This window comes from Pongo pygmaeus, chromosome 2 (assembly GCF_028885625.2).
Source record: "Pongo pygmaeus isolate AG05252 chromosome 2, NHGRI_mPonPyg2-v2.0_pri, whole genome shotgun sequence".
NCBI lineage: Eukaryota > Metazoa > Chordata > Mammalia > Primates > Hominidae > Pongo > Pongo pygmaeus.
In genome coordinates this window covers 199497600-199569688 of record NC_085930.1, presented here as the reverse complement: position 1 = coordinate 199569688, position 72089 = coordinate 199497600, and the positions used below count along the sequence as shown (strand labels likewise).

General features: G+C 37.6%; 1 protein-coding gene across 2 annotated transcripts; it reads left to right on the top strand.

The window, feature by feature from the left end:
- Window positions 1-19790: 19790 nt before the first annotated feature.
- CLDN1 (claudin 1) lies at window positions 19791-59596 on the top strand. Of its 2 annotated transcripts, none has more exons than XM_054482316.2 (6): window positions 19791-20014; window positions 22813-22952; window positions 42665-43414; window positions 52394-52558; window positions 55186-55270; window positions 56999-59596. In XM_054482316.2, exons 3-6 carry the CDS (start codon window positions 43192-43194, stop codon window positions 57159-57161), a joined length of 636 nt encoding a protein of 211 aa, XP_054338291.1. In that variant the 5' UTR covers window positions 19791-20014; window positions 22813-22952; window positions 42665-43191; the 3' UTR covers window positions 57162-59596. The 2 variants fall into 2 exon arrangements, with proteins under 2 accessions (XP_054338291.1, XP_063518628.1); XM_063662558.1 differs by having other exon boundaries at window positions 19816-20014; window positions 22842-22952.
- The last annotated feature ends 12493 nt before the right edge of the window (window positions 59597-72089 follow it).

The window sequence follows — 72089 nt, the reverse complement described above, 5'->3', positions numbered from 1 at the left end:
GCCACAACATACCTGGCTGAAAAGAACTGGGTCGGCTAGGGGAGGAATGGGACACAATGGTGAATAAATTGCCAGACCTAGACAAAAAAGATTGGCAAATCTGGGGAAGTATGTATAGTACTGGACCCTAAGAGTTCTAAGATTGCTAAATAAAAGGAGATTAGTAAAACACAAATATATCTAAGGGAGAGTTGCTTGGTTTCAGATAATTCTTCTGTGATACAAGATTTAATACTTGGTCAAGGATCCTGGAAAATAGTATTAGAGTTGCGAGGCTGGTTCTTGGAAGTTGGGAAAAAAGATGGCTCATACTAGATGAAGTAGAAATACTAGAACTTTCATGGAAGATGGTGACCAAAAATTATCAAAAGGCTCAAAGAAGTGTGCATAGCAAAATGGTCATACCACCTAAGGCTGGAAGCCCACTATCCAACTATATTCTATGGAAGAATCCAAAATACACTTCATTGGCCAATACAATAAAGAGTGCACTGGTGGATGGGGCATCAGAATAGCTGTAAAGATTAGTGGTGGCTATCCTTAGAAGGCCAGGACTGATGGCAGGGAAGGCTGTTACAGAATGAGCTCTCTGGTAACAATGGAGAATCCCAAAAGAACATAGGCCAGTGATGCTGATCAATCATCTGATGCAAGGACATATAATGATTGTAAAGTTGAGAGTGGCAGCGAGGAAACATGAGACCTACGAAGATAGTTAATAGTGTTCTTAGGAAGAGATAAACAGCCAAAAAGAGTGTTACTTAGTGCACATAACCAAAACAAGTTAAGGATGGATAAACAGGGGGCTGACAGCAAATTCCCAGTAAAATTTCTAGTTTTCAGATCTGAGCCAGTTCTCAAGACAAGTATCCATTGACCAAAGAAAAAAAAAAAGAGACAGATCCCGGTGAAGAGAAGCCCTAAAATACTCAGGGGTCTGCCATATCAGTGAAGTTTTGAGGGGCTCTGTGATGTGGGGCATGCCGATATAATCACCTCGAAAAAAAAGACAACACTCAGCTCCCCTCTTTGAGACAGCAAATTCCACATTTTGGAATATGTCTTTGACTTATTTACAAAGTGACATTCAAGACTGGCAGCTTTGAGTGGACCCAGCATGATAAGGGCTCTTCGAAAGTTCTAGACTGCAGTGCAGGCAGCCTTACCACTTGAGCCAACCAGATCCTAATGCTACTAGAAGTGTAAGTTGCAATTAGAGAACCACAATAGAAATCCCTAGGGCCCTAAAGCAAGGCCAGTCATACCATCGGCAGCAGAGAAGTAAACACCATTTGAAAAATAGTCCTTGTTATGCAGCTGGGATCTGGTAGAGATGGAGGATCTACCCGTGGGACAACAGGAACCATTTGGCCAGAGCTACCCATCAGCAGCTCATCATGAGCTGTGTTCTGTCAGAACCACAGAGTCATAAGATCAGCCAGGTCTATAGCAATTTATTATTAGAAGAGGTACATCCAGGATGGCATGTACAGGACAAGAGCTACATGAACAGGTGATCCAGACTCCCAAGCCATATACCACTGCAATACTGCTACATCTCCCTCAACCAAACTATATTCACATGTGGGTGTCCTATTATCTGGCCCAGACTCCCAAGCCATACACCACTGCAATACTGCTACATCTCCCTCAGCCAAACATACTCACAAGTGGGTGTCCTACTATCTGGCTGAAGGAGGAGGAAAAAGGATAAGCTTGGTTCACAAACATATTGGTTTGGCTTAATTTATAGTGCAATCCCAAAAAAATAAAAAGGACCATTCTGCACTACAGCCTCACTCAGGATAACACTAAAAGATAGTAGTGAGAAGACAGTCTCCAATTAGGCAGGCAGAATTCTTCAGGCAATACAATCGATACTTCACCTTTTGTGTTAAGAGAAATATTTCCTGGTAAGAATATACACACATTCAAGGATAGTAAGGATAGTGGAAAATGATCAAGAGTCTGGAGGAAGATTAGATTTGAGAAAAAAGAGAATAGGAAAGAGACATGTGGATGAATCTATCTGGGTAGGTGCAAAATATGATCTTCGGATCACATGTTAACGCCCATCAGAGAAAACCGACTGTGTAAAAGACACTAAACAACGAAACAGGCCATTAACATCGACAGTAAGTACAATTTATCTACAGCTACAGCCACAGCTCAACTCAACTCTTGCAAGTAACTGATTGATCTATATCTCACCCTAATTGCCAGACAGGAGAAAGAAAATATATATATATACATATATATATGTATATATATAATACACGCAGCAACTGGAATATAATAAAAAATTATTATACAGTCAGTGAAGCAGAAATATGTGACCAACAATCAAAAGAAAACAGTTTGTAGAAGCAGGCCTACATACAAACCAGACCTATTTATTGGAATTAGAAGATGAAGACTTTAAAATAACAATTAAAAATGTGGTAAAACATTTACAGGTAAAGACAGATTGAATGAATGAAAAGATGGACCAGTTGAAAGAGATAAATAGGAGTTGCAGAAAAACAACCAACTATAACTATAATGCCTACAACTAAGAGATGCAATACTTGAAATTAGAAAATTCATTGAATGGTGTCAATAGCAAATTGAACAGTCAAAAAGAAAAAAATAATGACCTAGAAAACAGGGCAATAAAAATCACCTAAACTACAATGGAAAATAAAGAAAAATTCTGGAGAAAAATTAGTGCCCTGGGAATTAATATCAAATGGTTGTAATCGAAGTCTCTGAAGGAAAGGAGCGACTAGAAGATAAAAATATATTTTTAAAATAATTGCTTGAAAAATAATTTTCAATTTGATTTTTTGAAGTTCAATAAACCCAGTAAATACAAAGAAAAGTACACATATTCAATTACTTGCCCAAAACCAAAACTAAAGTGAGCATCTTAAAAGAGGCCACAGACAAAGGAAAAAATAAAGACAACAAAAAAGGAAAACATATAATGTATAGGGAGAGAGAGATACAAATACAGTAGCCTACCCTTATTAACAGTTTTGCTTTTCAAGGTTTCAGTTATCTGCAGTCACCTGTGGCCTGAAAATAGATTCATTTTGAAATAAAGCTAACTAAAACAAAAAGTCAACTTGAATTTTTTATTTACTGAAAATATTCTTCAAAAAATGAAGGTGAACTAATGTAACTGCCCAACCGGTTCACCTTGCCTGCTGCCTAGACAGAGCCAATTTATCAAGACATGGGAATTGCAATGGAGAAAGAGTAATTCAAACAGACCTGGCTATGTGGGATACTGGAGTTTTATTATTACTCAAATCAGTCTCCCTGAGCATTCGAGGATCGGAGTTTTTAAAGATAATTTGGCAGGTAGGGGCTCAGGAGGTGGGGAGTGCTGACTGGTCAGGTTGAAGGTGGAATCATAGAGGGGGTTGAAGTGAGGTTTTCTCGCTGTCTTCTGTTCCTGGGTGGGATCGCAGAACTGATTGAGTCAGATTACTGGCTTGGGTGGTGTCAGGTGTTCGACGGAATGAGGGTCTGCAAAATATCTCAAGCATTGATCTTAGGTTTTACAATAGTGATGTTGAAATGGCCTCATTGTCTAGAGTAACACCCAGGGTTCGTTCTTTCACAGCCATGGAGAACAAGGACATGGACAACAAAGAGTGAGGTTGAGAGCAGAGGTTTAATAGGTGAAAAAGAGGAGTCCCAGAAAAATGGGTCTTCAAATGCAAGGGGTTTTATAGATGAGCTGGTGAGGAGGTGCTGTCTGATTTACACAGGGCGCGAAAGACTGGTTAGACCAGGTGTACCATTTGCATAGGGCACAAATCCCTGGTAGCTCCCACCTTATCTTTTATTATGCAGGTGGGTTCTCTGAGCTGTGCCATATTGCCCATTTCTTTATTATAGTACACGTGGTAACAAAAAAAGGAAAGATAGAGTCCCCAGTTGAACATGTCTGGCCCCCAGCTAGACATGGCACAGCTTTTCTGTTGGCACAGCTGCTGGAATTCCCCTGTGCAAGTTTCCAGCTTGCTTATCTATGTGTGCAGCTCAATTTTTCAGGCTGCTCTTTGTTAGGAAAAAAAAAAAAATTATTGGGCAGCTTTTCATTAGAAGGGAAGCTCTGCCGAGGACTCGTCTGCCCTCACTTTCTGCCTAAATAATTTCTATCTACCTCCTGTATCAATGTTATCTCCAGGAGCAATTTGGGGGCATTCAGACTTTTGCAGCCAGAGGCAGCATGACCCCTAAACCATAATTTCTAATCTTGTAGCTAATTTGTTAGTCCTACAAAGGCTGACTGGTGCCAAGTCAAGAAGGGAGTCTTTTCAGGGAAGGGCTATTATCAATTTTGTTTCAGAGTCAAACCGTAAACTAAATTCCTTTCTTTGGTTAGTTCAGCCTACGCTCAGGAATGAACAAGAACAACTTACAGGTTAAAGGCAAGATGGAGTCGGTTAGGTCTGATCCCTTTCGCTGTCATAATTTCCTCAGTTGCAGTTTTTGCAAAGGCACTTTCACTAAGGACTAACTGAGATAATGCAATAGTTAAAGCCAATTGCTAATGAGCATTTGCAAACAGTATAAAGACTGTGAGCTCTCAGTGCCTATTGAGTGACTAGCACATAGTGGGTGCTGGGTAATTACTGACTCAATGAAAGAATGAAATCATATTATTACACTGAAGTGTTCAAGTTTCTTTGCTCTTTATTTTCAAAAGCTAAAATAAAGACATTTCAACATAAATAAAATTGAAGGAATTAGTTCCCAGTAAACCTACACTAAACATAATTTCTTAAATTCTTAAAAAATAACTTTATGGTTTAAAGCAAGTACAGTAACAACGTATTATGGAGTTTATCACATTTAATAATAGCACAAAGAATAGTGGGGGTAAATATGTGTATATTTTTGTAAAGTTCTTTGTAAGTGTGGTACTATAGTATTATTCCAAAGGTGACAATACTAATTTAAGAATGTATATTCTTAAATATGCACTAGAGCAACCACATGAAAATAAAATAAAAGTCAAAACAAGAAGAAATAGACAAAATGGCAATAGAGGAAACTAAATGGAACTCTACGGAGAAAAAAAAGTTAATCCAAGAAAAGCAGGAAAGGAGGAAAAAGAGATCAAAGAATAGAATGGGAAAAAAATAAAAGAATACCAAGATGCTGGCTGATGTTCAACCAAACAAATAATTACATCATAATTAATAATGTAATGGAATATAATATAAATGGACTGAAAACTCTAGCTACATTTTGTTCTTATCACACTCATTCTCCCTATTTCCACTCTGCTATTACACCAGTTGAGTTTCTTATTATCTCTTATTTTGATGATTGAGAAGACTTCCTAAAATGTTCTTCCTGTCTCCACTCCCTCACATGTCACACCAGATAAATCTTTCTAAAACCTAAACCTTCACAAGAAACTCAGCTTGTGCAATCCTTATTGCTTTACTACTTTCTCTCCCACCTAAATGTGAGGTTTCAGGCCTCCTCTCAATAAAAGAAGGACTGGGGCTGAATATTGGAACCTTAGGAAATGTTCCTATTTTCCTCCCTGGAAACAGTTTATACCACTTTAGAGAATTTTGTACATCTTCTGCCTTGGACTAGACTTCTACTGTTTGTTGTATTTCTTTGGGCATCTATACTTGGTTTGCAAAGTTTCTTTGTTTCTTGCCTACTTTGCTCTAAATAACAATGTCAGTTTCTTTTTCATTCTACAGTTTAAAGACCAAGGGTCAGCCAAGCCTCAGTCTCAGCTCAGCCCAACCCAACATAGCTTCAACCAGCTGTTAAGAATTCCAGCCCTAGCCAGAGTGTCATCTTGGCCAAGAGAAGCATTCAAATACCTTTCAGTGCCAAAACTCAAGATCCATGTTTCTTCACATCGAGCCTCATAGCTCCTTTTAGGCCACAAGTTCTAGTCACATCAAATTTCAGCAGTTTCTGAACATTTCTTTCTCTTTAATTTGTTTGCATCTTTAGACCTACCTTTCTTCTTCATGAAATATTCTAACCGTTTTCTCTGCTTTGGGAATTTATCCTCTAAGACCTGGCTCAAGTCTTTAAAATACTCTGTGAAACGTTTCCCAAGCAGAATTAGTCTGCCCCTTCTTCTTCAGTGCTCCCATGCTACTTTGCACAAGCACAGATCACATTAGTTGTAAATATTACCTGTCTGACTCAACCATTGGACTGTAAGGAACAGGATTTTATTTAACATTGTATATCCTCTTTGTAGTTAGTACTAATGCTAACATCTAAAACGTTTTCACTAGGTGATAGTTGACTAAAGATACAGTTTTTTACAAAGCAGGATAAGAAACATCAAAAAATGAAGCGTTATATTCATTTACCTTTAGAAACAACTGTAGGATTGCAATAAAGCTGCACTGGATTCGACTCATTTAATTCAATTAGAGTTTACTAAACACTTACATAGAGCTAGAACTCAAACATATGTGGAAGAAACTGAGTGACAATACTGCATAGGCATTAAGAGAGTCAAATTTGGAAGTCCTTCGTGCAAGGTGTGTAATGTCTGAATTTAAATGTTAAGGTCATTTGTCCAGGAGCAAAATAGATGATAATTTTTATTCATCAAAACTTTTGCCAGAAATAAGACAAATTATAATGCAAACAAGATTGCAATCGCAGGAGCTGCTTAAAACACTTGAATGACCAAATTGTAGCATTTTCCAATCATTCACTTATACACAGAAAACAAATGCCCTGATTACAAATCATACTGTGCTATAAGAAAAGTTTATTGAGTAAATACATGTATCAAAACAATAGGATATCAGAAAGCCCAGAATGAAGCTTTCTGCAATTTGAATAATTTTATTCTTTTAAAAAATAATAAATTAGGTTTCAGTAATGTCCTGAACTATGAATATTTTTCAAAGGAAAGGCCATAAGGCCTCTTATTTTGGAAAATTTACCCATTAAATTGGACTGTATCTTTCAGTAACTACTGATGTCTTTCCAAGGGTAACAATGGGAAGAAACATGGTCTGCAGCAGAATTGGATTTAATGAAAAAACTAAGTCCATTGAATTTCAATTTAGGCAGACTGGTATGGTGGGTTAGGTCATCATTAGTTGTCTAATACAATATTAGCTTGTTGAAGTCCTGGGCAATAAACTTGTTTTTTTTTTTTAATTTTGCAGGAAAAGTTTACTGTGGAGATTAATTATGAAATCTTGGGAATAAACAGCCAGCTCTTATTGCAAAATCCTACACAATTTGCAATCATCCTACAATTGCTGTTATCCCTAGTGATGCTTTTGCTTTCCAGTCTACCCTCTGTGTGTGGTAGAGAATTCACAGAGTGAATCCTTCTGTCTGACTGATCCATGTGTTTGTACTCAGGAGGAATGAGTCTGATTTTTATTCCACTTGAAGTATTCAGTCCTATGTGGCATTCCTACTTGAAAGTTGCTGAATTGGAGAAATGAATGCACTCGTGATTAGATATTCTTTTTAAATTATTAGAGAAGACATGCTTTATAATGCATGCTTTATTTCTGGTATCCTTGTAGAAACTCTCAGCGGCTCTTATTATGACATAAAATTCACAGCATCACACTCTGGGCTTACAGAAATTTGAGGCAAAAAGAAAAAAAAAAGCATTTCTCCTAAATCACAAAGCAAATTATATTTATTCTTATTTGTAGAAGAAACATAAAGAGGAAAGAGACCAGAGTTTAAGATCCAGATTCTTTTTTTTTTTTTTTTGTAATACTGCTTATCCACCAATACGTGCCAGTCAGTCTCATGTTTAGAATCCTATTCTATATATACGTATTGAAGTCCTACTACCAGACCTCTGTGCTAGTTCCCATGACCCAGGGGAATATAAAAAAATGAAAGTAAAACAAACAATCTCTCCCGTGAAGGAATTTACAAATTGTGGCAGAAAGACACTTATGCAATATAAATTAACGTGTAACAAGGACCATGAGACTAGTCTGAAGTGCTGGGGGATTGTGGAAAAGAAAACATAACTGATACATACTCAAAGATGGCTTTAGGCAGGCTGTGGTTTGATTTTACAAGCATAGAAAGATTTAGCAACGGCAAGAAAGAGGTACATTTGCAATCTGGCCTGATGGGAAACCACGAGTAAAGCACCAACCTGTGAAAGAGGAAAAACACAGTCAACATACCAAGTGTGCAGGGTGTGGTGTAGGAGTGAGAAAGGTAAGCTTAAATTATTTTGGGAAGAACTTTCAGTATCATCCTGAGGAACTGGACTTTAGTCTTTGGAAAATTGGAATTCCTTAGGGGTCACGTCTGAAGTTTAGAAAGATCCCTCAAGAGCAGAGGTGAAGCATAGAAGAGGAACTAGAATGAGGAAAGGTAAATGAAGGAAGGTGATAGAAGAGTGAAAGAGTTGTTAAGTTAATCCAGGCAAAAATAAAGAGTGTTTGAACCAAAGTATTGGCTATAAGGAGAGAGGACACAATGAATATGAGAAAATTTTCAAACCAAAATTACAAGTTCTCAGTTAGAGAAGCGTCTGGCTTAATGATCAGGTAGATTCAAGGTTCTGTTTTTCTGATCCCAGATCTGCGTAGTTTTAGAGAAGTTTTATATTTTAGAAGCATACTCATACTCATAGGAGGACATACTCATAGGAGGATATTAATTCTGTATGAACATTCCCTGTAAAAATGAAAACAACTTCTTTTTGAGTTCCAAAAATAAGGACTGTGATTAATTTGAATACCTTTAAAGCTTTAAAGTGGATATAATGACATATACTTTGAATATATCAGGTAATAATCCACAGGATTTTTAACAGTGAACACTAATTTTCATCTTCTAAGAATGAAAAATGCAAGGCTGTGTATAATATACATAGCGAATTATATGACAACTACATTAGAATCTTTGTATATTAATTCACATGGGATAATTTTGCAATTTGAAGGCAATATTACATAACTTTTAATAATCGAATAATAAAATATTTTCAACCTAAATAACAAATATATCTCCAATCATTGTTTCAAAATTATATAACTTATCCATAGTTGTAATAATAATTCTTTCTTTTATAGCATGGAATATTTATTTCAGTAAGACGTTATGGTATAAGGGAAAGATAAAACTTTATTTCTTCAAAATAGAGAGCTATCTCAATATCACTCATTGAATATTATATCCCTACTGCTTTTAAATGCCAGCTTTATTACAAAGTAAATTATTTTATATGTTTTAGTATGAATAACATTGGGTTTTAAATCAGATTGAGGAAGGGCTATCTAATCATTTTAGATAAACATTCCTTTGGTTTACCACAGACAGGTAATTTACCACAGTGGTATTTGGGCCTGGCAGTTCAAAAATTTTCCATCAACATGAACATTAGTCTGAAAACCTACAGATTTGTCCAGACATGAGTATGTATGCTTCGTGTATATAACGTTTTGTTACAAGCAAGAATCATCTAAATTTGAAACTTATGACTCTCAGATCTTATCACACTTATTATAGCAGTATTTTTTCAGAAATTAATCAGGATAGTCTGAAAAAAATGTAGAGACATATTCAAGCTTGTTTTTTGTTAACTCCATAAAATGCAGGATAAAAATAATCTAAAGATGTCATTACTAATATATTACTTACTCTTTCTTGGTATAGGAACCTGAAAAAAAAAAAAGATAGTAGATGCCTAGCCTAGCAAAATGATGGCTTTTATTCTTTTCAGCAAAAATCATACTGATTTTCCTCAACTTCCTCTTCACCCTGAATTTCAAGAGGAAATTAAGAGTCACTAAATCTGAACTGCACCTAAAATAATTTTAGGCTCAGTTTAGTTTTTAGTGACCCTGACTTTCTTCATGTTAAAGACTCTAAAAAGTAAAAATTGGTCAATTCAGGTATATTTCATAGGAAGTTAAAAAAAATAAAAGAACGAACCAACAAACAAAAAACCCCACAGAAATGAGAAATCAAAGTAGGGACCTAAAAAATGCTTCACTTTTTTCCTGATCTAAGCTATATCAATAATTAATTATACTGCTATTTTTCTTTTATATGGCTAATCTGGCATTGGCTATGTGCATACTACTAGAATCTCAACGCATGTGAATATTCCATTAAAATGCCCTATATTGGTTCTCACAAGATTGCAAGGAATTTTTTCTTCTAAAAACATTGTAACAATGTGAATGTTTATTACTAGAATTACTAGAGAATGACATGTAAATTCCATAAATCACACATTTTTCTAATAATCTGAGATATGATGTTTTGTTTTAAATTCTTATGAAGTTTAAACTATCCTAGAGAAAAGGTGGGTCTTTCTACAAAATTATTTCTCAAGTAGTTTTAATTAGAAAGTTTTCCAAAAAGAAAAATAGAGTCGATAGAATCTCGCTTTTGTAGTCCAAAATCAAAAGTTTGAAGAGAAAAGAAGAGGACTTGGGGGTTTTTAACAGGCCAATAATTTTTAAGTATTTGGCTAAGGTGGAGGTAAAGAAAAATCACAGAAATCAATATTTTGGTGTGAATTAGAATATATTAAAAAAACAAAGTTAAAGACATCAACAACTAAAAAACAAATGATTCTTAGTCTAGCCACGACAAACCCTGTTTATCACAGACATTTAATTATCTCTAAAAGTATATAATAACGGTGTGAGAAAGAGAGACCAGATTACCAGGAGGGTTTGTTGTGTGTAAGTGTAATTTGAACAAAAAGGAGCTCTAAAAATAACTTTGAAATGCTTTTTGTGTGTTAGACATTTTTTAGTTACTTTTCTTCAGATGAATATAACAGTGCCAAAAAAAAACCATTAGAATAATGTTGATTTATTGAACTAATACTTTGACCTTTTCTGTGAGCCAAACCACTTGTTAGGCACTTCACATGGTAAGATATATAAAAACACAGTTACTCTGAGCAAAAGGAAAGATTTTATGACATCACATAAAAAAGCAGAGGTTTCAGAAAGGGCAGGAATAGATCTAATTTCAGGGACATCCGAGTTCAGGGTATTCAACCCTTTAGGGTTTCCGATCTCTTCCCTCTGCTTCTCGCTAGCTGTTGGCTTCATTCTTTAATGGCAGAAACGCCACGAAGCCTGAAACTGTAAGGTTTCAGGTAGTCCTAGGCTTGGCTCTGAATCTCGTCTTGTGAAATATTCCCCATAATCTCACAACCAATGAAAACAAAATTTTGCCCAATTTGCACCACTTTTAAAAAGTAGAAATGTCTCTTATTGGCCAGACTGGATCACGTGGCATCTCAGACTGTGGTCCAGCCATCAGGATACGATGATTGGTTCACCTGTCTTGCCGTCAAGAGAACACGAAGACAACACGAGAGTGTCATAAAGAAAAGAGTGCGTCTTCAAAATCCCTTTTTATATAAAATAATTAAAAATGAAATCCATCATGTGACAGTTCCAACTCCGTACAAGGGGAAATTAATATACAAGATAGGCACACCAGGAAGTGAAATCTTGGGAATCATTTCAGAATTCTACCTATCACACCTTTATTAAACATTCCTGCAAAGAAACTGTGGTTGACAAAATAATAGTTCCCTAAAAGATATTTGCATCCTTATTCCTGAAACCTCTGAGTGTTAATATTATATGCCAAAAAATGCCTCTGCAACTATGATTATCACGATGAGACCTAAATGCAGTCACCAGTATCTTTATAAAAGAGAGAGAGACAGAGATTCAATACAGACATAGGAGAAGGAGACGAATAATGGTAAGAACAGGCAAAGTCCATGAGACGAGGAGGGCTATCACTTTTACTACTAGAACCAGCTCTTTGTCAGCAACTTATCAGTAAAAATGATGATACAGAAAGGTCTGGTAAAGCCAACTCTACATAACTAACTGAATTAAATGTCAGGAGGATGATTTAATATCTCAATTGTTTGAATGACTCTTAAGTGTATGTTGTGCCTTGAATGTTAAAATAGAGCCATGTAAGAAAACCTTTAAACTAGTGTTTATTTCATCTTGATCACAACTTCATTTAAGATTTAATAACACAAATTTGTGGTCCATAGACATAACTAAATAATTAAATATACATATTCCTGGGGTACATGCTTTATTCATTTGTTTATGTTTTTATTAGGATTGGGTGACCAAATGACTTTGAAAGCCATTGCCATAAACAATGGGAAGCTATTGGAAGCTGGGTGCACTCATCATGATAAAATTTATATTTTAGACATAATAACTTTGGTATGGTGTGGAAAGTAGGTTGAAGAGAAGAAACTGAAAGCAAAGAGATCAGTTAAGGGGTTGTGAAAGTAAATTACTCACAGCAGGTCACTCTGAATTTTGGATGAAGGTGGCATAGTCTTACAGTTAATAATATAATAATAAGCAACTTACAGGATTGCTGACTGGGTGGCAGTCTCTGTGACTTTGTATTAATGCTCATGATAACTCTTTGGAGTCAGTATTATGTTTATATTTCAAGGACCTTTTGATGTTCTCGAACAGTAGCTTTTGCTTATATTAATGAGACACGGAGAAAAAGAAAATCGTCACATTCAAATACAGCAGTTTTCTGTGCGACTTTTTGCAACCATAGCTACTTTGATTTCTAATTACATGATTAGTAGTTAACCTGATTAGCTCTGCCTGGGATACAAAATTCAAACAGCACTCTGCTACAGCAAGTGGAATTTTCTGTTAGAATAAACATTTCAAAATAGTGTCATAAATATTCCTAAAGCTGGAAATGACCTGGAATGTTAATCTTGTTTATCCTTCTACTTTAGGGCAGATCTAAATAAAGACGATTCCAATCACATATTCTATTTCTGAGCTATTCCAATATAATTAAATACAACAAATATTTACTGAGAATTTATATGTACCAGGCACAATATCTAGAAAAAGAAAAACTAAATTCACTTGGCAAACTTTTCTTACTCTATAAAATTGTTAATTATGTTTGAAGTTGTAAAGAAGCTATCCTGAACTCCCTTCCTTTTTTATTGTTTTACTAATTTATTTGTCTTTTTTTTTGAAAAAAAAAAAACTCCTTCAATTGCCCTCTAGTTTCAGACAAATAATATTTAGAAAAGCATGATTCCAAAATTATAATCACAGTCAAATTAAGACCATTAATTACCTGTGTGTTCTCAATCTAAGCAAAATGCAGAATATATGCAATTACTGGGATAATTCAAGCCAGGAAAAACATTTTGCTGTACTTGCTAGAGCTCTCCCTGATAATCTGATTTATATTTGGGAGAAAATGGCCCAGTTTAACTTGAATACTCTTGAATGTTTCCACAATTAAAAGAGAATATAATTCCCAATGGCCCTATAGTCAATATTACCTTTCCTTTTAGAATGCTAATAGATAAAACAACCTTAAGTTTTTGTGATTTTTTGACTGCAATATTTGCATTAATTATTTACCTAGTTTGTTTCTTGGTTATTTTGTTTTCCATCTGTTTACCTCTATTTCTCCCCAGCAACAGATAATCTTCAGCCCAATATCTGCTAATATGTTTCATGATTTTGACTTAAAAAAATAAAAACCTTAAAAAGTAATAACAATAAAAACAACAATAAAATGTTCTATTAATTAATTCAATGTTTACTAAATGGCAGTCACTGTACAATTTTGTTTTAAATTCACTGGTTTGTTTAAATATTACTATAATCCTACGGACTAGGCTACATTTTACACATGAGAAAACTGAGACTCAGGCTATTGTGTTAAGCTGGGTTCTCAAGAAACAGCTCTCAAGATGGGATTAAATGTGTAAATTTAAGTAAAGGAAACACTTATGCCAAAGAAAATAGAAATAGAGCTGGAGAAGGCTGGGGAAAAAAAAAAAAAAAAACAGACTGTTTCAGCCCCTTTTGCATTTCTATGAAGGAACACCGGAGACTAAGTAATTTATAAAGAAAAGAAGTTTTTTGGCTCATGGTTCTGCAGCCTGTCCAGAAGGCATGGTGACAGCCTCTGCTTCTGGTGAGGGCCTCAGGAAGCTTCCAATCAAGGTGGATGGTGAAAATGAACAGACTTATCTATATGGCAAGAGAGGGACCAAGGGGGTGGGGGGAAGTGCACACTCTTTTAAGCAACCAGATTTCCCACGAACTCAATTACCACTCATTAATCAAGGAGAGCACCAAGCCATTCATGAGTGATTTGCCCACAAGACCCAACACCTCCCACTATGCGTCAATTCAAACATAGGGGGTCATATTTCAACATGAAATTTGGAGGAGACACACATCCAAACCATATCACAGACCACAATGCAAGTCTGGCCCAGAATGAAGAAGCCCGTGAGGGAAGATTGTCTATAGGCTAAAGAAGTTTGAGCAAAATCATAGTGAACCCTTGAGCCAAACTGAATGATAAAAGATTTGCCTAACTCCCAGGAACAGGTCAGCCTAGTATCTCCTCTATACTCAGTCATTGGTTAGATAAGCCTAGGGAAGTTATGGCCTTAACCCAAACACAGTAATAGGTTTCAATGCCAGTAGCCTGAGCCCAGTCAATTAAGCTGCCTGTAGGTCTGGAAGGTGCGTTCTCATGGCTGCCACAGCTAGTTAAATGGTGGAACTGAAATTCAACTTTGTACATTCCTGACCCCAGAAGCCTTTCCCTTTACCTATGATATTTTTCATGACCTTTGCATGTTCTCTTGATTTTGGTATCAAATACTTTTTTCAACTTTATAAAATCAAAATTAGCAATTCTTAGTTGCTTTTCAAAATACACATTGACTCTTTTTAACATTAAGTCATTTTTAATATCTTTAATATAAGTAAAAATACAATCCGACATCTATAATAAAGTATGTGTATATATATATCATTATGAATTATGATTCTTAAACTTCAAGTACTGCTTCTATGTAGAAAAGCTTTATCACTTCACAACAGACTTTGGGCTACTTTGAAGAGCTTTATTCAGGGAATAAAGTGAATCATGTCTCAAAAACCTGTTCCTTTTTCATACAAATTTGAAAACATTTCTACCGGATTCTACTGGATTCTTAGAATCTTCATGAGATATTAAGATGTACTTAGCTGTGGGAGGGAGGTGGTTAAATGCTTGTCTCCATGCCCTGCCCTGTGCCCTGGTCCACTCATCTATTCTTCATTTTCCCATAGCTTGTTTTCTCAGGTCATCCCCTCAAAAAATTAGTACATCAGTCATTTCTGTGTACCAAACCACCCGAAATTCAATGGTTTTAAGATCAATCTTTCATTATTGTAGCTACCATGCTTGTGAGTTGAATGGGCTAATAAAGGCTGACTCAGTCTGAACTCACTTATACACCTACAGTTTGACTGGGGCTCTGCCCTAGGATAGGCTTGGCTGGGGCAGCACAGCTGAGAAATCTTTCATTTTCCTTCTTTACCTTGGGTCTAGCTCAGACATGTTCTTCTCATGGTAATGGCAGGAGTGAAAGTGTATAAAAGGAACATGCAAAGCCTCTTGTGACCTGCATGCATAACTGGCACACTATCATTTTCACCTCATGTCAATGGATAACACAAGTCACAGGGTCAAACTATGCAAGTCAACAGTCGGGAAACAATACTATATTCCTTTTATAGATGAAAACAGTGAAGTCACAAAGAAAATGATGTGGACTCAGGAAAAGTAAAGACATGACCATTGATGAAACATATCATGGATGGGGGTCTGTATTAGTCTGTTCTCGCACTGCTATAAATACCTACCTGAGCCTGGGTAATTTATAAAGAAAAGTAGTTTGACTGACAGTTCCTCAGGCTGCACAGGAAGCATGGCTAGGAGGCCTCAGGAAACTTACAATCATGGCAGAAGGGCCAAGGGGAAGCAAGCATGTCTTCATGTGGTGGCAGGAGAGAAGGAGTGAAGGGGGAAGTTCTACACATGTTTAAACAACCAGCTTTCGTGACAGCTCACTCACTATCATGAGAACAACAAGGGGAAACCCACCCCCACGATCGAATCGCCTCCCACCAGGTCCCTCCTCCAACACTGGGGATGACAATTGAACAATTGGATTTGGATGGGGACAAAAAACCATATCAGGGTCTTACCTTACTATTTCCTTTCATCTATTTGAAATCGATTCATCAACCTTAATGTTCATCAATGACAGACTGGATAAAGAAAATGTGGTACATATATGCACTGGAATATTATGCAGCCATAAAAAAGAATGAGATTATGTCCTTTGCAGAGACAAGGATGGAGCTGGAAACCGTTATCTTTAGCAAACTAACACAGAAACAGAAAACCAGATACCACATGTTCTCACTTATAAGTGGGAGCTAAATGATGAGAACACATGGCCACATAGTGGGAAACAACACACACTGGGGTCTTTTGGAGGGTGGAGGGTGGTAAGAGAAAGAGCATCAGGAAAAATAACTAATGGGTACTGGGCTTAGTACCCGGGTGATGAAATAACCTGTACAACAAACCCCCATGACACAAGTTTACCTATATAACAAACCTGCACATGTACCCCTGACCTTAAAATAAAACTTAAAAAATGAATTCATTAAATATTTATTGACACAATTTCATAAAAGAAAGTTTGCTTGGCAACGGGGGCATAGTTTTCATTTTAATGGAATAAACAGACATGAAAGCATATTATTTTCTTTCTTCTGGTCTGACCACATTTATCCATGAGACTTAAGTGACTGCAGGCCTGTGTTGTAGGCTTTTATTTTCCTTCACTCTGCACAGTCTCTCTAAGCAATATCTTCTATTCCCATGGCTTTAACTGAAACAAAAATCAGTGTAGGTGTGTATATCTTTGTAAGAAACATAATCTTCCAAAGACACACACACACCACACACACACACACACAACCTGCAGTCTTGCCATCTTCCCTGACATCATGGTCTCACCTTTTTTTTTTTTTTTTTAATTTCTTCTTTTTTTTTTTGAGACAGAGTTTCGCTCTGTCACCAGGCTGGAGTGCAGTGGCACCATCTCAGCTCACTGCAACCTCTGCCTCCCAGGTTCAAGCAATTCTCCTGCCTCAGCCTCCCGAGTAGCTGGGATTACAGGCACGTGCCACCGTGTCCGGCTAATTTTTTTTTTTTTTTTTTTTGTATTTTCAGTAGAGACAGGGCTTCGCCGTGTTAGCCAGGATGGTTACAATCTCCTGACCTCGTGATCCACCTGCCTTGGCCTCCCAAAATGCTGGGATTACAGATGAGAGCCACCGCACCCAGCCCATGGTCTCATCTTCTACCGATTCCTCGCTCTGTACCACCACTATGTTCCCTATGCTCCAGCCACAGACCTTTTTTTTCTGTTCCTTAAAAACTACAAGATCATCACTGCTTCTGGGCTTTCGTACATAGATCCCTGAAATCACCTCATATCATGCAGGTCTCAGCTCACTTGTCACCACTTCAGAGAAACCTACTTTCATCCTCCAAACTGAAGAAGGCAATCTCTACCAATCATTGACTTTCATATCACCCCTTTTTATTGTCTACACAGCAGATATGCCTAGTTGAAATTGTCTTATTTATTTTTGTTGTTTATTATCTGTCTCCCCCGTCAAGAATGACATTTCCATGAGGGCAGGAACTTGCCTATCTTATTCACAACTGTGTCCCTGATACCTAAGATAATAATTGACATGTGATAGACACTCATAAGTATTTAGTGAATGATGAATGAACGCTTCAATTTTCTGATGGTCTAACCCAGACCTTTCTTTTGAGTGTCAGATCATTCTATCCATTTATAACTATATGTTCCATGGGCGCTTCCAACTCAGCACTGGCATCTCTGAATTTTTCTCCTTTCTCTCTAAAACTACCCTTTGTCCAGTGTTTTCTAGCACTATAAATAGGAGGTCTACGCAGGTGCTCTGGCCAGAAAACTGGTAGTTTTTCTTGACTCCTCCCTACTTTCTCTTCACATCAAAATTATTAACAAATGTTATTGAGTCTACTCTAAAAATATTTATCAGAATCATCTATACGTTGCCATCCCCATTGCCGTCATCATCGTGGCTCTGCAATTGTTTCCGAGCTGGTCTCCCTGTCAATCAGCTCTGCCACATATTAGCTTTGTGACCTTAGACATATTTTTAAATTTCATAGTGCCTCAGTTTCCTCACTCACCTCTCCAGTTAGGCAAACATCTTACAGTTACAGCATGAGGATAAAGAGTATCCTCCAAAATAATAATAGTGTTCTCCAAAGTGTCCCCCAACCCAAACCTCAGCATGTGATCTTATTTGGAAATAGGAGCTTTTTGGAAGTAATAAGGTAATACTGGATTAGAGTGAGCCATACAATAATTGACGTCCTTATAAGGAGAGAACAATTTGGACACAGAAACATGGGCAGAGGGAAGGCAATGGGAGACACAGGGGAGAATGTCATGTGGAAAGGTAGAGGCTGGAGTGATGTATCTGCAAGCCAAGCAATGCCAAGGATTGTGAGTAACCACTACAAGCTAGGAAAACACAGGGAAGGATACTTTCCAAGATCCCCTTCAGAGAAAGCATATGACCTTACTGGTATCTTGATCTCAGACGTCTAGGTTCCAGAACAATGAGAGAATGAATTTCTTTTAAGCCACTTAGTTTGCGGTAATTTGTTGCCACACCCCTAAGAAACTAGTATAGTTGATGGAAAGAATAACTAGGACAACTTACATAAAGAATGTACAGTTTTGGCTATAGTAAACACAAAATAAAATTTAATTATTATTTTAATTTCAGCATCATTATGAATCTAGATCAAAACTGTTAAAATGCGAATATGACCAGGTCACAACCCTGCTTAAAATTGCCAGAGGATTTTTATCGTTCATAGAATAGAGACCAAAACTTTAAAACAGTTCAGAATTCCCTGTAGCAAAATCTGGTCACACACCCACCTCTCTACGTGGTACTTCTTTTTCCTTCATTTTTTTTTTTCCTTCCCTAAGCAAACAGAACTTCTTTCGAATTTTTATTCTCTCCCACCTCCAGGCATTCTAACATGTGGTTCCCTCTGTCTAAAACACTTTCTTTTCTGTTTCTTTCCTTCGGTCTCTGTGTAAATTCCTTCTTTAAGAGAGTTCCTTCCTGGTCAAGGAAGATCCCTCTGTCTTACGTGCCATAGGACCCTTCAGTTCTGTCCTTGGCTACTTCCATCACACTTCTGAATGTTCATGTGTATTGTCACTTACACTGTAAGACCTAAAAGGAACGATTACAAGACTCTTGTTATTTGTGTTTAGTCCAGCCCCTGCCATATGCTCAGCACTACCTCAATAAATATCTTATATATTACATAAATAAATGAATAAGATTATTTCAATACAATGTAATCAATACAGTAATAAACATACAGTGGTTACTTTAAAGGAGAGAACAGATGGGTAGACTAGCAGATTACCTGGGACAAACTAAAAGTCAGAATTTTATGAGAAGGAAGGAAAGCTGCCAAAGTGTGTTTATTTTAGCCTCTTCCTGTATTTCATGAATGAATAACTGGAAGCACAGTGAGGTAAAGCATTTAAACAAAGCTAAACACCTATCAACGGCAAAACTGGAACCAGAATTACTTTTCCTCATCAAAGAGTCTTTCTAGATAGCATTATACTGCTTATGATAAAGAGAGACAGAGCTAGGCCTGTAAAAAATAAATATGAAATTAACACAACTGAAAGAAGAGGCTCTGGAAAAACACTAGGCTTGTTTACAGAGGAAAAATAATAGTGATGAGATGAGAGCATTTTCAAATAATTCCAGGATTGCCAAATAGGGTGATTCAAACCTGATAGGAAGTAACTCAAATTCCATAAGTGCAGTGAGAGAATGTGTAACTAAGGGAGGAGAAGTCAGATTCCTGAGGTGCAGTGAGTGTGTGATATGAAGAGGAGAAGAGAAAGTCCCTAAACTGAGAAATATCACAAAACGAACAAAGAGATTGTGAAAGACCTTTTTTCTGGTAGTATCCATCCGAGCCACAATCCTGCCTGCCTGCCCCTAGAAGCTCTTGCCAGCTATCTCCCTGGTTACTATCCAAGCCGGTAAGACAACAAGAACCAGGAACTTAAAATGTAGCTTAATACAGAGTTCACTAGCAGCACTGTGTGTGTCAGGTGGAGAGGGGTGTCTTTAGTCAAATTACTTTACCCTTTAAATCTACAAATTTCCGTGTTAACACTGGTATTAGCTTCACTCTTCCTCTGTCTCTGAATTTTGTCTATTTTCCCCATACTCTTCTAAGTAAAAGTCCAATCTTCTTATTCATTTATTCATACTTCTGGGTAAATAGAATTATTTCCTCTGAATCGATCTGTCTGAAAATACAGCTACCTAACCCTTCTCTGCCAATATTCAATGTGTCCCTAAATCCCAACCAAATTCCTAGCATGAGCAAGAAGACCCCTTTTTACAGCCTGGCCTAAGTTAATTTTTGCAACACTTTTTTCTTCAGACATTTATCATCCTTTATTCTATAACCTAATCACATGATTATCTGGAATCTTTAGTTATTTTTTTATGTTTCCACAGCTTTCCTTATGCTACTTTTTTATGGAAGACAAGGAAAAATTTAGTGATTTAATTCTCAATGTTTTACCAAAATAAAAGTGTCGGCTAAAATTATACACACATATATAATTTTAACATTTAATATATTTTCACATTTATACAAATGCATTTACAGAATACATAGTATGTTATACAGTATGTACTATGTATAATTATGAATTATATATAATATACATTATTCACTACTCTTTAATACTTATATGAAAATTAAGAACAATTTATATGCACATTAAATCTACCAAATATTAATGACTGTTTAAATAATATTTAATAGCAATTTATATGTAGTATTTTAACACCAGTAGTGAATATGATTAAGATAATTAAAGCTTCTGGGAGGCACTTGCATAAAAATCCACATATGGCTTTTCTGGGAATTTTAAGAAGTTACTCAGAGATGTTTAGGTAATATAAGCAATTTCTTTGAAGATGTTATTTAGTTACAGAAATTTGGCATCTCTGTATTTTATAATGGTAGACTGATGGCTATTCTTCATATGTGCTTTCAAAGGATTTTTCAAAATTATTTTTTATATTTCATTTCATTAAAAAAATGTATTGTGCACATTTAAGTTATACAACATGATGTTATGATACACGTATATAGTAAAATGGTTACTGCACTGAAACAAAATAGCATATCCATCATCTTACATAGTTATTCATTTTTCACCCTATCACATGTGAAGATATAATCTACCCATTTAGCAAAAATCTTGACTACAATACATTATTATTTACTGTAGTCTCTATTTGTATATTAGTTCTTTCAACTTGTTCACCCTACATTGCTACTTTGTATCCTCTGGCCTATATCTTCCCATTTTCTCCCCCAAACCTGAACTCTGATAACCACTGTTTCATTTTCTATCTCTTTTTATTGATTTGACTCCCCCACCATTTTTTAAGATTCCATATATAAGTGAAATCATGTGATATTTTTCTTTCTGTGTCTGTCTTATTTCATGTAGCATAATGCCCTTCAGATTCATATATGTTGTGGCAAATGGCAGAATCTCTTTGTATTTAAGGCTGAATAATATTTCTTTGTATATATACACCACAGATTTTTTATCCATTCATCCACTGATGTACACCTAGGTTGTTTCTGTATCTTAGGTATTGTGTGAACAATGCTGCAATGAATATGAGAGTGCACATATCTTTATGACGTGGTGATTTTATCTCCTTTGAGTATATACCCAAAAGAGATATTGCTGGATCATATAGTAGCTATATTTTTAATTTCTTTAGGGACTTCTATGCTTTTTTTATGGCTGTACCAATCTACATTCCCAAAAGTGTACAATGCTTCCCTTTCTTCCACACCCTGACCAACATTTTGTATCTCTTGTCTTTTTGATACCAGCTATCCTAACAGGCATGAGGTGGTATCTTATAGTAGCTTATGATGTATTTTCCTGATTATTAGTAATGTTGAGCTCTTTCTCATACACTTGTTGGCAACTTTTATGTCACCTTTGGAGAAATACCTATTTCAGTCCTTACCCAGTTGTAAGTGGATTATAAATTTTCTCACTATTGAGTTGTATGAGATCTTTATAAATCTTTTATATTAACCCTTTCTCTGACGTAGGATTTGTAAATATTTTTTCCAATCTGTAGGTTGTCTTTTCATTTTGTTGATTGTTTTCTTTGCTATGCAAAAGCTTTTTGATTTGATATAGTCATACTTATTTACTTTTGCTTTTGTAGCTTAAACTTTTGGTGTGATATTCAAGAAATCATTGCCAAGGCCAATGTCAAGGGGTTTTTCCCCTGTGTTTTTTTCCAGGAGTTTTATGGCTTCATTTCTTATGTTTAAGTCTTTAATCCATTCTAAATTAATTTTCGTGTGTGCTGTAAGGGTCCAATTTATTTCCTTTGCATGTGAATAATTTTTGTGTGTGCTGTAAGAGTCCAATTTATTTCCTTTGCATGTGAAAATCCAGTTTTCTGAGCACCATTTATTGAAAACACTGTCTTTTTCCCATTGTGTCATGTTGATATCTATGGTGAAAATTAGTTAACTGTAAATATTTGGATTTATTTTGGGACTCCCTTCTGTTCCACTGGCCTACATGCCTCTTTTGTGCCAGTACCATACTGTTTTGTACACTATAGCTTTGTATCCTTTTCAATTTCTTTCATTAATGTCTTACAGTTTTTAGTGGACAGGTCTTTCACCTCTTTGGTTAAATTTATTCCTAAGAATTTCAATTTTTTATGCTACTGTAAATCAGATTGTCTTTTTGCTTTCTGTTTCACCTAGGTCATTATTTGCATATATAAATCCCACAGATTTTTGTATGTTGATTTTATATCCTGCAACTTTACCGAATTCTACCACCATGTGAGATGTGCCTTTCACCTTCTGCCGAGATTGTGATGCCTCCGCAGCCATGTGGAACTGTAAGTCCAATAAACCTCTTTCGCTTGTAAATTGCCCAGTCTCAAGTATGTCCTTATCAGCAGCATGAAAATGAACTAATACAGTAAATTGGTACCAGTAGAATAGGGTGCTGCTGAAAAGATACCTGAAAATGTGGAAGCGACTTTGGAACTGTGTAACAGGCAGAGTTTGGAACAGTTTGGAGGGCTCAGAAGAAGACAGGAAGATGTGGGAAAGTTTGGAACTTCCTAGAGATTTGTTGAATGGCTTTGCCAAAAATGCTGATAGTGATATGCAAAATAAAGTCCAGGCTCAGGTGGTTTCAGATGGAAATGAGGACCTTGTGGGGAACTGGAGCAAAGGTGACTCTTGTTATGTTTTAGCAAAGAAACAGGCAGCATTTTGTCCCTGCCCTAGAGATTTGTGGATCTTTGAACTTGAGAGACATGATTTGTGGTATCTGGTGAAATAAATTTTTAAGCAGCAAAGCATTCAAGAGGTGACTTGAGTGCTGTTAAATGCATTCAGTTTTAAAAGGGAAACAGAGCATCAAAGTTCAGAAAATCTGCAGCCTGACAATGCAATAGAAAAGAAAATCTCATTCTAGGGGGAGAAATCCAAGCTGGCTGTAGAAATTTGCATAACTAATGAGAAGCCGAATATTAATCACCAAGTCAGTGGAAAAAAAATGTCTCCAGGGCATGTGAGAGACCTTTGTGGCAGCCCCTCCCACCACAGACCTGGAGGCCTAGGAGGAAAAAATTGTTTAGTGGGCCAGGCCCAGGCTTCCTCTGCTGTGTGCAGCCTAGGGACTTGGTACCCTGCATCCCAGCTGCTCCAGCCATGGCCAAAAGGGGCCAACATAGAGCTCAGGCCATGACTTCAGAGGGTGCAATTCCCAAACCTTGGCAGCTGCCACCTGGTGTTGAGCCTGCAAGTGCACAGAAGTCAAGACTTGGGATTTGGGAGCCTCTGCCTAGATTTCAGAGGATGTATGGAAACGCCTCGATATCCAAGCAGAAGTTTGCTACAGGGGTGGGGTCCTCATAGAGAACCTCTGCTAGGGCAGTGTGGAAGAGAAATGTGGGTTTGGAGCCCCCACATAGAGTCCCTACTGGGGCCCCACCTAGTCAAGCTGTGAAAAGAGGACCATCATCCTCTAGACCCCATAATGGTAGATCCACTGACAGCTTGCACTGTGTACCTGGAAAAGCTGCAGACACTCAATGCCAGCCCATGAAAGCAGGTGGAGGAAAAGCTCTGCCTTGCAAAGCCACAAGGGCAGAGCTGCCCAAGACCATGGGAACCCACCTCTTGCATCAGCATGACCTGGTTGTGAGACCTGCAATCAAAGGAGATCATTTTGGAGCTTTAAGATTTGACTGCTCTGCTGGATTTTCGACTTGCATGGGGCCTGTAACCCCTTTGTTTTGGCCAATTTCTCCCATTTGGAATGGTGTTTTTTTTGTTTGTTTGTTTTTGAGACGGAGTCTCACTCTGTCACCCAGGCCTGTACCCCCATTGTATCTAGGAAGTAACTAACTTGATTTTGATTTTACACAGGCTCATAGACAGAAGGGGCTTGCCTTGTCTCAGATAAGACTCAGACTTTTAAGTTAATGCTGAAATGAGTTAAGATTTTGGGGGACTGTTGGGAAGGCATGATTGGTTTTGAAATGTTAGAACAAGATTGGTAGTTGCCAGGGGCAGAATGATATGGTTTGGTTGTGCCCCCGCCCAAATCTCATCTTGATTTGTAACTCCCACAATTCCCACGTGTTGTGGGATGGACGTGGTGGGAGGTAATTGAATCATGGGTGGGAGGTCTTTCCTGTGCTACCCTCTCATGATAGTGAGTAAGTCTCATGAGATTTGATGGTTTTAAAAATGGGAGTTCCCCTGCACAAGCTCTTGTCTGCCACCATGTGAGACATTCCTTTCATCTCTGCCATGATTGTGATTGTGAGGCCTCCCTGCCACATGGAACTATAAGTCCAATAAACCTCTTTCTTTTGTAAATTGCCCAGTCTCAGGTAGGTTTTCATCAGCAGGATGAAAATGGACTAATACAGTGGGCATCCTTGTCTTATACCAGATCTCAGAGGAAATGCTGTTAGTTTCTTCCCGTTGTTTATGTTAGCTGTGGGTTTTCCATAAATAGCCCTTATTACATTGAGGAACTTTCCTTCTATACCTAAAGTGTAGGAAGTTTTTATCAAGAAAGGATGTTAAACTTTGTCAAATACTTTTTCTTTGTCAATAGATATGATCTTGTGGCTTTTTGACTTTATGTCTGTTAATATGATATATCACCAACTGATTTGCTTATATTAAACCAACCTTTTATTCCAGGGATAAATCCCACTTGATTATGATGTATAATCTTTCTGATATGCTGTTGAATTTTATTTGCTAATATTTAACTGCTGACTTTTGCCTCAATGTTCATTGGAAATATTGTCCTATAGTTTTTCTTGATCTCACACCGTTTTGCTTATAATTCTAGTATAATATTTATTTTTTGACTTTTATAACAACTACCAAGATAGTCATTACTCACTATTAAGACTACAAGCTCCCCAAGAGTAGTAGTAATTTTTTTTACATATGTAGTAAAACAATAATTGTTTAATGAGTTTATAAGGCAGTATATGTGTTTTCAATTCTCGTAGGAGGTTAGGACATATTGATCCTTAAATCAATTTTACTGCTGACCTATCTTACAAGTTTACCTAATGTATGCTATTTCCAATGATTATTACACTTCTAGCCCTTTTCATTTATTTTCTAGATTATTACCATAATGTATGAAATTATATTTCTGCAGCTAGACTTGCCTCTCATGCATTCTCTCCTCAACACTGCTGCCAGACTGAGCTTTCTAAATGTGAATCTAATCATATCACTCCCTGCTTGCTTCTGCTTCATTAGTCAGGATTGTGACAGGAAACCGATGTTACACACAAATGAAGAATAATGCATATACAGGAAATGACCACTAGGTGAGACTGTGGTTCTCCATAGAGAAACACAGCCATTGCCACATGTAATTGAGTTAGGCCCAGAAGCCTAGAAGAGGAGTATTAGACAGAGAGTCTTCTGCAGGTGATTTCTTGAAGGAATACTCTTAGAAGTTTTTAAGGAAGCAAGAAGAGCAGGAAAAGGTGGAGGATGGGTGGAGTTAGGCAAGAATATGATTTCAGGAGAAGTTTAGTCTCAATCTAATTCCATAGTTAGCTCTCTAGAACATAGATTATAATCAGATATTTTCTTGGCCAGAGAAAAGAGAGCTGCACAATCTTATCCCTGCAGTGGTCAGTCTTTGGAGAGAGAACAGTGTAACTTCTCAGGCATTTCTGGGTGAGGTAGCTTCAATCAGCTGAGGACAACCCTACAGTGAAATGTGCCAACTTGAGCAGTTATCAGCCAAGACCTGCAGGGGTGTACCAGCCCAGTCAAGGAGATCTGGAGAAGTGCCAAGAGCCACTTCCAAGTCTAACACTCACACTTCTCAAATCCATTCACTTCTCACAATAAGTTCTTCCTATCTGGTCTTAGCTTCTTCAGAACTTGAGTTGGTCTCAATTTCTAGGAAAACTTGTAAGAGGAGCATTCGTAGGATGAATTACAGCCTTCTTTGCTGCAATTGATCTCAAGGCTGTCAATAATACACATTATCCCTGTCTGCTACAATTATAGATTCCTTTTACACTCAGCTAGGACTTCAGCTCATCTAGGTGGCTTGTCTGGTGGGATGTCTCAGACACTCATCCCTGAGAGCCTTGATTCCCTAGTTACCGTGCACTTGCCAGGCAATAATTGCTATACTTGTCAATTTATAATTAAACTTGGGCTTGAGGGTACCAAGAGATAACCCGCAGTTCATGTGAGTAGGAAAAGTATTTCTCCATGCCCCTATTAAGTAACAGCAGCCCTTTTCCTTAGGTAATCAGGCTAAAATACCCCAGTACCCATTCAAATATCCTACTGTACACAATCTTGGCAGTGTGATAATTCCTTTTCTTGCTTGTTGGTCCACTTGAAGAACTAGAAGTGATCATGTATCAGCTGTATCTTTAAGTTTTATGAGACTTTTTCTGTGTCCCTGAGCGAAAACATATGTTCTCTGGGACCTCTGGATCCACAGGCTCTAGTAGACAGGCAATACAATGTCTCCTAGTCAATTATTGGAGTGGCGGTGAAGTAGGGCTACTATTTCCTCCATCTTTTGGTTACTGAACTCACGTACTCTACCTACTGGGGGCCCTGGTACCATGGGACCTCTGGATCCACAGGCTCTGAAGTTGAGCAGACAGGCAATACAGTGTCTCCTAGTCAATTCTTGTAGAGGCGGTGAAGTAGGGCTAATATTTCCTCCGTCTTTTGGTTACTGAACTCATGTACTCTACCTACTGGGGACCCTAGCGCCATTAGGATGAATGTACATCTTTCTGAAGTAAAGTGTCTCCATCTATGGGCATCATCTCCAAGATGGTACTACAGCTATACTTTAAAAGGGGCCTTCCTATGCTCTATAGGGTCAGCTGCCACTAATTGATTCAATGTATCGTAGGATCAGAGGATATCTTTTCCGTGTTCCCACTACCATGCTTCCTTTGCCATAAAGGGGTTCTCTTAATCTGAAGTGATATTGTATGAGATGCTATCCAATATATCTCTCTGTGAGCCTTTCTGTATAATGCTGATGGAAATACTACTGGTAGAAAATGCAAACACATCCTAGGAATGTGTGTCACTACTACTCAGGATTAATTGTTGCTTTTGTCAGGATGAGAGGAGTCCAGTTTTGTCAGCTTGCCACCAAAATGTCTGGCTGGTTCTGTCAAAGAACATGATCATATAAGGAGCTCAGCACAGAAATGTGTTGGTTGATAGGTTGGACATGGCATCGGGTATATGAGCTTTGGTGAGAGGAGAACACATTCTTATCGTCCACATATTGTCTCCATCTATGCTGCCATGACTACTACATTCACGAGCCCTTTCAGCTAGCTAAGTTGGCTTCTAATCTATTGGGCCGTTCTCCACGCTTGGTTGCTTTGTGTCTCTAACTTGATGAGGGTTAACACATAATGGCAAGTTCTTCTTAGTTTCTGCCCATTTCCATATGTTCATCCACATGCTTCTTTCTTGGATCTTCTTGTCCCTAATATGAAAACATTGCTTTGTTCAGGCCAAGCTATCCACCAATGCCCATGTGTATAGCCTTCTTTTAAGCCATTTGTCACTCAACAAAATTGGGTTACAAGCAACACTAACCCAATCCTGCCTCCTGTTTGTATTTTCCCATGAATACTGTCTTCCAGGACTTACCAAGTGGGGATATATTATAACAGCAGTCCATTGTCCACACCAACATACTGAGCTGAACAATCCATGGACCAAGCCTGTGTTGTTTTCTTCCTCTATTAGCTGCTCATAAGGATTCTCCCATGAGGTTACAAGTGTGAGTTGATTGAGTGGTGTCAGGTGAGACTGTGCTGGTGACAAAGAAGTCTGGAATATTTGTTCATCCAGCTTACGTATGCCCTTTGGACATTTTAAGGGTGATCCATTCTGTAACACTTCTATTTTATAAATAATTGCTGCTGGGGCTGCTGTAGTTTATTACTTGGTCTGCCAGCCCCCAGTTCGTGGTGAACAGCTTTTGTCTCATGTCTTGATGCAACTGCATTTTAAATCATATGCTCTGCTGCAGATGGCATGGCCTTGCTCCAGAATCTCAGCAGTCTGTTATGAAACGCTTCTGTTGGGGCTTGTCAGAGACTCCACACAAAATCTTTATCTCCTAGAGATAATTTTTATGCCACTATAGGATCAGTTGGACCACATAAGCCATGTGGTAGGACAGCTTGTACTATATGGCCTGGACATGCCCTTTCTTGCTCAAGGCCTCACTGAAAACTGGGAACTTTCCACAGCACTTGCTAAATCATTCACTGCAGTATTCTCAAGTGTTGTATGTGTTGTGTTTTACTTCTTTTTTAATGGTAGGATACAAAAGATGCCAGAACTTTGCCCTTTACCTTGGAAGAGATGTCCGAGTATGCACCAGACCACTGGATCCCTAAAAGCATCATATATGTGTCAAGCCACTGAATCTGCATGGCTTAACTCCCACTCTCTGAAGCATATCTGCCTTATTATGGCATCCAGAGTCTTACCTAGGCATGAATTTAGGCTTTTCTGAAGTTCTGCTGTTGTCACAACTAAGGCCTATGGTTCACCGGCTCAACATGCTCCCAAGCTGCGAGTGAGAAGAGTCTCTTTAAAGACTTCCAAAAATAACCTCTGACTTTTGCCCTTAGTTTTAAATTAATGATTAGTCATTTTTTTTTCTCCTGAATAACCAAAAGGCACACAACAACTAACACCAAATTCCACATTCCATAATCTTATTATTTCCCCTACTTCTCTCAAATGCCAAAGACACTGTAAAAGCTATGGCATCTCCAACCCTTTAGCAATTGTACTGTTAGAACATTCAAGAAACTATAAATACTCTACTTACCACTAGGTTTGGGGTCATCCTTACTACCAAGCTGGGGTCTGATTCAACTCCAGAACTAAATCTTTAGAGTGTGCTTTATGGGACAATTTCTAGCAATAACTATCATTTATATTGAGCCCCCTAGAAGCTGTGTTCTCTAGAATCAGTGTCTGAGACAGATAATTTTATGCAAGTCATTTATTCAGGGCATGCCCTTAGGATAAACCTTTTTTTTTTTTTTTTTTTTTTGGTGGAGTCTTGCTCTGTCACCAGGCTGGAGTGCAGTGTCACGATCTCGGCTCACTGCAACCTCCGCCTCCCAGGTTCAAGTGATTCCCCTGCCTTAGCCTCCCCAGTAGCTTGGGCTACAGGCATGCACCACCACACCCAAATATTTTTTTGTATTTTAGTAGAGACAGGGTTTCACCATGTTGGCCAGGATGGTCTTGATCTCCTGACCTCGTGATCCACCCATTTCATCCTCCCAAAGTGCTGGGATTACAGGCGTGAGCCACTGCACCCAGCCAGGATAAACCTTTAAAGAGGCAAGAAAAGCAGAAGAGTACAAAGAAAGAAGCTAGATAAAGATGTGATTTCAGAAGAATTCATCCTCAGGGCCAGGCGCAGTGGCTCACGTCTGTAATCCTAGCACTTTGGGAGGCAGAGGCGAGAGGATCACCCGAGGTCAAGAGTTCGAGACCAGCCTGGCCAACGTGGTGAAACTCCGTCCCTACTAAATATACAAAAATTAGCTGGGCATGGTGGCGGGTGCCTGTAATCTCAGCTACTAGGGAGGCTGTGGCAGAAGAATCGCTTGAACCTGGGAGCCAGAGGTTGCAGTGAGTCAAGATCATGCCACTGCACTCTAGCGTGGGCAACAGAGCAAAACTCCACTTCAAAAACAAACAAACAAACAAAAAAAAGAAAAGAAAAGAAAAAAAAAGAAAAGAATTCATCTTTAAACTGAACCCACAATGAGCTCTGGAGTATAAATTGTTTACAGAGATTCTACTGCCTAGATGCAAGGGGGCAAGGCTATTACACCATTGCATAGGTCAACCACCGCTTACCAGCCACTGGTGAAGAGGAGAGCTGCATACCTTCCCAGGCATCTCTAAGTCAGATGGCTCTCACTAGCCAAGGCCTTTCCTCATTGCTGCTAACAATACAATTTGCTAGTAACCAATACCTGTAGCACCTGGGAGATGGGTTACCCTCCTAACAAAGAAGATGACGTGGTGATTACCAACAACATCTACCATTCCTGTTTCACTTTTCTCCTGTGCTCTGACTTTCTAAAGGTGCTTCTCTTTGGCCAAAGCCAGAGAGCAAGAGAGACTATGAATGCAAGTGGAAAGATTCAGTTGCTGGAGAACAGACTGAGTGGAAAAGATTGCAGAACGGATGTAGAGGAGCACACACAAAAAATTGTCCAGTGCTTGTCCACAAATCATTCAGTGCTTGCACATAACCTAAGAGATGAAGCTCAAAGTCTTTAGCATAGTGACCCCTTCTCAGTCTCTTTATTCCATTTTGCAGCTTCATATTCCATGGCTCCCTACCTGATATAGCATATACTCCAGTCAAATTTCTTATCCTTCCACTTCTTAAATACTTTTCCTCTTATCTGATATTGCTGTCCCTAATCTGAGTACATCCTTCCACTAGCCCACTACAACTTCCCTCATTGTGCTAAACACACACGTATAGTTTTAACCTAACAACAATCACTCTGTACTCTAGTTTGTTACAAGTTATTTCTCAAATAGATTTTTAATTACTTGAGCACAGGAATGGCCTTGTTTTTGTATCATTTTGGCAGAGTAGCAATAAATGAATGAATGGAAGAAATCATGAATGATTCATTCATGTTCTTCAAGATTCCACTTTAAGCAATATCTTTTTAATGGCAACTCTAGCCCCTCCTCCTTGTCTCAAATTTTAGATGCCACTCTACCCTGATTCCATAATACTCTTTACCTAAAATTTTCATAAAATTTACATGGTTCTGTGACAGTGCTTCTGTCAGCTGCATGTTACCCCTCACCCCATTGAAGTATATGCCTTTTATCACAGTATTTCCAGTGCCTTGCAAATAATACACCTTTGAAGAATATGAAAGATTAATAAATGATTGAATGAGTAAACGTGTGTAATAGGAGCAAAAAACCATAGAATTTCAAGGAGGGACAGCATACTTTTCTTTTTCATTATCAGAGAAAGAACTCCAAATTATGATAAGATTTTAGTAAGTGTGGCATGCACAATGGGCTGCTAAACATTAGGCAGAATATCATAGAAAGATGAAAGATCAGTAGATTTATAGAAAGATGATAGATAGATAGATGATAGATAGATAGATAGATAGATAGATAGATGATAGATTGATGATAATTGTTTTAGCTACATAGTGTTCAATCCCTATAAGGGAAAATATCCTACTGGTATTATATAATATTTTATCCATAGTTTTTGAGTAATAGTGCATATACTTAAAGTACTTTAAGGCACTCAATATGGGTAATTTGTTAACAGACTTAGAGTGCCATTGGTCCAAATATTTCTAAGAATCTGAATAAGTCTTAGAATTAATACCCTTTTAGGGAAAAAAAATTATTTTAACACACCTTGATCTGAAAGTTGTGGATCCTCAGAGTTCCTAAACCTGAGGTCTATTTCATTTAAAAAGCTTCTAGTTACCTAATTTTATTGAGAAAATGCCTTTGTCTCACTCTCTGAGTTACTGCATAACGCACACGCTAATGTCTACAACAAAAAGAGTCTCAGTTGTTTATCAACCTTGTTGGGTGTAAAGGTTTATTTACTTACGGTCTGATAGCTTTGACAGAGATGTAGCTCTTCTAATGGCAGTAATATTCTCCCTTTTCCCTAAACACCTGACTACAATAAAGCAACGGGATAAAAAGTTGCTTAATCATGTGTATGACTAATAATTAATGTCAGTTTAACCTAACTGGAAATACAATGTTCCGTTCGTAGTCCTCCTTCAATCTCAATCCTTAATAAAGCAAAGTGTATGCCATCAGTTTCTGGGCTCAGTTTGACTATTTTTATTCAGTTTCTTTACTATCCAGTCTCTTAAGCCATAATATGTCTTGCAACAAAGAAATAACATCATGCTCTGCTATACCTGATTAAATAATCTTTCTGTAGTCTTCCAAGACATATTATCTTGTTTAATTTTCCAGTAATACACAGCAATTCTGTATTACTCAATATTGTGCTTTTGCATAATCTTATCTTTCTGCAAACTTAATTAATAGTGGAAAAAATTAAGTGTTAGAGAAGACCTTAGAGATAATTTTAATCTGTTCTCCTCCTTTTATCTACCTGAAAAATTTAAATCCATAGAAAGTGCACAGGTGAGTAAGTGGCTATGCCAGGAAAAGAACCTCATTTTCCCAAGTAAGATTCCATGTCTTCATTTACCCCACACTCCTACTTAAGGTGTTAGTAATGTCTCTCTTTACTCAATCATGAGTTCATGCATATAAGCTCTTAAAATCTTAGCCCTTACTGCCTGGTGCATATTAAGTAAACTATTAATATCCTATTTTTATTAACTAATTTCATTATATATAATCAGAACTTTTGTCAAATTCAGAAATATGTGAATAATTATCTGCAATATATTTACATAGCCTCTTTCTACAAGGAAAATCAATGTACTTCATAAAATATTTACTCATGATGGTAGGTAGAATAATAACCTCCCTCTGCCAAAGATATCCATGCCTTTATTCTTCAAACTCAGAAATATGTTATAGTACACGGCACGATGGAAATTAAGATTGCTCATCAATTGATCTTGAGATGTGGAGATTATCTTGGATTATCTGAATGAGCCCAATGTTATCACAAGAGTCCTTATAAATGTCAGAAGGAGGTAAAGAGAGTGAACCAGAGAAATGGCTTTGTGAAAAGCATTTGGCCCATACTTGCTGGCTTTGAAGATGGAGGAAGATGGCCATGAGCCAAGGGATATAGATCCCTCTAGAATGTACCAGGACAAGGAATGGAGCCTCCAAAAAAGTACATAGGCTTGTGGACACTTTAATTATAGCCCTTTCAGTTTTCTCAACTACAGAACTGCAAATAACAAATTTGCTGTTTTAAGCCACTAAATTTGTGGTAATTCATTACAGTAACCACAGAAAACTAATAGACTAAATTTTAGAGAGATATTTTAAAAATTTCAACAGAGACTATCCGTGTAGTCAAATGCATTTTAGAACTGTGACAAGAATACTCTAGTAGTAATGAACAACATAAGTATGTGAAGTGGCAGAATGCTCTATATCTGCATTGTCAGTATGTAGTTCCTTAAAATTGTCAAGTACGACAGAGGAACTGAATTTTTAATTTTCCTTAATTAAAATTTAAATAGCCTTGTGTGACTAGTGGCTATCAAGTTGGACAACGCAGTTAGTGCCTAGATTATAACTAAATGCTTCTTTCTATATCCTGCCTAGGATTCCAAAGACAATTTTTACCAAATAATACTGTAGCAAATAATAAATAAGCCTTTGGCTGTTCTAAATCCTGGAGCTGTGTTTAGTAAACTGTGTACTCAGTAAATATTTGATAAAGCTTGTGGGAATATGGTGGCAGCCACCATTAATGTCAACAGTACAGGAAGAAATTTGCTTGGGAGAAGACATCACTGTTTGCAGTCAAATTCCAGCCAGGGTGGTCTCTGCAGCACTAAGGGCAGGCATAATCAGACAGCAGATCATGCTGATCTACAGACCCTAACCTCACATAGGTGTGGTAGCAAAGGTCAGAGTAACAGAAAATCAGTTTCAAATTCATTCCTGACTGTGGGACTTTTGCAATGTTGCACTCTGTCCCCTTTCTATTTCTCACGTTTACTCATTGATTCAGGTTCTACCTGGTTTAACCTCTACCTTGTGCAACTGTCATAGAATAAGCAGTTGTTTCTGAGGCTTTCTTAGGTAGGAGGGAAAACAAGATAAGGCTGAAAGGGTAGCAGATTTTATTTTAAGAGTTTAGTTTTTAATTTGAAGGTTAAAAGTTACATAGACACATTCATGCCTTTGGAAAATTAATTTTACTTTTGATTATTTTTCTAGTGGTTATGGCATGTTAATTATTTATAATTCATCTTATGACACAATAAGTCAGCTTGTTCCATTGTAAAATCTCTCACTTCACCCCATTCTCTATCCTTAGGGTCATGTACTGTTTCCGATTCTCACATCTTCCTCCTATACCAGTTATTATAAGAGATAAGATTTCTTGAGCAGCTAATATGTGCCGGGCTCTTTTCTAAATAAGTTATATGTAATAACCCACCCTTTACCACCATCAGATGATGAAAGTAGTACTAGTATTCTTATTTTGCAAATAAAAAAAATGAAGCATCCAGAGGGTGATAAGTAACCTATCTAATATCACACAGCGAGCCACCAGCAAAGCCAAGATTGGAATGCATCAATCTGAAGCTACAGCCCATGCTTCTCGCCATTTTTACCATATTGACTTAAACAACTTCATTATGACACACAGAGAGTGAACCTCAGTTAGAATATGGATCACAATTAGTTACTATTATTATAAAACAGCATAATTTAGTATTTTAATAGTTTATTCCTTAGAACCAATATTTCACAATGAAACAATAGTTTTTCAGTAAACAAAAGGTCATTCAAGTTTCTGCCTCTAGAATCTCAGGCAGAACGCTTAGAATAGTGAGCATACAGTTGGAGCTCAGAATATTAGGTACTATGTTCTCAATTTGGGAAACATTTCTAGCTAGCAAACCTGAAATTGCGTATAATCTTGTATTCGATCATGTATATGACTAAGTGATGCTGGGCGGGAAAGGTTGAGATGCTTCTACAATATTTCAATAGTCCCCAAATTAATCAGCTAACTGGTCTCCAGTACACTAAGAATCCAACCCCATTATACTTTTGCAACTGTTTCTTTTCCTGTTTTTCTTTCAATTCGGACTTCAGTCCTGAACTCCAGTACTCACCTAGATAATACTAACATCCTTCTAACTGGAATACACTGCTGCACCTCTCCAAGATCCCTCTCCCCAAACCATTCTTCACTCTTCAGAGTAATGTTCAAATACAAGTCTTATCAGGTATTGTTCCTCCTTTAAACCATTGAATGTCTTTCTATTCCCCTGAGAAAAAAATTTAAATAACCACAGGTTAAGTTAATGATTTGCATGAACATATTAATTAAAACTAATGTCTAATACCCACTTTTCCTCATCAATCTCTCTGGTTCCAAGTCTTATTATTCCTCCTAAGACAATACAGCCCAATTGCATCTTACAGACTAAAATCATGCATAATATTATTGTTCTTGAAAATCCCTCAGGAAAGAGCCATAATAAAGATTGACATACCGTATAAGTCCAAAAGGTTGAGCTTCTCCGTCATCTCTGAAATGGCTAAAACTGAGATAGGGAATAAGAGTCATTCTTCCTCTCCAATGTTTGATCTCCTTTAGGAACACAAGTGATGTCTCTGTCCTGTGTTGACTGGGTAAAATCCCCAGAAGTTTTTGAAATTGTCTTGGCTCTTAGCTCAGAATAGATATGAAATCACATAAAGGTACAAATATTCACTTTCACCCATCTCTGGTGGGTGCACTCATCTCTCTATCTGCAATGTCCCGCCTTTGACATAGTTCAAACCCTCTCACCAACCCATCCCTAAACTATTCAGCTTGTTCATTAAATTAACTTATATCTCTTCCTTCTACCTCCCCACAAAAAAATAACAAATTTGCTCAAGTGTCTTCCGGAAATTCTGTGATTGCTCCTTATTGACTACTATGTGATAAAGTCCACACTGAGCTTGGCATGCAAATCCTGTAAATTAAACTATTTATATTGTGCACTACCTATGCATATATTGCACCAAATGTCTACAGGGCCCAGAGAAGTAACATAAATGAACAAAGTAGAAATAGCAGATACTATGGAGAAATCAGAAACCATAGAGCTGCATAGTATTGCCATCTCGTTTGATTACTCTAAACAAAAGAGAATCTAGATTTTTAGGGAAATCTTTCAATTTTTCAAAGTTAAAAACTAATTTAGTTTTTGGAAAATTGCTGAGCAGTTCAAAAAAATGCATATTCAGGTCAAACTTGAGATGCACCTCACCAGTTTGTAGCACTGCTCTATATTTATATATAAAATCTTTTTTTTTTTTTTTTTTTTTTTTTACCTAGAATGTTCTCTCCCTTATGTAGCTGGGAGTTTAGTTCAAATATTTTGTTCAGCATGATCAAGTCACAGCCAGCCTACCACACTCTATTCCTTGCTAATGGAATACTTACCCAGGTTCTCACAGTACTGCTATCATTTATCAAACACTTTCCAAGTTCCAGACACAGGATTTACATTATCCATAAGTTACTTCAATCAATTTTATTTACTTCTCACAACACTGAGAGATACACATATTTCTTTTCTTTTACAGATGGAGAAAATGAAGCATAGAAAGATTAATTAACTTGTCTAACATCATGTCTAATGGAGAGAGAAAGTAGTATCATATCCTAGATTCTGTCTTATCCCAAAGATCAAGGTATTAAAAATTAAGATATCTTGTGTGTGTGTGACAGGTCTCACTCTGTCACCCAGGCAGGAGTGCAGTGGCATGATCACAGCTCACTATAGCTTCCATATCTGGAGCCCAAGTGATTCTCCTACCTCAGCCTCCCAAGTTGCTGGGACTATAGGTGCATGCCACCCATGTCTAGCTGGGTTTTTTTTTTTTTTTTTTTTGTAGAGATGGAATCTCACTATGTTGTCCAGGCTGGTCTTGAGCTTCTGTAATCAAGTAATTCTCTCACCTTGGCCTCCCAAGCTGTTGGGATTATAGGGATGAGCCACCACACCTGTCCAAAAAAATTATGATCTTCATTGCATTGCTACTTATTTCTGCTTTGATATGTTCTCCAAACACACAAAAAAACAAGATCTACTTGTGAGTCAAAACTGTTTTTATTCACTAAAGTGTTCCTAGTGCCTTGGATTATAATAAAGATAGAAAGTCTTCATCTATCAGTCCATCCATCTGTTCACTAATTCAATTAGTTACCCCTCACTTACTGAGTACTTCCTATTCACTCTGATATGACTCGGATTTGGAGGCTTGATGAGGATGCAGTCTTTGGGTATCACTGTACTAGGTAGTTGTAACTTTGGAGAGATACAGAGGAGGTAAACGATAAATATTTGCTTCAGGTGTAGGGTAGCGCACCACATAAGCTTTCTGCGTCAAGAGCCAGAACAACTGAGTTTGGAGGCCAACTCTGCTTTTTGCTAGCTGTGTAACGGGATAAACTACTTATTCACACCCCACTTTTCTCATCTGTATTGATAGTTATCTAATTCAGTGGCTTTTTTGAGCACTAAGTAAGTTTATACAATAAAGCCCTTAGAATCTAAATGATCAGTAAGTGTTAGTGAGTGTGATGGTTGATTTTATGTGTCCACTTGGCTAGGCTATGGTGCCCAGATGTTAGGTTAACACCAGCCCAGATGTGGCTGTATTCTTTAGTTGTAATTAACATTTAAATCAGTAGACTGTGAATAAAATGTATTACCTTCCGTAATTTGATGGGCTTAATTCAATCAAGGAAATACTGAGGTTTCCCAGAAAAGCAGGAATTCTGAAAACTAAAAAATTTCAGACTGTAGACTGCGAAATCAACTCTTATTCAAGTCTTCCGCCTGCTGGAACGCTCTACAAATGTTGAATTTGGCAGCTCCCACAATTGAATGAGCCAATTTCTTATAATAAATCTCTGTCTCTCCCTTCCTCTCCCTCTCTCTCCTCTCTCTCCACAGACACACAAATACACACACATAGTCTATTCTTTAGAGAACCCCCACTAATAAAGCTAGTGTCATATTAAAGAGATTACAAGTAAAATATTAGCAATTTGACCTTGATTCTTGTTCAAATCAGTTGAATGTTTCTAATATCTCTAAGATAAAAAAGATCTTCCCCAAATGACACAAGTGAAAGGATAAAAGGAACAGTCCTTCACCAACTTGTTTCAAGGTAACCTTTTATGACTGAAATAGAAGATTTTATGGCTAAAATTTCATCCTCTCCCAAATTCTCTGAAGAGATGGACCTGCTAGGCTAGGAGTTGAGGGGGGGAATCTATGGGGGAAGTTTTATGTTCCTGAAAACAAGGGAGATACTTGATAATAAAAATATCAAACTGAGGTTTTGTTTGTTTTTCTCTCATTACCCTCTACAGATTCTTGCAGATCTGTGAGAGTCATTTGATATCACATCGCCGTTCTCCCTCTAGGCCAACCCCTCCTCAGAAGAAGCCCTCAGGCATTAGTCCTAACCAGGAAAACTATCCAGGGCTAGCAGGGAAACATTGCAAGGCTTGGAGAGGGGACCTAGAAACCTCATTTAAAGCTCATATCCCTGCCATTGCTGCCTTTTCTTTTTCTGAACACAACATTGTGTCTTCCTTCTAGAGAAACTGCATATTTTTTCACTACGATTTAACTATGACATTAAGTGGGATTGTAACAGAATCGAAGCATGAAAGAGTCCTTCTGAACAAACACGAGGATCATTTGCAAATGGCAGGATTAGAAATTGAACGTATCTGATGTGCTTGAAATAAGAAGTACCGTTTCATGTATGCTTGCTCTATACCAGCTACTATTTTAAATAACATGCATGTCTCAACTTGTTTAATGTTCATCACAGCCCTAGGGTTTGAGCCATTCAAAAGAAGAAAAAATGTGAATCACAAGGATGTTATGCAAATTTCTCAAGGTTACTTTAAGTGGCAGAAATAGGATTCAAAAGGTTTGTGCTTTTAACCACTACCCCTCACTACCCTCTCAAAGACTCCAAGGAGTTTAAAGGGCCATTTTAAAAGGTTGTGTCAGTCACACAGCAATGTACTTTTAGTAACCTGAATGTTTTAATACTAAAATTCATGTTAAATTTATACAATATTTGTACTCCGATCCTTTTCTCAAGCCCTAAATAATTACACAGCAGATTGCTTACTTGGTAATGTGTTCATTGGTTCTGCTTGTACCACTTAAGAAGCTCTGAAAAGTCAACATTAACATATATTAACACTAAGCAAAAAAATTTACATCCCAATGGCTTTCATACTCTCATCATTAACCATTTCTGAGAATCTGCCATGCTGCCTCTTAGAGGCTTGGTTCTTCGTCTACACTCTCTTCTGACACTCATAGTCTTACCTTTGCTTCTGTCTTTTTTGTGTATACCTCTTCTACTTACTACTGGTTCTCAAGATCATGGCTAAGCCCAAGCATCAGTCACACAAGCACATGGAATAAACCAGTATGCTATTTGCTGTTTTTATCTTCCTCCTCAACAGCAACAACTTTCTGCCACATGATTCTAAATCCCCAGGGTATAAAACCTCAGTGGGCTGCAACAGATATTAAGAAGAGACAGTCACAGAGTAAAATATCTTGCCACTGCCTGGAGCAAGAAACACATGATAAGTATGTCTAAGCTCTTCCAAAGAAGAAAAAAAAATTGTTCTCAATTGATTTGGGTCACACAGAGAAATACTGTAGGAGAGCAGTTAAAGGCATGGACACGAGGGTCAAAACACAGAGAAATACTGTAGGAGAGCAGTTAAAGGCATGGGCACCAGGATCAAATTATATAGTTTGGAATTCCAGCACTGTCATATTCAATATGACCTTGGATAAGCAGCCTGACCTCTCTGTGTCTGTTACCTGCACGTAGAGATAGCTTATAAAACTCTGACCTCAACACTTGATGAAAATATATAGCAACAAGTGCCAGCTGTCATTACTTAGAGTCATAAAGCTTTAGACTTGGGTGACTTTCAGAAATTAACCCCATAACTTTTATTGGTAGGGAAACTGAGGAAGAAAAGAAGTAATTTGTCTGAGGGTACATAGCAGATTTTACTACTCAACAGGCTAGGACACTTACCATACCATTGCCAGCCTTTCTAGAGCCTTCTTGGTCTCAGTGCTGCCTTTACTGTTTATGTTTCAGATATGAAAGGCCAGTGTTTGTAAGCTGTTTTTCCTCTTAAGTTGATAGATTTATGCTGAGCCATTATCTCATCTGTCCTCTGCACTGAAGCTAGGAGCAGAAAACTAGACAGGATTAAGGATGCCTAGAGATGGGCCTGAATCACAGTGAAGCAAACAGCATTCACCTCAGCCTCACAAACATGGTTGTGGGCAGTGAAGTAATCAGCCTCACACAGACCTGAAATACAAAACAAAAACACGGGACCCTGCTGACCACAGAACTCATCCCTCCAATTCCCTGCTAATTGTAGGTTGATAGAAACCAGTCCTAATGCAGATTAAAAGGGCCTGAGCACAAATATATTTACTGAACTCAGATAATGTCATTTAATTGTTTATTTATTTATTTATTTATTTGTCGAGATGCGGTCTTGGTCTGTTGCCCAGGCTGGAGTGCAGTGGCACGATCTCGGCTCACTGCCACCTCCGCCTCCCAGGTTCAAGCAATTCTCCTGCCTCAGCCTCCCAAGTAGCTGGAATTACAGGCGCCCACCACCGTGCCCGGCTAATTTTCATATTGTTAGTAGAGACGGGGTTTCACCATGTTGGCCAGGCTGATCTCGAACTCCTGATCTCAAGTGATCCGCCTGCCTCAGCCTCCCAAAGTGTGGGATTACAGGCGTGAGCCACTGCGCCTGGCCTGAGCCACCATGCCCGGGTGTTTAATAATAGTTTTAATTCTTAAATGTTTGGAACAAAAAAAAAGAAAATGAGATTATATGATTCACTTGGTACTGTTCTAGTCCTGCAGCAAATTCCAGTGCCTTCTCTGATCAAGGAATTTTTACAAAATCAAATGTGATTGATACATCTTCATCCACACTGACAGGCACCCACAGAACATCCACTCTGACCTAGAAAGCAGTACTGACAGCAGGCCCAAACCCTGGTATACAACGCGGACATGGTCTTGCCCTAAATAGCTGATAGGAGAAAGACAGTATTCACTGTGTTAATCTCAGTCCAAATTAATTGTCTTCATCTAGCTCCTGTCTTACATTCTTCATTGCTTGTCCCCAAATCCTAGCACGGCCAAGTCCTTTAGTTTTAAGCCTACATGAAAGGCATCCGGGGAGAACCAGGTGGAGATGAAGGCGGTGGGGCTTGGCCTTTCCTCCCATTCCCATCTTGGGCATTTGCACCTTTCCTTCTCTGTCACCCACTAGCAGTTGCCATGGTATATGAGGGTATATCTTGTTTTCTCCTTAATATGTTTATTTCTGCTTCCAAGGTGCTTCTGTTTTTACTAAAACCATAGAAGCTTCCCCTCCCACCACATTCGCACCACACACAAAAAGCAGTTGGAAAAACATTTCAATTATTCCTAACCACAACAGCACTTCTGACTAACTACAAAGAAGGAAGCTTTAGAGAAGCATAGAGGGAAACTACAGTCCCAGCGAGACCGAAACCGGAGGGGTGACATAGCCAGTCACAGTAAAAGCTGGAACCAGAGCCCAGACTTCCTCAACTCCAGCCCAGTCCTTTTTCCACTGGGGAAACGCTGTTTACATGTCCTCACCTGCGACGAACAACATCTGATAACTCACAAAATTAACACCTTTCAGGGAGAGCAGGGCACTGGCCAGGTCCCTCTGATAATGAATTGCTGCTCTAAGACATAACTGCTGTGGGGAGGAGGTTGGTGTTTGGCGGGGAAGGGCTGCTAGGCTGCATTTTCGCAAGGACAATAATACATCAAGAAGGACAAATCATAGATCAAAGGGGGTATTTTTGGGTCAACTTGATATGTAGTGGAAAGCAGATTGAGAGGGGAGCCAAGTACTGGATATGCTCCGTGCGTGTGTGTATCTGTGTGTGTGTGTGTGTGTGTGTAAATCATGTTGCTCTCTGGGTCTGTTTCCCAATCTGTAGAGTGTAAAGGTCTCTGAGGCCCCTTGCAGAGACAAGTGATGAAACGACCTTGACAGAAGAGAGCAGAGAGAGGAAAGGAGAAGGGGGAGAAAGCTAAGCAAAGGAGAGAGAAATGTGTGTGATGGGGGAGGAGATGCGGAGTTGGGTAGAAATGCCTTTTAATAAGATATTGGGGAAAAAATATTAAACCTAGAACTGCAGCTCTTGAGGGATCATTTTTTCGTCTTTGTTGTTAGGATTTACAGGTACAGTGCATAGTAATTTTTGGATAATTGGAGTGAATGAATGGAAAGCGTGAAACGCCTCACAGGAGCGAGAAGATCCACGAGAGAAAACGAGCAGGGACGCAGCTCTGGTGCCTGGTCCTGCGGGGTGGTCCCCACGCCGCCAGCCGCGCGTTCCCCAACCGGGCGCTCCCGGCGCCCTCTCGGTGAGCCGCCCTGAAACCGCCAGGGGGCGCTCCCCGGCTGCCGGGGCTGAGGCGGGCGGAGCTGCTTTAAATCGCGGCGCCCAGCGGTTCGGCGTCTCAGTTCCTGAGCCTGAGAGCAATCGCAGCTTCTAGTATCCAGACTCCAGCGCCGCCCCGGGCCCGGACCCCAACCCCGACCCAGAGCTTCTCCAGCGGCGGCGCAGCGAGCAGGGCTCCCCGCCTTAACTTCCTCCGCGGGGCCCAGCCACCTTCGGGAGTCCGCGTTCCGCACCTGCAAACTCTCCGCCTTCTGCACCTGCCACCCCTGAGCCAGCGCGGGCGCCCGAGCGAGTTATGGCCAACGCGGGGCTGCAGCTGTTGGGCTTCATTCTCGCCTTCCTGGGATGGATCGGCGCCATCGTCAGCACTGCCCTGCCCCAGTGGAGAATTTACTCCTATGCCGGCGACAACATCGTGACCGCCCAGGCCATGTACGAGGGGCTGTGGATGTCTTGCGTGTCGCAGAGCACCGGGCAGATCCAGTGCAAAGTCTTTGACTCCTTGCTGAATCTGAGCAGTGAGTGCACCCCCACCTCACAGCCGCCGTCCAGAGGCCCCAGTCCCCCCTGCAGCTCCCTTATGGGCTCATTCTGTTGTGTGATTCCATGGTTATCAGTCTTCAGTTGATCAAGTCTTCTGATCATGTGCTCTGTCATAAGGAAATGAAGAGAATCCTGGTTTGAGAAAAGGGACGCCCAGGCATAAGCTCTAGTTTTGCCTCTAACTCCCTGGGTGACACTTCTGCCACTCTAGGTGTGGCTTCATCCTAAATTCCTGTGCTGGTGGGTCGAGTTGAGGGAGTGAAGGCCAAACTTGAACTTGAGCTCTTAGACTTCTCCTAGGCATTCTGAGATTTGGGGTAAATTGAGGATTGGTAGGGTTCAGACAAGAAAATGGGGTGACTTAAAAAGTTTGAAGCCTGGTAACTTCTCAAGTGTGCACGCTTAAATAAATAATCCTCAAGTATTAGATATAATTTTTTAACCTTTACTATGATTTTTCATAGTAAAAGTTACATTCCTACTGGAAATGTCCTATCTAAGTGTCTTCTGCTTATGCTTGAGGTTGATTCTTTTAATTTTTAAGATCCAGTTAGTGCAGGGAGGCCCCTTGCAAGACTCTTTGGAGAAGCCGCTTGAGATTCCCCCAAAGTTTTAATTTTCAGACCCAAGGTCTTCTGTAGAGGCTGATGTTGTAGTGCTATCCTGGAAAGAGAAGGTTGGTGGCAGGTGGGGAAAGGCTGACAAGCAAGGTTCTAAATAACCTGCGCAACATAATACAAAGAAAAAAGTAAAGGCACCGAAGGGAAATGCAGCAAAATAGTCATAGCTGATGAAATCAGAGGTCGGCTGGGAGTGGAAGGCAGTGAGAGAGAAAGAAGAGGTGGGTCTTCCTTAGGTTTCCATCTTCCACAAAGAAATTTCTGTGTAATGGATGTTCAATGACCCCTTGTAACGTTGGAAAGGATTGTATAGAGAGACATATTTCTAAGGATGGTGGGAAGAAGGATAATAGGATATTTTTTTTACTTTTTTTTAAATTAAAGGTTTCGAGTGCCTTGTCAGAAAAGTCATTAAATTCCCATTTACTTAGACAATAATGGTTCACGGCTGGAGTATCTTCCTTGAGAAATCACATTAATTGTCATATCATGTGTCTGTTATGCCCTTTAACTCACTTGAAGAAAAGGTCCCTTAGTCTTTTGTCTAGATAAACGTGACTGCCCACTGGCCCCCATTGTGTGCTAAGGGTGAAAAGTGTTGGCATTGTTCAAGTTTACTTAACTTGTTTTGTCTATCTCATATCAAGGGACAACTTTTAATAGTGTATATCAAAAGCCATATAGTTTAGAGTTATTAAAGCTCTTCCAAATGTGTTTAAACACCTTGAATACCTGTGGCATTTGCTCAGTCAATGTGCGTGGTTGTTTTGAGTGTTATTATTTCAGCTTTTGAAGGTTCTCATATTAGGACTTCTTTACACCAAAATCAATCCATAAGTTTAGTAATTATGTGTTGCTTATTGCTCTCAGGGGTTGTATTTGTACTTATAAAGTGAAAAATTTGGTAATAATTATTGAATTTCTCCATGGAAAGATAAATATATTTAAGGAAACGGTGTCAGGCATTTTAGGTACCACATTAAGGAACTGGCAGGTAGAGGTTTCTAAGGACAATTCCAGAGAGGTCTCACTGTCAGTTTTATTCCTCTGATCAAAATAGCTCCTTTTCAACATCTTTAAATAGGTTTTCTTTTAACTTCCTGAAATGACCAAATGAAATCAGGTTGATCCATGTTGTGAATACTCAAATGGATCATCCTTACACATGATAATGTGTTAAAATGTTTTACTTTCATTTTTTGGTTAATGTCGTTATTACAGTTTTTAAAACTGTGGTGAAAGGACTAAATATCTACCCCCCCCCCCACACACACACACACTTTAGAGATGTCTTCCTATTGTTTTAAAACTTCAGATCAGAATCCACTTTTGTTTTACTTAAAGCCATAGTTTTTCCAAGGTGTGGCTTAGGCCTTTCTCTAAAAACCCATTCTCAGAAGAGGGACCCTTGACTCACAGGTGTTCTCCTCTAACCTGCCGTGACTCACGGGATGCTTTTGGATAGAGCCCAGGAAACCTTACTTCATTTCTCTGCCTGAGCAGTGGTGTTTACGCCCACCAGCTGTAGAGATCTGGGATGGTGATTCATTGGCTGGTTTTGGTATAGTTTTGTTACATGTGGAGATGAAAAGGGTTATGTGTGTATATTTAAGCAGTATCCCTCATAAAAAAGCTGCATTTCATTAAGTGTGTTTAGGTGAAAAGCTTAGCTGTGGGTTTCCTGAAATTGTACCTTGCTCTTTCCCAGTAGAGCCCACTTCATGTCTTCGAGTCCAGATGCAGGGTTTTGTCAAGGCTTTAGCACTGGAAGTATTAAAATCTCTTGTTTCCTGGCTTTATGTAGGATAGGTTGTAAAAAGCATATGACCTTCATAAAGTATCTGAAGGAATACAGTGTGCTAATAGTGTATACAGTAAATACAAAATGAGATACAGCAAGGCTTCTTCTTTTAGGTAGTTCTTGCCAAGCAGTTTATGAAAATGTAACTGAGGAACTTCCTGGGGAAACAAATGTCACATTGTGTATTGTAGTTTTACAATGGCTGATACAATTTCCATTTCATCCAAAACATGTGATTTTATTGACCCTGGGCATTCTTGTAGCTGAAAGTTGGAATATACAAAATGTGCCAGATAGAGTTGTAGTAGACTTTTCTTGATTCACCTGTACCTCTTGCCTTGTTTTCATCTAATTCTCAAACTTTTAGGAAGCTACCGCCAATTTTATGTGCTTGGTTAATTGCTTCTTCTTACTTGACTATAAGAGCTAGAGCTGTCCAGAGACTGGGTTGCTGTAGGAGGCTGCATGGTGGGAGGTGTGCAAGCAGAGAATAAATAAGCATTTTGAAGGAATGTTGTAGAGAAGATCCAAGCACCAGACAAATGGGAGGTTAGGCTAGACTCTCTCTCAATCTCACCGAACCCTGAGATTCTGTAATTTGTTTATGAGCTCCTCTAGCCTGTTTAACTTGCTTTGCATGAATCCACATGTGTGTAGGTGTGCTTAATGAGTATTGGTGGCTGTGAGGTTTCCCAGCACTCTCACCATGATGTCAGGCTCAATCAGAGAGACAAAATCACTGACTTGGACAGTCTTTGAAGCCTAAGTGGAGAGGAGGGCACCTATTTATGCTTCTCCAGATGCTTTATGCCTGCTGAACCGAGGGTACTCGAAGGGCCATTGGTGTTCAGATATACTTCATAAATTAGTTCTGACTCTTAGAATAATGGAAGTTGAAGCAAAAATCCAGGCTTGAGATCAGAAGTTCTCTATTCTCACTGTGGTTTGGCACTAAGTAGCCAAGTGTATAATGGTGAACGGCTTGATCTCCCTGGTTTCAAGTAGTTACCCCACTTATAAAATAGGGTAGAGTGGGAGGAATGGGGAGATGAATCTATGATTCATTTATCCATTCAACAGATGCAAGCCAGGCCCTATTCTTGCTGCTAAGGATGGTGCAGCTAAAATGAGTTCTAAGATTCCTTCTAGTGCCAGCATTCTTTGTTATTACTTCAGCGATCGAAGGGGAAGAGGCAAGTCACATAGCTTAGGTTTCCTTAATTGGAGTGATTAAGGAAATATAGTGGAGGTAATATAGAAGCATCAACTTAATTCTGAGAAAATTTCTTGAAGAAACACACAAACAAGAAAGGTAGCAAAACTTCTGAGGACATCCTGAAAAGTGGTACATCCTGCCTCATCCAGGATCATTTTCACTCCTGATTTTGCTTATGTTCTGAGGTTGCATCTGGTGACCATCACCTCATGCACCAATAAGAGGGAAATGCTAATGATTAGGACTTTTACGAAACTTTGAACTTCAGTAAAAGTAAAAGATCTAATATGGGGAAAAGCCAGGGGAGTACACTTCTGTGATGGTCCGTGTTGAGCTCATTTAGTTGCAGGGCAGAAGAAAGTACAATATTTTTGTTCTAGTCACCCAATCATCAGTTCATTTATCCACTTAATACTTACTAAGCAACTACAGATGCAAAGGGAGACTATGTGAGAATAGAGGTAGAACTGGAATCTGCAGTCAACATTTGAACAACACAGGTTTGAATGGCAAGGGTCCACTTATAGGTGGATTTCTTTCAACCAATACCGATCAAGAATACAGTATCTGAGCGTCCAAAGCCTGCATGTAGGGAGGGTTGACTTTCTGTATACAAGGCTTCCACAGGATCAACTCTAGGACTTGAGCATGTGCAGATCTAGTTACCTGTGGGTGGTCCTGGAACCAATCACCCTTGTATACCAAGAGATGACTGTATTTTGTTTATGATATATAGAACCTAAGGTAATATGGCTAGAAAATAGCATAAACAATGTCTGGTATTGATAGTAGATTCTGCTGCTTGTGTAGCAAGACTTTAAAGCTTTAGAAAAATTCCATATATGTCTGTCTTTCTACACATTTGTTGATGAACCTAACTGTAGTAGATTAGTAACTTCCAACTCACTTCTTGTCTTATAAGTAGAGATCTTTGTAAGTATTTACTTTTAATTATACTTTCAAGTGGAAAATGATGAGAACTCCTTAGGGGGTCTTTAATCTCAAGATTGTCAGTCTAGCTAAATATAATTAAAAGACTGCCTTCTCTGTTTACTGCTGAATAATGATGAGAAAAAATAGTGTAATTTTTTAAATGTTTGCTAACCAGGTTCTCCATAGACAACTTTAGTCAGTGGTCATAATATTGTAGAGTTAGCTGCCAATTTAAGAGGCGAGAAAAGGAATATGTTTGTTCCTAGGTTTGTTCTAATCAGACCAATTCAAAGTTAATATTGCAAGGCTGTACTGCATCTATCTCATCCAAAATGTTGTTTTATAGCTTTCGAAAATCCCTTTTAACTTCTCTGCTCTGCCGCTCATCATTCCATTAGGGCAAAACAAAACAAAACTTCAGCTTTGAAGCTCATTAGATACACACTTTAAAAAATAGATCAAAATAAGCAAAAAGTACAATTTGTATTATCTGCATGAGTTCCTAGTTTTTAGTGACCTAAGCTAAGTCTGGCTTTTGGTAGCAAGATTTTAACATACCGGGCTCTAAAGGGAAGTGTTTCTCAGTATTATTTCAAAAATTAAGCTAAACACAAGAGAATAAGTATTTTTACCTATCATATTGGTACAGTTTTTTAAAGGATAAAGACATGTTCTAATTTAAATTTATTGAGATTTGATAAATCCATGTGACTTTTCAAGTACTGTGCTTGGTGCTTTAGATGGAAATGGGAATAAATATCTGACTCAAATCATCCAGGAGTTCACAATTACATACTTTACAACTCTGATTTAAAACACTTCTATGATGTGAAGGTATTCATCTGGTTCCAGCTTAAAACTGTGCAATTTAGATTTGATCTGCACATAAAACACTTGTAACTTGTAACACAATAGTTGCTTACTTTGACTTGTAATCTATCATTACCTACGCCTTGCTTGTGAGTTTTCATGCTGTTTTAATTCTCAGCTTTTTGTGCGTGACTGCATGTGTATATTATTTTTGCATTTTCCTCACATATCATTATGCTTAAGAATTTATCCAAATGTCTCCAATGAAGCAAAGTAAGATTTTGGGTTTGATGCAAATCTAATATTGGAACATACAAATAAATTTTATAAGTCAACAGTTGCCAGGATGTAAGTGAAAATATTACTTTGCAAAATGACATTTTAAAAAACAAAGCAGGATCTCATTTCTATGGTTTATGCAATTTTTAAATATTGTGTTTTCCATTTTCTCCATTACTTTTTGTGTATTATGCAAATAATATATTATTCTATACAGAAAGGAAACCTGATAGGTTTATTAGCAATCATAGAACAGAATATCAGTCCCCAGCCCCTTGGAAAGAACACTTTGTAGATGAAGTGGCAAGATAGATTTGACATGAATCAAATGTGTTTTCTTTGAGAACTTAATGGGCACAAACTTAGAGATTAAAAACGTGAATATTAGATCATTCCAGGTGGGTGCAGTAAGGGCCCTGGAGTAGTTTATGCATGTGTGTTCCTTGCCTGGGAGATCAGGGGTTTTACACAGTCTGACTCATGAGATTAATGCCCAGTTAGACTTCTCTTGAAGACTACCCTGTGATCGAAGTGCTCAGACCTGCTGGGCGAGTGACCTTCTGTTTTTACTTGAAGAAAAGATCAGTGTGATTATTATATAAACTGGGTCCAGTTTGGGGCCCCACAACTTGAACAAAGAAAAACTTGGAGCAAGATCAGAGAAAACATCTAAAATGATTAATAAAATGTTGAAAAAGAGTATTTATGAAAAAATAAAATGGAGGAGGCTGTGAAATGTAAGACGCTATAGATGCTTGAAGTGCTGTCATAGAAATATTTATTCATTGTGTGAACTCTCTGCTGACAGTAAAAATCATGTCGCCCCTTTCTCAAGATAATCATGACTTCTGATTATACTTAGAAAAGAATCCATCTTCTTACCCTAATTTGCAAAGCTCTGCATGATATATGCCTTCTGCCCACCTTGCTAAACTTCGTTTTACTTTGCACATCCTATCAGTGCTACATTAGAGTGACCAGCTTTCCCAATTTGTTCAGGATTGAAGGCCTTCTAAGGATGTAGGACTTTAAACTTTAAAGCTAGGACTGTGCCAGGCAAACTGAGATATGTGGTTTCCCTATACTCCAGACGTGGATCATCTTTGTTACTTTCAGTATCTCTTCTTCCAGCATATCTCTGCCTGAAATATTTTCCTTCCAAGTGTAATCTTAGGACCATATCTGAAATCTGTGTTATGTATGGGTTTAGTTATTTTATTTGTTATTTTCCAATAATGATAGCCTCTGCAAAAACCATCCATCAGAAAGAGAACACACCTTAACCATGGAGCCCTTGGTACTTCCGTCTTCATACCACAGTATGGCTTGTGATTCCAAGGAAAAAGTTGTGTCATAACCTTACAAGCAGCTTCAGTTCCTTCCTGGTAAACCTGTGGTCTGTGGAACATGTGTTTTGATCCAGCAGTTCCTCTGCCACCTGGAATCTTGAGATAAGTGTGTGGGTCAGTGTGCATGTGTGCCCATACATGCTTATGAGGAGGTCAATGTGTGAGGGGACTCAGGAAGTCTCTCTTTTATTTTTAAATGAAATCAAGTAAAACTTTACCTTGGCTTCAAAAATATCTCTCAAATACTGTCAACAATACCTTTGATACTTCTTAGAAAGAGATTATGGCCAGGCATGGTGGATCATGTCTGTAATCCCAGAACTTTGGGAGGCCAAGGTGGGTGGACCACCTGAACTCAGGAGTTTGAGACCATCCTGGGCAACATGGTGAAACCCATCTCTACTAAATACCAAAAAAAAAAAAAAAAATTTAGCCAGGCATGGTGGTTCGTGCCTGTGGTCCCAGCTACTCAAGAGGATGTGAGATGAGAATCGCTTGAGCCCCAGAGGCAGAGGTTGCAGTGAGCCCAGATCGCACCACTGCACTCCAGCCTGGGCAACAGAGTGAGACTGTCTCAAAAAAAGAAAAATACAGAGATTACTATAATTTTATCATAGATTGTCTGGTTATAGCAAAGATGGAAAATCAGTAAATCAAGATTTAATGAAGTTTTAGAAATATTTAGCTTCAATTATGATTGGTAACCTAAGTTCTCAATCTTGACGATATTAACACTAAGCCTAGGCCTGATTAGATATTGAGATACAAAGCCTTTCCAACATCTCAGCCACTTTTAAAGACCATCAAGGAGTCAATTGTTCCAATCCACTGGATAAAGATATAATTTACATTTTACTTACATAATTGAAATATTATTCCAAACAATACTAAGTTTCTTGCTCAAGATAGCATACTTTGTTAAAGCTAAAAAATACTTATATATGCAAAAAATACTTGTCACATATTATCACTGTCAATGATATAGTGATCTTTAATTAAAGGAGGACATAAATCTAGAATTTAAACAAAATCTTCTAACCATCATAGTTTCAGTTCATATTTAAAAGTCTGTGCCTTTATGCCACAATGATGGCATCAAGCTTTTACTCTTTAAGAAACATATTGATAATCTCTCAAACTTGACCCTGTTTATTTGATCATGTGTTAGTACACCAAAAATAATAATGGGAAATTAGAAAAAATGGAATCCTGAGAAACACTACATTGAATTATTGTGTGTGCTATTTTACAACATGACAGCTTAAATAGTTTTAAACACTAGTGATGTCTTTGAATATGAATCTACTACTATGTTCCAAGGTAACATCTCAAAGGTTATTTTGTTTAGTTTTAAGAAAATGACTTCTATATTCTCCCCCCCTCCCCCCGCCATTCACATCACTGGAGATACAAATACTGCTTATCCAGCCATGATAATCTATAAAACTATTTTTTATCTTCCAATTCATCCAGTTTTTCTGAAGCTTGCTGATTGGGGTGTAAAGCTGGTTACTAATATCAAAGATATACTGTAAACCATTTTGATTAGATAGTTAACATCCAGGATAGTATATATGATTGTTACTTAAAATTAAAATTATCTTAGCAAGGATTAAAATCCCTTAGTAAAAAATAAATATGTATTAGTTCAGCTAACCCTATTCAATTAGATCATTAATTATTTTTCCAGTTGATTTTGAATTGAATGTTGAAAACATAAAATGTTGGAGTGGAGGGATCTCTTTTTCGTCATCCAGCCCGGCATTTGTTTTTCTGGAGAAGATACTGTATGTTGGGTTACCAGTGGAAACATCAGTATGACTGGGGTCTCCAGATTCCTAGTCCAGTTTTCTCTCTTCCATACAACAGTGACATATACTTGGTCTTCCATTTTTCTCTTGTTGGTCCAAGCATATTTTTACATGTTTTAAAATGTTTTCTGCCAGGCACATTGCAAGCAACCCGTGCCTTGATGGTGGTTGGCATCCTCCTGGGAGTGATAGCAATCTTTGTGGCCACTGTTGGCATGAAGTGTATGAAGTGCTTGGAAGACGATGAGGTGCAGAAGATGAGGATGGCTGTCATTGGGGGAGTGATATTTCTTCTTGCAGGTAATAGAGGCTGTGCCCCCCTTTCACCTTACTAACCTGTTCCTGGTATGATTTGAAATCTATTACGTTGGATTCATTACACTTGATTTCAGTCTCTAAGGCAAACTGCAAACATAGACCTGAAGTCCAATTGACTTTCATGTTCTCAAATACAAACTAAATGAAAATATGAGAGCTCTGCTCGTATCTGACAGGTCTATTGGTTGAAGTTTCAAGGGGCAACTGGTTTTTTAGAACCAATCTCTTCCAGTGAAGAAAGTTGTTCACTATTTAGCAAACGCTAAGGAGGAAGTTCATGTAATTCAGAAAATTCCTATGGTGTCTCCACAGATACTATGTGGAAAAGATGGGGAGTAGTGAGAGAAAACACAAGAATATGTGAACCCTTCAGGTCTGTGAGGGATGGAAGGATTGGGATTATTGGAGAAAAATAAGGATAGCATTCCGGCTAGGCAGATCTAATTCGAGAATAAACAGGATGTACCCATAGATCAGTGAAAAGAAAGGCCAACTGGAGTAGAGGTGGCCTGTTCGAATGGTCAGCTTAAGGCAGTTAGGAAAAAAAAAAAATACAGAAATACCTTTAAATTTTTTTGGTAAAATAATGATATTATATTTTCCATTGAAAATAAATATGTGTTTTTTAGGCCAGGTGTGGTGGTTCATGCCTGTAATCCCAGCATTTTTGGAGGCTGAGGAGGGCAGATCACCTGAGGTCGTGAGTTCAAGACCAGCCTGGCCAACATGGTGAAACCCCATCTCTACTAAAAATACAAAAATTAGCTGATGTGGTGGTGCGCGCCTGTAATCCCATATACTCCAGAGGCTGAGGCATGATAATCACCTCAACTCGGGAGCCGAGATCGCACCGCTGCACTCCAGCCTAAGTAACAGAAGACTCTGTCTAAAAAAAAAAGAAAAAGAAAAGAAAAGAAATATCTGTTTTTTAATTCAAGTGTTGATTGATAAGTTACATTATGTGTCATTTGAGAAAATCAAAGTCAGAAAACATGGACAGCATTATTTCAAAGCTTTATAATAATGCTTATTTAAAAAATTATAGTGTATGTATATTTACGTGTGTATATGTACATACATATGCAATCTCTCTGTGTGTATATACATATATCTTTATGTCTATACACTGTGTTATATATATTGATAATCTCCGTATATATTATACAGCTGTAATAATAGACTACTACATGTTCTCTATATTAGGTATTATATGCATATATTATATATGTAGTATATTATAGTTTATTATTTTAAAAAAATAACAGATATAATTAATGTTATAAATCTACTAATAGAAAAAACTAGAATAGACTTTATTTTCTTATTTTCTTTTTGACAGAAGACTTGTAGGGGCTTTTGCTCCAGTATAATATGTCAGTTTAACCAGTAATTGAGGAAGAGTATCTGTGGCTTTGCTAAAGATGTGGTTAGTTTAAGATGACCAGTCTCTCAGTTTACCCAAATACAAATTGACTCCTCTCTGAAAAGGCATGGATAGTGTTTTATTCCCAATAATTTAATCTTATATCAAAGGCTGTGAATAGTAATCTTTGCGGCCATCGTTGGCAAGAAATGTATGAAGTGCTTGGAAGACAATGAGGATGAAATGCATTGCATTCTTCCTTTGCTTGCCTTCTTGTAACTCCCACGTGTGACTGCATCACTCCTATTCCAGTTTCAGGGACTTCTCTTAGGAGTAAGCATCAGAAGTTCAAGACCATTCGCGTGGTCTATTTGAGCAGCCAAAAGCAATAGTGTTTTCTGTCATGTCTAGAGGCAATTACACTGGACCATGTTTTTGGTTGGGGAGAGAGAGTAGCACAGAAACATCTAATCTGTCTATATTGATGAATGCTTAGAATTACTACAAGAAAGTTATTTAACTTTTTTGATAAGAAAAAAATGAAGTATTTTATACATCTTATAAATGATTAAGTGAATGATTTTGACTAAATGATTTCTCTGCTATCACTGAATATAAAATGCCATGGGAAATTGAGATTGGGTTGCATAAATTGATCTGATGTGGCACCCTCAACAAATCTCAGGTCAATCTATACCTGTATCAGGTATTCCCTTGGCCAATGGGGCAGTAGCAATGCAGGTATTCTGGTCCATTCTGAGACATGTCCTAATCTCACTCTAGCTAGCTGCTTGCATTCCTTTTGACTCTGCAGAAATGTAAATTTTGACTTTGATCAAGAACATAGAAGAGTTTTCATCTTCCCCTTTTGCAAGTAATTCTATCTGTACTAATAATGACAACAGTTTTATCAAATGTGGTTTAGTACCCTCATGTATAACGGCATATTTAAAAGAGATTTTGTACAACATACACCTGCCTAATTGTTTCCAAAAAAGAATTATTTGTGCCAAGGTATCATAAAAAAGTATAAATTTTGTCTAACTCCAACCTAGTATTGTTTATATTTTAATAGATACTTGGAATCAATCATATCTGGACTTCTCATCTCCCTAATACCAAAATAAAAATGTCAACGCTATTGATGAGATTTAATTCTTGCAAAATATGTTTTGGTTTAACAGACTGTGTATTTAGGCTCAGTGCTCCATGGTGATTAAAAGTCTTTTGTTCTGAATTTCTGTAGGTCTGGCTATTTTAGTTGCCACAGCATGGTATGGCAATAGAATCGTTCAAGAGTTCTATGACCCCATGACCCCAGTCAACGCCAGGTAAAGCTATTCATGCGTAAAACAGTTCGTTTTCTGAGAAAATACCCTTTTTATATTCTACAAAGTCCTGCTAGTGCCATCGTTTCCCAGATTTGCTTTCAAGAATTTTATGTCAAACCTACAAACAATTTAAATGATCTCTGACTTACGTTAAAATGAGTTTGATAATTGCTTTAACACCCCGTATTGATGACAAAATACCTTCCAAAGTAGGAAAGTTTCAAGCTCTATACTCTTCACCTGTATACTGGACTTCTTTTTTTGTTTTTTCGAGTATTAATAAAGATGTTAATATATTTGAAATTTCCTTTTTGAAGTGTATTCTGATGTTTACAACACCTACCTATGATTGTTTGTAACTGATGCACAGTTTATGATTGATTGAGAAAAATTGTACTACTATAGGGGTTAACAAATAATACTTCATTCCCTACAGTTCATTTTTACACATAAAGCTATGATGTATGTTTTTAGTATGTTCAGATACCACCTTGAAATTTTTCGTTCTTTCACAACTGTAAAATTGGCTTTACAAAGGTCATCTTTCTTAATACTGCAAGTTGTGCAAGTTGAGCTGATTCTTAGCTCTCATGTAACAACATTCTTTAATCAGAGACGAGGCTCTTCATCTCACTGTCTTCACATCTTTAACACCTAATAACTACATTCAGTCAGGATATTAAAATATAATTATTGTTTGTTGAGTGCGTAGATGAATGGATGAAAAACCTCAGTGTTTGGAGAGATAAGATGTGTTTCTTTTTATATCATCACCCACATATGGGAGAACACATACTGCAATGGTTGTGTTGGAGCCCATCCCATGAGATTTACAGTGTAAGAACAGAAACTGCTAGAGGTCAGTAGGCTAAAATTTCACCAAGGTAATAACACCAGTAATGCACAGGAAAGTACTTTATAAATTGCCAGCCATTTTGCAATTGTTATTTACATTATTGCATGTGATCCTAAAAGCAGTCTATTGAGGCAGGTGGGATTATCCTGCTTTGAGAGGAGGAGAAACTGAGGCTGAGAGGTGAAGTTGCTATCTCAGAATTGTAGCAGTTGAGAGTCTGCATCAGGATTCAGACTTGGCCTTATAACTTATAGTACCAACTCTTCTCTACTCTTCTGTATTGTCCATAATCACTCACAGATACCCTACCCTAAGTGTCTACTTTAATACATCTGCCTGGTTCAGCTTAATCCAGAATGGTTCATGGACTGCTTAGAACTTTTCTTTACAAAACCATAAAATTTGGATTTCAGATTATATAGGTGCCTGGGATCAATGGGTCATCTGTTCAAAACTCTGATTATCTCCATTATGCTCTATCAGTTTCTTTATAGAATATGATTACTACTTAGTGATAAAGCTTCCTTTGCTAAGTTTCAGCCTAGGAACCATGATCCCAACCCTACTTCTAAAACATTTAAACATGCTTTACAAGTATCCTACATATGGAAAAGTCTTTGGAATTATTTCTGTAATTAACCTGGTATTACATGTGTTATTTCCTGATCTAATATTGCAAACTGTCAATAATTGCAATATAAACATTCTTGTGTGTATATGTTAAGAAATCTTAAAGTACTTCCCAAGGGATATTGAGGGGTTATTTTCAATGAAAAAAATATATATAATGAGTATTGATTTTTTTCCTTTATTGTGTTACAAAAGTTGCTGATAATTCACTGATTAACAAGCACATGGGTTTTTCCTTTTAGGTACGAATTTGGTCAGGCTCTCTTCACTGGCTGGGCTGCTGCTTCTCTCTGCCTTCTGGGAGGTGCCCTACTTTGCTGTTCCTGTCCCCGAAAAACAACCTCTTACCCAACACCAAGGCCTTACCCAAAACCTGCTCCTTCCAGTGGGAAAGACTACGTGTGACACAGAGGCAAAAGGAGAAAATCACGTGGAACAAACCGAAAATGGACATTGAGATACTATCATTAACATTAGGACCTTAGACTTTTGAGTATTGTAATCTGAAGTATGGTATTACAAAACAAACAAACAAACAAACAAAAAGCCCATGTGTTAAAAATACTCAGTGCTAGACATGGCTTAGTCTTATTTTATCTTCTTTCCTCAATACAGGAGGGAAGATTTTCCCATTTGTATTACTGCTTCCCATTGAGTAATCATACTCAAATGGGGGAAGGGGTGCTCCTTAAATATATATAGATATGTATATATACATGTTTTTCTATTAAAAATAGACAGTAAAATACTCTTCTCATTATGTTGATACTAGCATACTTAAAATATCTCTAAAATAGGTAAATGTATTTAATTCCATATTGATGAAAATGTTTATTGGTATATTTTCTTTTTTGTCTATATATACATATATAATAGTCAAATATCATTTACTCTTCTTCATTAGCTTTTAGTGCCTTTGCCACAAGACCTAGCCTAATTTCCCAAGAATGAATTCTTTCAATTCTTCATGCGTGCCCTTTTCAAATACTTATTTTATTTTTTACCATAATCTTATAGCACTTGCATCGTTATTAAGCCCTTATTTGTCTTGTGTTTCATTGGTCTCTATCTCCTGAATCTAACACATTTCATAGCCTACATTTTAGTTTCTAAAGCCAATAAGAATTTATTGCAAATCAGAACTTTGGAGGCAAATCTTTCTGCATGACCAAAGTGATAAATTCCTGTTGACCTTCCCACACAATCCCTGTACTCTGATCCATGGCATTCTTGTTTGCTTTGAAAATATTTGTCCAATTGAGTAGCTGCGTGCTGTTCACCCAGGTGTTGTAACACAATTTTATTGATTGAATTTTTAAGCTACTTATTCATAGTTGTGTATTCCCCCTAAACTACCTTTTTGTTCCCCATTCCTTAATTGTATTGTTTTCCCACGTGTAATTATCATGCAGTTTATATCTTCCTAATAAGGTGTGGTCTGTTTGTCTGAACAAAGTGCTAGACTTTCTGGAGTGATAATCTGGTGACAAATATTCTCTCTGTAGCTGTAAGCAAGTCACTTAATCTTTCTACCTCTTTTTTCTATCTGCCAAATTGAGATAATGATACTTAACCAGTTAGAAGAGGTAGTGTGAATATTAATTAGTTTATATTACTCTCATTCTTTGAACATGATCTGTGCCTATGTAGTGTCTTTATTTGCTCAGTTGGCTGAGTCACTGAAGAAGTCACTGAATGAAAGCTGCACACATACCTTCATGTGGTTCAGTGCCTTCCTCTCTACCAGTCTATTTCCATTCTTTCAGCTGTGTCTGACATGTTGTTTGTGCTCTGTTCCATTTTAACAACTGCTCTTACTTTTCCAGTCTGTACAGAATGCTATTTCACTTGAGCAAGATGATATAATGGAAAGGGTGTTGGCACTGGTGTCTGGAGACCTGGATTTGAGTCTTGGTGCTATCAATCACCGTCTGTGTTTGAGCAAGGCATTTGGCTGCTGTAAGCTTATTGCTTCATCTGTAAGAGGTGGTTTATAATTCCTGATCTGCCCACCTCACAGTGATGTTGTGGGGATCCGGTGAGATAGAATACATATAAATGTGGTTTTGTAATTTTTAAAAAGCACTATATTAAGGGAAAGAATTGAGGAATTAACTGCATACATTTTGGTATTGCTTTTCAAATGTTTGAAAAGAAAAAAAAAGTTAAGAAATGGGTTTCTTGCCTTAACCAGTCTCTCAAGTGATGAGACAGTGAAGTCAAATTGAGCGCACTAAACGAATAAGATTCTGAGGAAGTCTTATCTTCTGCAGTGAGTATGGCCCAATGCTTTTTGTGGCTAAGCAGATGCAATGGGAAGAAATAAAAGCCTAAGTGTTGGTAAATCCAACAGCAAGGGAGATTTTTGAATCATAATGACTCATAAGGTGCTATCTGTTAAGTGATGCCCTCAGAGCTCTTGCTGTTAGCTGGCAGCTGACGCTGCTAGGATAGTTAGTTTGGAAATGGTACTTCACAATAAACTACACAAGGAAAGTCAGCCACCGTGTCTTATGAGGAACTGGACCTCATAAATTTTAGTGGGCCTTCCAAACCTGAGAATATATGCTTTTGGAAGTTAAAATTTAAATGGCTTTTGCCACTTACATAGATCTTCATGATGTGTGAGTGTAATTCCATGTGGATATCAGTTTCATGAAAAAAATTTCATGGCCCAAAATGACCAACAAAATTGTTACAATAGAACTTATCCAATTTCGATCTTTTTATATTCTTCTACCACACCTGGAAACAGACCAATAGATATTTTGGGGTTTTATAATGGGAATTTGTATAAAGCATTACTCTTTTTCAATAAATTGTTTTTTAATTTAAAAAAAGGATTATTGGCTTGTTTTCTAATCATTTATTGTAAGATTGCCATTCTTGGTAGAGGAGGTGGCTTGGGATAGGATGTGACTCACCATGTTCCTGGGAAAGAACTATGATGCCTCTGGCCCATCTATCCAATTTGAGTTGCTCCACCCACTAGAATGCCCTATTTCTCTCAAATTGAGTTCCTCGTCAAGGGTGGTAATAGAAGAGGATGCCAGGAGATGTTACTTAATACTTTTTCTCATCTATAAAAAGGGGACATACAATAATAAATGATAAGATAGGAAGATATTTTGTGAACTGTAAAGCACTGTGCAAACTTAAGTGGCTTTGTTCCTCACAAAGGTGGAAGAGTGAAAGACAGCTGCTGGAAACCCATTATTGTTTCTGTAATGATGATCATTACAGATCATCCCCCGTCACACCCCATAAGGATGTGACGGAACTCATTCACTCATTATCTTAAAGTATCAATAACTGACACAACCTTAAGTGTGGCCTGTTCCTGGACAATGTTCATATTGAGACCAGGCTTGTAAGTAAAGGCTTTCAGCTCTAATGTGGAGTCTCAGACATTAGCATGATGGGTGAGGTGCAAAGATCATTGCCAGTCAATTTGACTTGAATTCTCCTTAAATGAAGCAGATGCCTCAGAATTCTCACTCTGTTTCTACAGAATTTAAATATCTGAAGATAAGGCCAAGGCCAGCGGAAGTTTGAAAGGCAATAAAATACCTTGGTGCTCCTGAAAAGAACTAAAGGAAAACTTGGATTGTGAATCATACCAAGTAGATATCACCTCTGTGTGAGCTCATCCTTATCTGAATGCCATTGTTCTTCAAACCTTTCCTTCTCTTGTTTAGCACTTTCTATATTTGCCCAGATCAAGAGAAAACTTCACTTTGTCCCCATATTCCCACCTTTTTCAGCCTGTCATTATTCCTCATATGATCTGGTTGTGTATATTTCCTTCATTTTACATGTGGCTCAGGTGTAACATCTCTAAATTTCCTTCTTTCCTCATTTCCCAAAAACCCCGTTTACCCCCAGCCTGCCCTAAGATCTTTTCATCTAGCTGTAACTATGCAACTTTGATAGAAGTCATTGCAGCTTCTGGGGTTATGTGGGGATGGCTTGTTGAGTCCTAAAATTAGGCAATCAGAGAGTTTCTCAATGCTGAACCTCTGGAAATCCCTTGACAGTTTGCACACTCCACTTCTATTGATAAGTTTTCCAATATGGTCATTATCAGCAATTGAAAACTAGATATGAATTTATTTAATTAATATTTACTGAATACCTATCACAGGGCCAGGCTTATTAAATGCAGGCAGGGTAAAGTAGCTGTGAAATGAGTAAGACCTTGTCCTCGGCTGAAGCAGCATAAAAGATGTTAGGTGGAAAGAGAAGTAAACTTGAAACACAGCACTGGTTCTGCCACTGATGAGCCAGGTGAGCCATGGAGATCTCCACCCACTGTTTCTTCATTCATAAAATGAAGGCGTTAGACCTGTGCAGTGGCTCTTAGCCATAACAGCATGTTAGAATCACCTGGGAGCTTTTGAAACTTCCCAATTCCAAGGCCCCACCCAAATCAAAGGAATCAGAACCTCTGAGAGGAGAGTCCTAGCAGGAGCTTCCCAGAGGATTTCAACATACTGTGTGGATTGCAACCCACTGGCCTATGTCATCTCTCAGGACCAACCATTTTCTGAGTAACACACATCCAGTAACACGCAACAAATTAACAGATTTGCTGTCAGTTCACCCTTTCCCTAATGTTGTTGCTTTATTTTCTGGTTCAGGATTGGGGTTTTTTTGTTTTTGTGGGGAAAAGGAGGAGTTAAAAGCAGGTGGTCCTTCAGATGCTTTTGTCATGTTTCTTTGGCAAATGATCTTCTTTCTTGCCTTTCTCTATTATTTTTAATTTACCTCCAAAGAATAATCAATAATACAAAGTAAATACTGTTTAAAAGAACACGTTTCTTTTTATCAAACCATGTGGGTTCAAGAGGATAAGTGGTTATTTATAAAGTGGAGCCTGAGTTATTCTCTTTAATGTGCAATTTTCAGGAGAGTCGTTAGCTAAACCTTAAGCTTGCTTCGTTTATTTTTAATTGAATAGCATTTCTGTGATTTTAGTTCACTTATTTCATTATTTTTGTAATTTATTGGTTTGTTTCCCTTCTCCAAAATAGAAAAAAAAAAGTGAACACACACCCACACCCCCACAAACACCAATTTAGGAAAGATAAAGTTTGAAAACTGTGCTCAGATCTCTTAACTGAGCTGACCTGGGATAGAACACATTGCTATGCTGAAGAGGCTTTTACTTCTTTTTGGAAATCATTTTTGTCAATTAAGTTTCCTGTTTCTATTAATGCTGTGCTTTTTCTGAGTGTCTATTGCTGCTGCTTGACTCTATTTAAAAAATTCAACAGCCTATAGGTGATCTGAGTCAAGCAGACATCTAGATCAAGGGTGAGGAATAGCAGAGAATACTTGCTGGAAGGTGAGGGTGAAATACAGCAAAGATATATGAGCTTCAATGCAGCAAGGGCAGTGGTTTTTAAATTATTTTTTGTGATAACTTTTTACCACAATATGTATTTATTTGATAATAAAATTAAAACATTAATGAAGAAAGTAGAAAAATATAGAAAAGTGGAAATAATTATTTTAAATATTATAATAGTCATATTACCCAAAGGTAGAACTTTCTAATAATTTGATGTGATTTCTCTAGCCTTTTTTCCTTTCCCAGAGATAGGCTTTGGGGTTTATTCTTATTTTTTATTTTTTTACATAGCATCATGTAAAAATAATTTTGACTTGTGCTTTATTTTCCATTTCAGTATATGGTAATATACTCTTACCAGACATACTTTCTAAACATAGATTGATTGATTGATTCATATATATATATATTTTTTTTTTTTTTGACAAGGTTTCACTCCTGTTGCTCAGGCTGGAGTGCAATGACATGATCTCATTTCACTGCAACCTCCATCTCCCAGACTCAAGCAATTCTCCTGCCTAAGCCTCTCAAGTAGCTGTGATTACCAACACATGCCACCACGCCCAGCTAATTTTTGTATTTTTTTCTAGAGATGAGGTTTCTCCATATTGCCTAGGCTGGTCTCAAACTCTTGAGCTCAAGTGATCCACCCACCTCAGCCTCCCAAATTGCAGGATTATAGGTGTGAGCCAGTACACTGGCCTCACATAATATTTTTAAGAATCTAACATTTGCAATATATTTTCTGCAATAGTGGAAATGGTGCCTCTGGAGTTGTGCAACCCAGCAGCCATGAATAAAATAGACAAAAATTCCTTTCTTCCAGGAATTTACATTCTAGTAAGGAATGCAGATAATAAAATGGATATACCAATTATATAGCTTATTAAACAGTGATAAACCTAAACTAAATAGTCAAGAACTATTGAGAAGGTTGGAGGAAGGTAACAGTTTAAAATCATGTGGCAATGGAAGTCTTCAATGAGAAGGTGAAGTTTAAGAAATAATTTAAAAGAGATGAAGCAAATCAAGTGGTACCTGGTAGGAAAGTATTCTGGAAATAGCATGTGCAAGTTTCCCAAGGTAGAATCATGTACAAAATGTTCAGAAAAGAGCAAAGGGGCCAACGCAGCTGCAATGAAGTAAGCTAGGAAGATAGTATTTTAAAATGAAAGCCTAAAGGGAAAGAGATTTAAAATGTATAGGATATGACAGACCATTCTAAAGACTTCCTCTTTTACTTTGAATGAAAGCAAAAGATAATAAGTTTTGATCAAAGGAAACATAGATCTAAACTGAGACATAGTAAGAGTATTCTTCCTATTGTGTTGAAAAATAGACCATAAGTGGATAAGGAGGGAAACAATGAGTTCATATAGAAGGTTATTACAATAATCCAGGCAAGAGATGGCTTGGTGATTGCAGTCTGTCATCGGAGGAAGTGGTTAGAATCTGGATATTATTTTAAAGTGGAGCCAATTGGTTTTGCTGATTGACTAGATGTGAGGTATTAAAGTAAAAGACTAGTCAAAAATGATTCCAAAGTTTTTGCCTAAGAAACTGATAGGATGGAGCAGTCATAAACCAAAAGTGGGAAGACTGAGAGAGAGCAGGTTTGAAAAAGAAAGTCAGAAATTTCATTTTGGACATGGTGATAATTTCTCCTTCTCCTTCTTTTTTTTTGTTTTTTGTTTTTTGTTTTTTGTTTTTTTTTTGAGACAGAGTCTCGTTCTGTCGCCCAGGCTGGAGTGCAGTGGTGCGATCTTGGCTCACTGCAACCTCCACCCCCCGGGTTCAAGAGATTCTCCTGCCTCAGCCTCTGGAGTAGCTGGGACTACAGGCACAAGCCACCACACCCGGCTAATTTTTGTATTTTTGGTAGAGACTGGGATTCACCATGTTGGTCAGGTTGGTCTCGATCTCCTGACCTCAGGTGATCCATCCACCTCAGTCTCCCAAAGTGCTGGGATTACAGGCAGGAGTCGGCACGCCCAACCTGGACATAGTAATCTTAACATGACTATTGAACATCCAAGTAGAGATGTCCAGTAAGCAGTAGAAAAATGGGCATACGAAGGACTAGAATGGAGAAAAGGATTTCAAGAAAAGAGAGTAACAAAACATCAGTTTCACAGGATTGAGTCAAGTTGAAAATATGCCCCAGTCTTTGGATATTTAGATTGTTACATATCACTAGGCTAGCTGGTTAATAATGGCAGAAACCAAATTTATTTTTCTCATTACTGAATCCATCTTTTATTATCTCTCAAATTTTTCATTCTTTTTTCTCTGTGAGAGTATCATCAAAGAAATCTGGTATGTCAGGGTCACAGACCAGCCCTGGATTCTGATCCTGAATCTGCCCTTTTAATAATTGCATCTTTATAATGTAATGTGATAGAAACCAAATGTGTCAGTTTAAGTGTTCTGGGAAGGAGGATGCCAAGACAAAGTTAGACTTGCAAAAGCATGATGGCTAATGCCTGTGAGGAAAAAAATAGGAAAAGGCAGCATGAGTAGACAGGAAAAGTGTTTGCCAGGGATCGGAGGGATCAGCAAACTTTTTTCTGTAAATGACCAGATAGCAAATATTTCAGGCTTTGTGGGTCACATAAATTGTCTATCATATATTCCTAATATTTTGTCACTTGTATCCTTCTTTGAAATATGTAAATCATTCTTAGTTTGTGGGCCATACAAAAAACAGGCTGTGGACCAGCTTTAGCCTATGGGCTATAGTTAACAAATACAGCCTGGTCTGACACCTGTGAATGGATAACAGGAAAGCAGGAGAATTGTGTCCGAAAAACTTCAGGCTGTTGAGTGTTCTTATAAAGCCTTGTGGCCAGCCCATGGGGAGTTCTTCTTTAAAGGATGTCCCTAAGGTAGTCCTGCATTGGGCAGCAATGGTCGCTTCCTAATACCCCCGCTATATTTACTCATTATCTGTGAGCTGTTAAAAGTGTGGCTTTAACTAGAAAATTGCAGCAGCTGCCAAAAGCACTGCAGCGAAAAGCTGTCAGCAAACTGCCCGCCCCCACGCCCCCTCAACTCCCGCTCCGTGGAAGATTCTTACTTGAAGAGCAGCATACCTCCTGAATGTCACATGAAAATACAGAGAATTAGCCAATAGAGCTTTGGTTTTCTCACATTCCAAGTTGTCCCAAGGTAGGTAGTAGACAGATGCTTTGATGAATTTGTAAAATCATTGCTCAGTCATCTTCTCTCTTTGTCATTCTTAGTGTATGGCTTCTGTTCTCTGGCTATTTTGGTTCCAGGAAGGTTACTCTACCTTCACTCTTATCACTTTATTCAAGTCAAGAAGATGAAGAAGCCAAAGAAGAATAAGGCAAAAAGGAGAAAGGAGTGGTACTTATATATCAGAAAATCAAAACTTTTTCATAAATCCTCAGTGGGTGGAAAACTGAATAGTGGGATAGAATAGAGAGTACAAATAGACCTAAGCATGTATGGAATCGTGATATAAGACACGATAGTATTACAGATCAACAGAGAAATGAGGGATGCTTCAGTATATGCTGTGGGGCAAGTGGATATTTACAGGGGAAACAAACAAACAAACATGGTCTCTAACCTGTGCCATACACAAAAATTTATTTTACATAGGTTAAAGACTAAAATATAAAAAAAAATTCAGAAAAAAATACAGAAGAATAAATTTCTTACTCTAAATTAAAGAATTTTTCTAATTAAGTAAGACACAAAAACAAAACCTTAAAAAATAGTTATATACAACTATGTTAAAGTAAAGGACTCTGTTCATCAGACATAATAGAAACGTCAGAAGGCAATCCAAAATTAAGAAGAATAACCACCGCATAGTGTATAATAAACAAAGACTTAATATTGAGAATATTTTTAAAAACCAATAGATCAATTATAACAAACACAATCAAATGGAAAAAAAGCTAAATTCATGCAAAGGCATTTTGCAAAAGATAAATTATATAAGCTTATTAAAATGTGAAAATATGCTCAATCTTATTAATAACTTTAATAATAAAACCTTATTAATAAAATTAATGAAAAATATAATTTTAAACCAGACTCATATGTCCACCAGATTGACAAAATGTAAAATGTCTGATATGCATCCAAGTGTTGTAGGATATGTAGATTAATGATGGTCTCCAACTGGTCTAACAAATTTTGAAAGGAATACTTACATTATACTCAAAATTTAAATATCCAACTTCATATTAAAATGCAGTTATAAGCATATACTTTTGAGAAATTCTTATATGTGTATCAGGGTACATGTATAAGAATGACAATTACAGCTACAGTAAGAAAACTGGAAACCTTTAAAATTTTCACTGATTTAATGATAAATAATTTGTGGTGTGTTTACACATTGAAACACCTTATAGTAGTAACAATGAAAAAAATAAATAGATACAGTTATATGTAAAATGAATATTTTCTTAGAAACAATTTTGAGTGAAAAAAGCAACTCCCAGGCTCACACCTGTAATCCTAGCACTTTGGGAGGCCAAGGCAGGCGGATCACCTGAGGTCAGGAGCCCGTTTCTACTAAAAATACAAAATTAGCCAGGCGTGGTGGCACATGCCTGTAATTCCAGGTACTTGGGAGGCTGAGGAAGGGGAATCACTTGAACCCAGGAGGTGGAGATTGCTGTGAGCAGAGATCATGCCATTGCACTCCAGCCTGGGCAACAAGAGCGAAACTCCGTCTCAAAAAAAAAAAAGCAACTCCCAGAAGGACACATTGCAAGTAATATCATTTTTAACTCATAACTAGCAAAACTAAATAATATATTGTTAAGGTGTGTGTGTGTGTGTATAATATACATGTGAGGTCAAACTATTGTAAAGAAAAGGCATGGACATGAATAACAAAATTTAGTATAATGTTTTCTTTGAAAGAAGACAAGCAGTAGGATGGTAAAGAAGTTGTAAGTATATGGTTATTGTTGGTAAAGTTCTAGTCCTTGGGTTAGGTAGTGGGTTTATAGGTATTCATTATATAATTATTATTCTTTAAGACTTACATATATTACATACCTATTCTTTTTTGTTTCTGTCAGATAGTATATGGAAAAGACAATAAAGAAATATGTTTTAAAACAAATAAATTCCTCTATTTTTATGTCTCATTGGATGTCCACAGTCATATTCAGCAGCAAGTGAATTAGGGTGTTTAGTTTCATAGATGGCCACGTTGCTGCCCATCAAAACCAGCTTTTGCCTACTTCATTAGCTATGGAACCTTAACCAACTTATCTTTCAGTCTCAGTCATGGTATGTGTCCAACTTAACTCACAGGGTTTCAGTGGAAGTCAGATGACATATGTGAATGTCCTTTGTAAATGAGAAATACTGGATAAATGTAAAGGGTTTTTTTTTCAGGTATGTATAGATGTGTGTGTGTATATGTGTGTACATATATATATATATACACCTGAAAAATAAATATATATGTAATATATATTTTATATATTTATATATTAATATCTACATAGTATCTGTATATAGATATTATATGTCTATATTAATATATAGACATATAATATATAGATAACATAATGTAATGAATATAATACATATATTTACAAACGTATGTAAATTACATATATATGTAAAATGAAAGCCTATATGTTGCAATTTCAAGCACACATTTGGGTAGAGTCCTTTCCTCATTTTCAAATATCATCCTGCCTCACGTCTGTCTGTCAGAATAATATATGGACTCAGCATTGAGAATTCCATATTACAGAAGTAAGGACATTTTCTGTTGATGTGACTTCTTATTTAAAAAGAATAAAGTGAAAAATAAGTCTAAATGCAGCCACTTTGCTATTTCAGTTCTTCATAAGATACTGGAAGCAAAGCAATTTTACTGAAATGTTATCAGTGAAACTACTCACTCTACAATGAAACATTTGTGTTTAACTTTGTGTTTCTTTATTTTGTGTTTAATATGTGTCAAATCTTTATCAAAACAGAAAAGGTATAAAGAGATGAGTAAGACATAGTGTGTGGCTCGGGGCTACTTTGTTGTAAAAACCCAGAGTGACACCATTCTCACTGTGGTCCTACTGTTTATTCTGTATCTAGCAGCAGATCTTTGGAAGACATAAGTTAGATAATTATCTCATCACTCTACTGTTCACAATCCTCCAAGATTTCCAGATCACTTAAAATTAAATCTGGGCCGGGCGCGGTGGCTCACACCTGTAATCCCAGCACTTTGGGAGGCTGAGGTGGGTGGATCACGAGGTGAGGAGATCGAGACCATCCTGGCTAACACAGTGAAACCCCACCTCTACTAAAAATACAAAAAATTAGCCGGGCGTGGTGGCGGGCGCCTGTAGTCCCAGCTACTCGGGAGGCTGAGGCAGGAGAATGGCGTGAACCCGGGAGGCGGAGCCTGCAGTGAGCCGAGATCGCGCCACTGCACTCCAGCCTGGGCAACAGTGCAAGACTCGGTCTCAAAAAAATAAATAAATAAATAAATAAATCTGACATTAGCTACTTTCCCATCCTCATACGTTATTACTCTCCTCCTAGACCATCTTGACCTGGCCATACTAGTCTCCTTGCTATTTCTGAGATGCAACAATTGCACATCTTAAACTTACTGCTTTTTTCGCAGCATCAGTCTTCTCCCAGAAGAATTTTCTTATCAGAAAAGACCTCTCTGATCACCCTTTATAAAGTAGCCACCTATGACACTCTATTCTCTTTCCCTGCTTTGTTTTTCTTTGTAACATGACAAGAATGACAGAATATTATATTTTTATTCATGCATTACTGTATTGCCTGACTGTTTCATGATAATGAATGCTTTATAAAAGCAGCTATTTTATATGTTTATGTATATTAAGCTTGTCATTGTATCACAAATGTTTAGAACAGTGCCTATCACATAGTAGAGATCAAATAGTAACTAGTAAATAAATTAATAAACTAATGAATAATGATTAAGGTAGAGTATATGACTCAAGTCAGATCAATGAGGCTCCATTTCAGATCTTTTATTATAATTCTCAGGGAAGAAAACTCTTTATCTAGAAGATGAAATAAAAAACACTAGAGCCAATAAAAAATCAAATGAATGCAACTCTATGAAAAGAGCAGAACTGAGGCTGGAGAGGAGAAATGCCTGATTACATAAATCAAGCCTCTTGATGCAGCCTCACGTAGAGTGAGTTATAAGCCTAGAATTTTCAGTTTTATGCACATATACATTTCATATTTTCTTAATGTATTTTGACTTGTATTTCTATCATTGACTTCTGACAGAGTCCTGACTAATATATTCACTGATCTTTTATACAAATAGTTCGATTGAGACCTGGAAAAAAGAAGAGTTTTGCACAAACTCACAAAAACGATGGAGCTAAGATGTAAACATGGATCTTCTGAGTTCAAGTACTGATCTTTTCCTTCTGTACAAGCAGCTTCCAACGCTCCGTGATCTCAGGTTGTACATTTACATAACAGCCTAGTATTCCAGCCAGGAATCCTAGGAAATTAAGTAGGTTGATATTAAGTTTCCTATGCTGTTTAATCGTTTTAAGTCTAAACTGCCACCTCACTGTGAGGGAGTCCAACTCCGAAAAAAGAAAAGAAATCCCAAGAAGAAAATGTTAGGATTAATCCTCTCTGACCAACCTAAGCCATAGGTTTGTTAAGGAAAGAAAATATGCTTTTATAAAGATTCTCTTTTCCTCTAACATGCTTTTTTTCTCTGAGTTTATTGCAGGTCATAGATATTTTAAATCACTGCATCATGATGAATGTAATCAGTTATGGTTTCTGTGTATTATTGTGTACCTCACAACCCCACAATCTCATCTTAAGACTGTCAGAGAAATGAGAAAGTATCTTGCTTGGTACCTGGCACTTAGTAGGCATCTGGTAACTTATATTCATTAAAGATGAATATGAGTGTGTCTTGTCTATAATACTGTAAAAATTTATAGGGAAATTGTCTTAATTTTTATAATTTTCGAGCCCTGAGATAATTCCTCTATTGAATTCCCATGTTTTCAGTTTGTTATCTGTTAGAACATGATTAAAATAAAGCTAGAAAAGACTAATAGTCTCCACATTATATTTTGAGTTTACTGGAGAAGACAACAATAAAATGTGGTGATAACTTCATGTTTTAATCCTCATATTTATTACTTTCTTACTGAGTTTGCTAGACATTTTCAAAAGCGCTTTTTAATCCAGTTTTTATGTCATGTGGTTTATAGTTTAAATTAAACTATTTAATATAGTAAGAACATTGTAAATTGTCAGAATCAATAATATGGTTCTACAGAAAAGATTAGGGTAAAAAATGTTCTTCAGAAGAAATTGTTTTTAAATTAAAATATAAAAGCTTTGTTTATTGAATATATTAATAATTTGTGTAAAATGATAATTCCAAACTTTTAAAGAAAGTTTATTTTGTTAATTGTTTAAACAGGACATGTTTTGAAGCTTGTTTTTATTATTAATGGCTTTTAAAACTCTCCTTATTTAAAAAAAGTAAGTAAAAGCATGCACAGTCCAGAAAATTTAAAAATTAAATTAATTTACATTCAATATTAAAATTTTAGACAATGCTTATTTACTTTGACTATTAATACATTGTCTTTCAACGCCAATCAGCCTCTCATTCAACCAAAAGTATGAAGTGCCCACAGCTATCAACTACATGTGGTATGCTCTGAACACTTATTTAATACTAGCAGCTTAAATTGTTCCTTTTTTTTAGTTGAACTAAGTGTCTACTTTGACAAAGTCATGAGGTCAGAACTTACATGTGTAAAAATTATGAGACATGGTTGAGATTTGAAGTAGTTTAGAAGGAAGCATTTTAAGTTAAATACAAGCACAAAACTCTGCCCTAGCTGAAAAATCCCCCAGATTAGGGTAAATCCCAACAGGAAGCAATTCTCAGGACAATAGACAGCCTCTGGTTTCTACTTCCTGACATTCTGTCAAGGCTTTTCAACCAAAACCCATCTAAAACGGTCACAAATTTAAAACTCCAAAATCATTTGTTTATTGAACTCCACACTTGTTTTACAGTACTTGCTCAGTATTTCCACTAAAACGTCTAATAGGAATCTCAAACAAAACATGAACAAAACCAAATTATTGATCCCATTTCTCTCCCTTTGTCCTCCTTCTTTTAGCCCCTTTGTCCCCTACCAACAGCAAACAAAACAAAAACCTGAGATTCTACTCTTCTCGGTTTAACTGTTTCTCTGTTTCTTTAGCCAGTGAGCCAAGGTCTTGACAATACTCTTGAATACATTCTTTGTCTCATACACTATGTCCAATCTACTATTAAATCCTGTTAGCTGTAGTTTACAGTTTACCCCAAATCTGATCCCTGCTCACTTCTCAATTGGATATTAGTCCAAACCCCATAGTCTCTCATTTGGACTATTGATATTTTATTGGACCTTTTCATTGGTCACTGGAATTTAATCCTTGTCCATTCATGGTCTAATTTCCAGACAGCAGCGTGATTATCTTACAACTCAATTCATAATTGTGTTTCCCTTCTGCTCAAAACCATCTAAGGCTTTTACACTTAGAATAAAATTCAAATTCTACACCTTGGAGTATGATCTACAAGGTCCTATATATTACATGGCCTGATATGGTTTGGCTTTGTGTTCCCACCCAAATATCATTTCAAATAGTAACCGCCAGGTGTGGAGGGAGGGACGTGGTGGGAGATGATTGGATCATGGGGGTGGTTCCCCCATACTGTCCTTGTGACAGTGAGTGTTCTCATGAGATCCAATGGTTTTATAAGGTGCTCTTCTCCCTTCACTTTCTTCACACATTCTCTTGCCTGCTGCCATGTAAGACATGCCTGTTTCCCCTTCCACCATGATTATAAGTTTTCTGGGGCCTCCCCAGCCATGTGGAACTGTGAGTCCAATAAACATCTTTTCTTTAAAATTTGTAGTTCTTTATAGCAGTGT

What these genes read in the sequence shown, in the direction of transcription:
- CLDN1 (XM_054482316.2), top strand. Translation starts at nt 43,192, where the DNA reads ATGGCCAACGCGGGGCTGCAGCTGTTGGGCTTCATTCTCGCCTTCCTG. An exon ending in CTCCTTGCTGAATCTGAGCA is followed by an intron (nt 43,415 to 52,393) that starts GTGAGTGCACCC and finishes GTTTTCTGCCAG; the next exon opens with GCACATTGCAAGCAACCCGT. An exon ending in ATGACCCCAGTCAACGCCAG is followed by an intron (nt 55,271 to 56,998) that starts GTAAAGCTATTC and finishes TTTTCCTTTTAG; the next exon opens with GTACGAATTTGGTCAGGCTC.